We start from the raw sequence: 69,986 nt of genomic DNA on the forward strand, positions 1-69,986 counted from the left end.
CTCAACCGCTGAGCCACGCCCGGCCAGGCCCTCCTTCCTATCTTAACTTTTCTTTCTTGAATCTGTTTCTCTCTCTCCCTTCCTCTGTTTCCATCACTCCCGACCCTGAACGCTGTCTCCCTGCCCTTCCCTCTGCCTTCTGCCCTTCCCCGCCTATGGCAAATGTGTTCTGAATTCTGTTCCTCCTCAGCCCATTACTACTTGATCACGGCTCCTCCACTCCTTGCCTGGCATCGCTCTCTCAGCCTATTCCTGAGTCAATGTTTCTGGGTCCCCACCCTTTTCCTATCCCTGCCCAGAGTCCCCTTTCCCATTTGTGGCCTGGCCTGGGGCTGGGAGCTGGGAGCTGGGAGCCTGTGCCACGTGGCCCTGCCGGAGCCGGGCTCCTCCCTGTGATGGAAGCAGCAGCTGTGAGGCTGGCTCCAGGAAGCAGGTTGGGCCCAGTTGGCTGCCTCCGTCTCACAGAAGCTCCGAAAATCAGACGCAGCACTCGCTCAGATGGGGTGCCCCATCCCGCCAACGCCCAAACCCAGAGAGTGGGCACCAGCTGCGCAAGCAATTTCCTCCAATGTTTGTGTGCATGCACACACATGTACACACACGCACACACACACAGCTGGGGCATGAGCACTGGCAGTCATCTCTCATTGAGAAATGCTGCTGGCACTCGGGTTCACCTAAAGAGTGCTTCCTCTCTGGCGTCTAGTCTGGCTTTAATTGCTAGTTTCCAGCCCTTGGAATGTTCTCCGCGTGGACATGGGTCAAGACTCAGTAGGAAGAGAGAATTCTAACCTATCCATGGGTTAGGATCGGTTTCATTCCCATCAAACCCACAGGTTCTGCACCTTGCAGTCTGGCCCCATGCTTTCTAGAGTCCAGATTTAACATACATTTACTGGGCAACTCCCTACCAGTGCCAGGAGCACCTGTCACCCACACAAACCTCATAGCAACCCCGAAGGCAGGCACAATGGTCCCCCACTCCACAGTAAGGAGACTTAGGCTCCCAAGGTCACAGGCCAGTTAGAGGCAGAATTTACAACCCACACAAGTCTGATCTGCTGCATTGTCCTCTATCCACCATGACAACCCAACGGCGGAAATTTGACAGTGGAAGAAGAGGTTGAGAGGTCCTGTGGAAGCCGACCATTGACAGCCGGCTCAAGTCTTGAAAAAGGAAAAGCAGAACTGGAACCGGTCAGGTCTGATATCCCAGTAGGCGCCACGATGCGGTAAGTTTTCTGAGCAAAGCTCGGATCTGCGTGTCAGGGATGAGGGAGGGAGTGTGGCGATCAGGGTTGGGGGGCAGGCCATGTCACTGGTAGCACACCCTTAAAGGGAGCAAGAAGGCCCTAAAGAGTGGCCTCAGATGTCAGAGTGAGGAGTGGCAGCGCCTGTTCGGAGGTGTTCTGCTGGCGGCCTGATGGTACAGGGAGGAGGCGCCCTCTTCCCTGCTCACTGCCCGGCCCCTTGGCATTGAGTGGGAGCGGCTCCTGGGCCTCCAGGGCCTAGTGTTGGCTCTGTGCGCTCGGCCCTGCTCCCAGCCTGGGGTTAGGTCTACAGATGCTGTGCTGGGCCTGCACTATCTGGGGTACTGGGGCCATGGACAGTACTTTGACAGTGCTTTGGGCTGCAAATTCTTAGCCCTGTGTCCTCCGGGTGCTGGCCGGGACCCACCTGACAAGCGTGGCTCACCTTCTCATCATGCTGCTGCTCCAGGTTTTCTAGATTTTTCCATCCACTCTTTTCTATTTGCCGCTGGCTCTCTATCACCTGGTGAATCTCGCCAGGCTGCCCGGTGTTGCCTCTCTGCTCAATCATTTTGCTGAGACTGGGGGAAGCAGCAGGTCAGCTCATCAGCCTGCGCAAGTTTGGGAGGGGAGGGCCCGAGGTTCGCTGGACCCAAAATACATTCCTACCGCCTTTTGTGCCTCCACCCTCCACCAGGCTGCAATCCTCTGCTTCCCCCTTAGATTATAGAAGGCTCCCTGGCCTAGTCACCTGTCTCCCTGGGAACCAAGGACAGAGCTGGCATAGAGTAGGGGATCAGAAAATGTTGAAGTCCCAGATGAATGAAGGGTCGAATCTCAACAAGCTGGACTCATGAATGGGAGGTGCCCAGAGTAACTTTATTAATTGAACGCCAAGATCCTGCTGGAGCTGGGACAGGCAATTGGGCCATGTGCTGCTGGTGGAAGAGGCAGACCCTCCAGGTGGCACACCACACTGGTGAGTAACTTTGGGAGCTGCCTAAACCCAAAGGTGGTCTTGGGCCCCAGCAGAAGCAGATTTAGACCACAGTTGGGTGTGGTCCTGCTCAACACTGCATTACCCTGCAGCACCTCAGCAGGTTCCAGACACAGTCTTAGGAGTAGAAAAAGGGCAAACTGAAAGCATCCCCCCTCTTGGGGTCCTCTCCCAGTCTCAAGGCCTGCCCCATGCAAGCCACTTTCTGAAATAGGAACACTGTGGCATGGACAATGTTTCTGGTCACAGCCCAGGCCAGGGGACCAGCTTTCCATCTGAAGCCCACTCGCTGTTTGTGCTCTGGGCAAGACACTCCCTCTGCCCAGCAAAGCCGCTTGCTCCAGAAAATGCTGGTTTTCTGTTTATTTTTTCAAAGCGTGTAGAACTGGGCTTAGCTTTCTGCAGGGTGCCGCCTGCCCACGGCAGTTTAAGCTAGGCCTGGTCCCTGTGATAAATCTCTGGCAGAGATCAAGAGCAACAGTAGCACATGAAATAAACTCAGAAGGAAAAGCTCAGCCTGAAACACTCCATGAAGATGGCAAATTCACACCCAGCTGCTAGAGGAGGTCAAAGTCAAGTTCCACATTAAAAATGTTAGATCCCCACATTAAGAAGGCACACTTGAAGCTCCTGGGTGGGCTGTTAAGTAGGTATTTGGTATCCACCCTGGTGGCAGGATGAGCTCACTTAATTCTGACTCCAAGAACCTTCCCAGCTTCTGAGCAGCTTCCCCCACAAAACTTCCACCCTTGCCTACAACTGTCTTCATTCCCCGGAACCTCTGATCTGAACAGAACTTTCTCTGTTCTCATAGAAACCTCATCAGGGGCTTTAGAGACCATCTTTACTTCCCACCTGTGCTTGTACGTCATGCAAACCTGTCTGGGCGGTGAATGCCTCACCTGAGTGTTGAGGCCTCCAGTGGACTGAGCATTCTCGAGCGTATCTCATTTAATCCTCATGACAAGCCCAGAGGGTACACTTATTTTTCCACTTTACAAAAGGGAACTGGGCTCTGGGGTGTGAAATACTCTCCCCGAGTCCCCCGTCACTGGAGGAGGGGCTCCTGGATCTGTCTCTAAGCCTGTGCTCTTTATGCCCCTCCCCTGCTCCCCAAAGACTCTGACCGGGTCCTCTGTGTCTTTGATTCTTTCACCTGCCAGAGTTGCCAAACTACAGGCCAGGTCCAGTGCTGGCTACAGGTGTGTCCTCCTGCAGGAAGCTTTTTACTGCCAAGAAACTCTCGTTTAGGCCCATTATTGGGGCCTTGGTGCCCTCTGCTGGACAAAAACGAAAATACCAGCCTGAGACCACAAGTATATTAATGTCTTTTTCAAAAGGGCATCTATTTCCTCATCTATCCATTTGTACATCCTTCCATTCATCCTTCCATCTACCCATTCACTCATCCACCCATCTATCCATCCTTCCATTCATCCATCCATCCATCCATCCACCCACCCACTCACCCATCTGTCTGTCCATCCATCCTTCCATATGTCCATCCATCATTTATCCATCCACCCACCCATCTACCAATCCATATTCCGATCATCCATCCATCCATCCATCCATCCATCCATCCATCCATCCATCCATTTATCCATCCCAGTTTCACTGATGTCCTGTAGGCACCATCGTCACTCACTGGGGCTGTCATTGCAACACCCCCAACTCCTGCTCTGTGCCAGGTCTTAGTAGGTCTCAGTGATACAAAGACAGAAACAAGGAAGCCCCACACCTGTGATCCCTCTCCAGTTTGCAGAGCACCTTTACATCCAGTATATTCTTTGTCCCCACTGTAGCCCTACGGAGCCTTAAGATCCCCATTTAACTGGAGAGGAAGCTGAGGCCCAGAGAGACCAGGCAGCATGGTACAGTAGAGATTGTCTTTGGGACGGAGACTGGTTTCAAATCAGGGCTGTCTCGTTTACTAATTGTCACTTCAGGCAAGTTTCTTAAGCTGTATGAACCCCAGTCCCTCATTTGTAACGTTAACTCATGCCACTTATATTTATTGTGCATATGTTATGTGCCAGGCTTGGTTTTGGGGGTACAGCAATGAACAAGACTGGAAAGGCCTCTGCTCCTCTGAACTTTACACTGTGGAGGTTTTAATGAAGCTTAAATGAGATGAGCATATATCACAGTGCCATGTAAGGGCCACTTATGTCACATCATTGTTATTACCTATGTGAGGACCATGAAAGGATTTGGGGATGCTTTCCTGTTTTCTTGGGAAAACAAAAGATGAGGGAATAGTTCATTTTATGTATTTATTTATTTATTTATTTATTTATTTATTTATTTATTTATTTATTTATTTATTATCATCACCCAAGGACATGCTTAGAGAGAGGCACTCTCTGATCTTCACATTCATTTGTGTCACTCCTTTCTCCTTAGGTGACCTACTTTCTGCCCTTGGGAAACCCTCCCCCCCTTTGTCAAGGCCTGGATAGACTAAAGCTGCCTGCCCATTGACTCTTTCAGGGTAAAACTGTGCCATTGTCTTCCATTTGCCAGCCCAGATCCCCTCCCTGCTTTTACCCACCCCTTCTGGGCCCCAAGTGGCTGATCTGTATAAATAATATCTTCGGGGTCTCTTGCCTCACTAAATGAGATCGAAATGCCAAACCTTCCTTGGAACACTGTGTAGGAAAGAGTCTGAGGCTCAGGAAAATGGACACATTGGAGTGGATCTATTACCTGCAATCTGCTCACACCCCTAGGAGAAGCTGAGGACACTCCCTTCCCCAACACATTAAGAAATGCATTCATGGAGGTGAGGGCACCTCACCATCTTCACAGAACTCTATGGTGCTTGTTCTCTATGAGCTGGAGGTAGCCATGGGGGTGTTGTAACGAAGGTTCCTGATCTCTGTGTGGATAATGGGAGCCCAGGTAGATGGCAGCACTTAACCATCAGAAACAAGATGAGCACAGTGAAGCCATAGGTACGGAGTGGTTCTTGGGGTGTTTTAGGGATCTGTGGGGATGGCTAATTAACCACAAGGCCCATAGAGGGAAATGCATGGAAGCCTTCCAAGGTGCTGCTAGATGCACACAGGAAGAAAAATTCTAGGTCTGTGGGGGAGAGACCTTGAGTCATTACCATGTAGATGCCTTGCCTTTTACCCGGGCCCCAGACTGAGCAGCTTGCAGGCTCAGAGCTCTTGTCTGAGCTGAATTCTGGGTCAGCTTTGAGGAAAGCATATGTCATAAATTTTCTCCAAGGGGTTCTGTGGTCATTTACCAGGGTGATTGTTCTCTGACACTGGCTCTGTTGCTGGCTTTGATGAAGCGAGCTGCCAGGAACCCCACAGCCAACAACCTGAGGGAGTTTGGAGGTGGATCCTTCCCTACTTGAGCTTCCAGTTGAGGACTCGCCCAGGCTGACGCCTTGATTGCAGCCTGTGAGACCCTAAGTAGAAGTTCCAGTTCAGTTGTGCCCAGACTTCTGACTTACAGAAACTATAATATGTATGTTGTTCTAAGTTGCTAAGTTTGTGGTAATTTGTTATACAATATGGAAATCTAATACAATGCATGATATTTTAAAGTGCTGGTTAAATTAGAAAAAAATCAGAATACTAAATACTGAGAATATGGTGAAACTTGTACATTTTTAATGGGTGTTAACACTATTTTCTTTTATTCTGAAAGTTTTCAAACATACACAAAAGTAGGAAGAATAGTACAATGAACCCAAATACAACCATGGCTTAGATTCAAAAATTAAGATTTTTTTTCATACTTTATTTATCCATCCCTCTTTTTGTATAATAATTTCAAACAAGCCCCAGGCATCATGTCATTTCCCGTTACATGAATTCAAGGATGCCTACTTGAAAAATGTCTAATTTCTTGCATAACCACCTTGCCAGTATCACACCCCAAAAACCGTAAAAGTAATCTTGTATCAGCTAATGCTCAGTTCATATTAAAATATCTCCAATTATCTGAAGAATATCTTGACCAAATACATTTTTTTTGAACTTGCAATATGAAACTATATGCAACAAAAACCTGAATAACATATCCATTCTTTGATCCAGGATGGCTATTCCAGAGGATTTATCATAAGGGAAAAATTCAAAAGATTATACAAGCATGATATTTATTAAAGAAATTAATATTTCACAATGGTGAGAAATTGCAAACAAATCAGATGTGTAGTGTATCAGTCAGGGGTACACTGTGGAAAACAGGATCCTCATCAGTAGTTAAATAGTGGAAAATCAGAGCGGGGAAGTGATGGCAAAGGTGTTGGGATTGGAAGCAGTTCAGAGATTGGGAACAGCAGGAAGTCTCTCCCACTCCTGGCAGGGAGGGACAAAGGGAGGAAGGAGGGGTGGTACCTGAGGCCAGAAATTGGGGCCATGCAGGGAGGGGTATCTGAGAGGCCAGAACCAGAGAGACCAGCCATTGCTGGACACTGTCCAAAGTGTGCACGTACACACACACACACACACACAGAGAGAGAGAGAGAGAGAGAGAGAGAGAGAGAGAGAGAGGAGGGAGGGAGATCTCCTGGCTTCTGCCTTTTTCTTGTCCTCTAGTCCCCTGCCAGTGTCCTCTGTTGGCTGAATCTGGCCAGAAGCCAGTGGCAGGGATGCCAGGAAGTGAAGTTTTCAGGCTTAACACCCTGCAGGACAGAGGTCCCTTCCTAACCTCCCGTTTGGGAACCTAGCCGGGTTTGGGCAGGTCAGGGAATGATGATCTGAGAGCAAACAGGCACATGTCTGGCACATCAGTGGGGACCCTAAAATTCTTCCAGAACAAAATAAGGGCTAAATAAAAATATCCACACAAAGACAATTTCTAAGTTATGATACATCTGCTCAATGTGTTCCCTGACCATCAAACTATAATTTTAAAGCTTGTATAGAATTATGGAAAATGTTTATACATTATCACCAGTCTTTCTTTTTTCTTTTTTATGCCACCTACCACTTCCTAACATAAAAGAGAAATCTACTGATTTGTCAGGTTTATTGCTGCTGACTCACACACATCATTCCCTAATTCTGCTATAAAGTTAGCTCTGTGAGGGGTAAAAACTTGGGTTTTTTTTGTTTCTTTGTTGATGTACCTCAAGTGAAGAGTACCTAAAACGTAGTTGATGCAAAATAAACGTTCACTTCACAGGGTTGCTGTGAGGCTAAGGGGGGGTATGCATGAGCCCTACCACATGGCGGGTGGTGTGCTGAGTGAAGGCTAATTTCACTCAGGTAGAAGAGAGCAGGGGGCGGAGGGAGGGCTGACAGTTCACTGGGGAGTGACATCTACCTCCCCATTAGGGTCCACCCTAAAAGAGAGAATAGAAAAGCCTTCATTATAATTCCCAAAGAATCAATGTGGCATAATGAGCGGAAATCTGAATCTATAATCACCCTTCCATTCACTAGCTTTATGCCTTTGGTCAAATGGCCTAACCTCTCTGGGTTGTACTTTTCTTATCTATGAAGTGGGAATACAGTAATAATACCTGTCTCAGTGGGTCGTATAAATATGTTGGCACATAGCGGGTGTTCAAAAAGGCAGAAGCCGGTTTCTTTAGCGCAGGCTCACCCTTCCTCCCTCCTGGGAGTCCCAGCCAGGCCTGGAGCTGTCCGGAGTGCTGAAGACATCCTCCCTCCTTCCCCTTCCCTCCTCTCTCCCTCCCTCGGGTCCTCCCTTCTTCATTCCCTCCTTCTTTTCTGGCTTGGTTCCCTAGAGCCCTGGGGTCTGAGCAGATCAAATTTTCCAAGTGGCTTCTTCGGGTTGCTGAGGGGGACAGGGAGGGAATGAGCCATATATGAAGCACTCCTCAGGCAGGAGTCACTGGAAGCTGACAGTAGCAGGAGTGGTGACCACGCAGGCTGTGGTGGCAATGGGGCCTCCCCAGGCCACAGCTTGTTTGAAGAGCTTGGCATCGAGGATCCTGGTGCGAGAGCCTAGGATCCCCAAAGAGGCAGTGAGTCAGCCCCAGCAGCGCAGTATGGCAGGTGGGTCTTCGGGGATCTCGTCCTGAAGGAAGGCAAGAAGGGCCCAGTTGGGGGTCAGGAGAGTGACCCTTGGATACAGAGGCTGGAGGAGCCTTGGCTCTGACAGGAATCCCCATCCCACTTCCCTGGGTTCCCGTCATCTTCCCTATTTTGGTGTTTTGTCTGTTATTGTAGCTAAAGGCATCTTCATCTTTTTGAGTTGTGATAGTATGGAGTTGACTAATTCCATAGACTTGGCTCTATGAGCCAAGCAATCTATGGTTAAAAATACAAATGATCTCTCCCCTGGAGGTGGTGTACTAATCCACTGTGCTGGAGGTGGGAGCACTGACAGCCCACATACCCCTGGGGGAAGGTCTGGGAGAGGGGACATGGCCAGCTTCAGAGACAAAAGTCACCTGTTTTCTGATTTTTATTAACAACTAGGACATCAGAAATGAAGGATCTTTGGAGACTTAAACATCTAAACTAAGCCCTCCCTTTACAAATGGAAAAACCAAGACATAAAGAAATGTGGGCTCCGTCCCACAACTCAGCAACAGAGCTGCTACTAAAGCTGGCTCCTGTGCTGGGCCCCGGCTGACCCTGCTATAGGCCTTAGCCTTCTGTGAGTCCCTGCAGGCCATCAGATGCAGAATTCGTGGGACTCAAAAACTTCAGAGACTGGTGTAGGGCCACAAGGCTGGGAAGCAGTGAGCAGATCTGGCCAGCTCCGACTCGAGAGCCCACACACTGAGCCGCTGAGCTCCAGCCCGGGACCATACATGAGCATCCAGGGGGTCTTCCAACATCATGGGTCCAAATCCCTTGTTTTACCAATGAGGAAGCTGAGGTTCTGCGAGGGGGTGTCTTCCTCAAAATTGTAGAAATTGCTGGCAGAAAATGCTAGAAACCTTGTCCTTTTTCTTTCCCAGGACTGCAGGGGAACTTGTCCCCTGAAGATTGGTACTGGAAGCTGTCACACAGGAAGACCTGTCTGGGTCAGTGGGAGTCCACTTTCAGCCATCCAAGAATAACCCTTTCCCTGCCACCTTTCTCTGTGGTTCTTTGGGGTGCCCTCCTGTGGGCTGGCTCCCTCCCTACTCTGGCCTGGGGGGCGGGAACCTTCACCCTGGGGGTGCTGGGTCCCTGGGATTGTGACCCCATCTTTGCCCAGGCTCTCCCCAGTGTGGCTGCCCAGCTGGCTGTGGACCGAGCCAACCAGGACTCCTCACTGGTGCTGGGCTCCCGGCTAGCTTCCGTTGTCCTTCCCACGGGGTGTCACACCCCTCAAGCCCTGGCCACGTTTCTGGCCCACAAGCATACCGTAGCTGCTTTCGTGGGTCCTGTCAACCCTGGTTACTGCCCAGCAGCAGCCCTGATGGCCCAAGGCTGGGGCAAGACCCTCTTCTCCTGGGCATGCGGGGCTCCAGAGGGAGGCAGTGAGCTGGTGCCCACTTTGCCCCCTGCTGCCCACGTGCTGCTGTCCATCATGAAACACTTTGGCTGGGCTCGAGTGGCCATTGTGTCCTCCCACCAGGACATCTGGGTGGCTACAGCCCGGCAGGTGGCCACGACTCTCAGGACACATGGGTTGCCTGTGGCGCTGGTGACTTCTCTGGGACCTGGGGAGCAGGGGGCCACAGAGGTACTGAAGCAGCTCTGCAGTGTGGACAGCCTGAAAAGTGAGTACACATGGCGCCTTCCTCCTGTGGGCAGCCTGGACTTCCTGGGGCCACTGATGGGGAGTTTCCTCCACATCGAACACTGGGCTATGCACTTGACAATGCCCCCGTATTTAACCTCCCAGCAGCCCAGTGAGCTAGTCCTGCTGAGGCCTGCACTTTGCAGCTCAGAGAAGGGAAGTAACATACCTGGGTCACACAGCTGGCAAGGAGCTCAGTGGATTTTGAATTCTGACTCAAACATCAGTTGTGGAGTGGGAGCCAAGGACTGTCTTAGTCCTTACCTGGTACAATGAAGGAAATGAAAGAGCAGGAAGGGAGCCCCAGCAAGGGAGCCATTCTTAGTTTCTTGAAATTAGAATCAGAACATTCATGAACTCATTGATTGATTGATAGCTTCCTGAATTTATCAAGCCCCTGCTGTGCTTGGTGCTGGGTTGCATGGGTAATGAACAGGCCGGTGGTTATGACAGAGAAGTCAAGGCCACCCCAGGAAGCAGAGGCCTGGAGAATCAGAGGAAGCATGGGACTGGGCCCTGGGGGATCTGAGGCGGCTTCTTGGAGGAGGAGACACTTGGCCTGTCTTTAAGGAAGTAGTTAGGCAGGGAGAGGGATGGTAGAGTGGGGTATAGGGAGAGGTGTCGCCTGGAAGACAGAAGGGACCCTAGAGTTAATCTAGACTGCAATTGTTCAAACTGTGGGCCATTTGGGTCCGTAAACCAATTTGGTGACTCAAGAATAACATGAAAGAAAGAAGAAGGAAAGAAAGAAAGAAAGAAAGAAAGAAAGAAAGAAAGAAAGAAAGAAAGAAAGAAAGAAAGAAAGAAAGAAAGGAAGGAAGGAAGGAAGGAAGGAAGGAAGGAAGGAAGGAAGGAAGGAAGGAAGGAAGGAAGGAAGGAAATGAAATAGAAAGTGATGGGATGGGATGGGATGGGATGGGATGGGATGGGATGGGATGGGATGGGATGGGATGGGAGGGGAGGGGAGGGGAGGGGAGGGGAGGGGAGGGGAGGGGAGGGGAGGGGAAGGGAGGGGAAGGGAGGGGATAGAGTAGAATAGAATGGAATATGAGGGTGTACTGCAGGTAGCGGGATGGAATGTGAGGGTGCACTGCAGGTAGCGGGATGGAATGTGAGGGTGCACTGCAGGTAGCAAGATAAAGCCTCGTTCTGTGAAAACTTTCGGTTTCGTGAGTGTACTCGTTTTATATACTCAGTTTAAGAGTGTACAAAGGTAAAAAATGTATTTTTTACTACTGGGCACTGGTAAAACAGTTTGAAAGGCACTGAGACCACCCACCAAGTGCTCTAGATTTGAGGAAGCTGAGACCAGTTCCAGTGAGGAGGGATGGGCTGGCAGCCCCCCAGCTCGCGTGGCTGGGCAGCAAGTTAGAGCAGAGGGGAGCCTAGGGCCTGGCCCAGGCGTTCCCGCTGCCCCTCAGGAACTGTGCCTCACTCCTTTGAGCCCCAACTTTGGAGCAAGTGAAATGAGAATAATGAAACCCTCACGAGGAGCAGATGTGTATGCCCAAGTGCTTTGTAAGCACCATTCAACCAACAGTAACTGAGCACTGCTCTGCGCCTGACCCTGGCTTGGCTCCGGGGGTGTGGGGAGGAGCTGGCTGGGTCCCAGCAGTGAGGAGCTCGAGTCTGGCTGGAGACAGGTGTGTATTTAGGCAACAGAGGAGCCCAGAGGCTGAGGAAGCTGATCTAGTTGGGGGTGGGCAGGGCTTTATAGAGGAGGTGACAATAGGGCAGGGCCTGGAAATGAGAAGTTGACTGCAGGCCCAAATGAAGGGAAAGGCATTCCAAGCAGGGGGGTCAGCTAGTGTGCAAAGGAATGGAGGCAGCGTGTTAACGGGACTAGGACAATGAACCGTTTCCCTGTGTGGCTGGAGCATGGTGGCAGTCAGTTGGGGAACCACATCAGACCCCTTCTTCAACACTCACAGGAGATTGAGTTCCAGCCACTGTGGTGACTTTCAGGAGCCAGGAGGCAGAGTGGTTAGGGGCGTGTTCTCTGCATTCAGACAGTCATGATCCCACCCTTGGCCACACTTCCTACCAGCTGTGTGACCTCAGGCAAGTCATTAAACCTCTCTGTGCTATAGTTTCCTCATCAATGATATGAGCCTAATAAAAGTCCTTACTTCATAAGGTTGTGAAGATGAGAAGAATTACTGCAGTTAAAGGGCTGAGAACCGTGCTGTGCACACAGCGAGCACGGCCTACAATCAATGCAGGTTACCCATTAACCTCCCCAGTTTTGTGCATTAGCTCCCTCTTGTGGCCTAATACAGAGCAGTGCCTCTGGCTCCTTGTATGAGAAAGAGAAGGTTCGGTGAGAAGTGAACAGGAGCCAGGCAGAGGAGATGGGACAAAGGAAGCCCTGGTTCTGTTTCCCCCCAGTCCTAGAGGGGTCTCTCTCTGAGGACCTTCCTCACTATTCTGGGGCCATGAGGGGTGGTTCCTGCACATGCCCACATAGCATGGCCACCCAGGGGCTCGGCAGAGACTAGGGTTTCAGGCTCTGATTTCCACATGTCCAGGGTTCCTCAGACCCCAACAAGGAGACCTTCAGCCTTCCTTGGTGGCTCCATATTCTTGGATTTTCTGGAGAAATGGATTGCAGCAGAAACCTGGGCCACACTCAAAGCAAGTGGTAGTCCTTTTTTTGGCTGTGCTGCAGCCCTGGTCAGGGACCCAAGATGCAAAACATCTTTACCTTGAACAGAGATATGGGACCCTTTCCTTGGGCAGGACTCCCTTCTGGACTGGGTACCTGGGGATGAAATTGGCTATCTTACTACCCAGGGCCGATTTCTTTTACTGAGGCAAAGGGGAATGCATTCATGTCTGCTTAGACCTTGAGGATGCCACCCAGAGCCGCAGTTGAGATTACAAGCTGGCAATAAATGGATAAACAAAATGTGATCTATCCATACAGTGAAATATTGTGTAGCTATAACAATGAGAGAAGTACTGATACAGGCTATTATATGGATGAACCTGGAAAACATTGTGCTAAGTGAAAGAAACCAGTCACAAAGGACCATATATTGTATGATTCCATTTATATGAAATGTCTGGAATAGGCAAGCCCATAGAGACAGAAAGTGGGTGAATAGTTAGTTAACTGGGTTAGGGAGAGGGAGGAATGGGGGAATGACTACTAATGGGTACAGGGTTTGTTTTGGGGGGTGATTAAAATGTTCTAGAATTAAATTGTGGTGATGGTTACACAACCTTGTGTATATACTGAAACCACTGAGTTGACTTTTATTTTGAATTGTCCATTTTTTGAAGGGTGAATCTAATGGTATATGAATTGTGTCATTTTTTTAAAAAATCTTAAAAAAATACAAGCTGGGATCTGGTCTGTCCAGGTTCAGATGCTGGCCCTGTCACCATGGGGGTAAATGTACCGGGGCCACTCCTTAACCTCTCTGGGCCTTGGTTTCCTCATTTGAAAGTAGAGATAATAAACATATTTATTTTTACTGTTGTAATATCAAATGACTAAATGTTTGCAAAAGTATTTTAGGATGACACCGAGCAAGCTGTCAATACACATTAGCAATTGTCAGAGACAGCAGAGGGAAGGTGGAAAGTTAGTCAAAATGATTGGGTGTGCAGGCTAGAAGGGACATATTAATACAAATCTATCCTCAGGTGAGCCGACCTTTTTATACCAGATAGAACCCAGATTTGGTGGCCCTGGATGTTATTGTTACTGAGGGAGCAAATAGAGGGGATATTTCTCCTTTCCCCAGACTGATGGGGAGGGGAGGGAGCTTGGCAGCAGCAGCAGAGGGGTGGGGGTGGACCTAAGAGCTCTGAGCAGCTCTCCAGGGCCACCGACTTCTGGGCTGCCGGGAAGGCCTGCAAAAGTGAGCCTGCCCCGTCTGCCTCCAGTCGTGGTGCTGTGCATGCACTCGGCGCTCCTGGGTGGCCCAGAGCAGATGGCCCTTCTGAGACAAGCATGGGCCCAGGGCCTGGCAGATGGGAGGCTGATCTTCCTGCCCTACGACACCATGCTCTTCGCCTTGCCCTACCGAAACCGCTCCTACCCAGCCCTTGGCCACAGTGGGCTCCTCCGAGAGGCCTATGATGCAGTGCTCAGCGTCACCCTGGAGTCTGGCCCCATGGACAAGGTTTTCAAAGCTGCTGGGGCCAGCGGAGAGGTGGCTACCCTCCTGGAGCCAGAACAGGTAGGTCAGGGGTTCTGAGCAGGGGACCAGGAGCGGGTGTGCATGCTCTCCTTGCCCACTTCAGGCCTTTCTGGCCTTGGCCAGCTGCCCACCTGGCCTACCAGTCTGACCTTCCTTGTGGGCACACCACCAGCCCCTTATTTGACAAAATGACTTTGTCTAGTCTCTGGTATATTCACTCTCTTCCTTTCATAGGGTTTGTGTGTGTGTGTGTGTGTGTGTGTGTGCCTGTCTGTCTGTCTCTGTCTCTCTTCTTTCTCATATTTTTCACTCTTTTGGCCTGCTGGGTCAATTCTCCTCTTGAGTCTCTTTTGCTTCTGTTTTTCTATCTCTGACTCAGTTCCTCTCTTTGTCATTTCTGGCCCAGCTACTCTTTCTCTTGTAGACATTCTTCCTCTCCTTTCTCTGTATCTCTTGAGCAAATTGTGAAGGTCAGAAGGAGAGAGTGTTGGGAGGGTGGGAGAGTGGGAAGGTTTTCTGAAGTCACCGCTGTGAATCTGAGGAGTGTTGGGTGGGGGATGTGGCTGTCTGCTTGGTTTTAGCTCATAGAACTCAGATGTCTGTGCTACTTGATGCTAAGAGGACAATGCTGTGTAGAGGTGGTGACAGAGATTTGGATGCTGATGGAGGGTCATTCAACCAGTGATTCACTTGACAAATGTGAATTGAGTCTTTCTCATGTGCCACTGTGCCAGGTGGTAAGGACACAGTGATGGGCAAGACAGATCTGTCTTTCAAGGTGCTTCCCTTCGGTTAGGGTGAGATATGCAAAAACCAAGCAACCCAATAACAAGATTTTATAGTGATAATATTGCCAATAAAATAAAACAGGGTAGAGTGACAGAGAGTGGCCTGGATGGAGTAGAGGGCAGCAAGAAATAGGCGGGACAGGGAAGCCCACTTAGGAGGTGGCACTTGAGCTGAGTGCTGATTGATAAGGAGGCAGCCAGGTGAAGCTCTGGATGAAGAGCAACCAGGTAGAGGAAACAGCAAGTGCAAAGGACCTGAGGCAGCGTGAGCTTCAAAGGCTAGGGGAGCAGGCAGAAAGGAGTGTGGGGCGGCTGGACTGTCATGAGTGATGGGGAGAGGGATCCGAGATGAGCGTGCCTTTATCATGTGAGCCATTGCAGACCAGGGTTAGGAGCCTGGACTTATCACAAGAGAAAGCATCAATGGGTTTTAAGTAAGAAATTATTTGATTTGTCCTTTAAAAAATCACTTTGTTTTATGGGGAATAGCCTGAAGAGGGCCAAATGAAGCAAGGAGGCCCCTAGGAAGCTCCTGTGTGGTCCAGGTGAGCAGTGAGGGTAATTCAGACACAGGTGGCAGGAACACAGTTGGTGAGCAGTCAATTGAGTTCGGAATAAATTCTGAAATAAAGCCAAAAAGATGTGATGATGAACTGGAAGAGAGGAATTGGGACTCAAGCTGAAGCTTGAGACACTGGGCAGGTGGTAGTTCCATTTCCTAAAATGCGGGAGGAGGGGGCTTGGTGTGGTAGAGCCAAGCAGAACCTTGCAGAACCAGGAGTTCTGCTTTGGGCATGACAGGTAGGTTTGAGAGGCTTGTGGGGCATCAGAGTGGCTGGGGGTGGTCATGATGGGGTAGTCATGGAGGTGTGAGGCTGCTGAGTGAAGACTGAGGTGATGGTGGGATCAAAGAGAGGAGTGTATTTGGGGTGGTGATGGTTAGGGGACAATACAAATAATTGCTGCTGGCAGGAGAGCCAGGACTCAGAGATGTCTGGGAGCCTGTGCTGTGGGGTTATGGGATTGAGGGACCTTTTCTTCCACAGGTGTCCCCACTCTTTGGCACCATCTATGATGCTGTTGTCCTGCTGGCTCATGCCCTGAACCGCTCTGAAAGCCACGGGACAGGGTTCTCGGGGGCCAGCTTAGGGGACCACACAGGGGCTCTGGATGTGGCTGGCTTTAGCCAGAGGATCAGGACGGATGAAAAGGGCAGGAGGCTGGCTCAGTACGTCATTTTGGACACAGATGGCTGGGAAAGCCAGCTGGTCCCCACCCACATTCTGGACACAGGCACATGGCAAGTGCAGCCCCTGGGCAGGGCCATACACTTTCCAGGAGGGGCCCCTCCGGCACGTGACTCCAGCTGCTGGTTTGACCCCAATACACTATGCATGAGAGGTAATTCACCCATCCATCCATCCATCCATCCATCCATCCATCCATCCATCCATCCCTCCCTCATTAAGGCTTTCCATGTGGACAGTCAAGTCAGTCACATGAAGTGCAGAGCAGATACAAAGAAGAGACTTGCCACCCTGGCAAGTTCTGCTCAGTGGTTAAAGTCTTGGCACCTCGGACTGAAGGGTCTCAGGTTCAAGTCCAGTCAAGGGCAGGTACCTTGGTTATAGGCTGGATCCTTGGCCCAATTGATAGGTGTCTTTCACATCAATGTTCCCCCCGCCCCCTGTGCCTTCCATTCTCTCTAAAAAGCAATGGAAAAAATATTCTCTGGTGAAGATTTAAAAATAGAGATGAGACTTGCCACTCTTTGAGAAGACTGAACCAACAGTTGTGAAGTGCCAAGGAAGGTTAGCTTAGCAAGGCCTCCCCTCAGCTGAGCAGGGCTAAAACATTTCCAGAGCAGCCTCTTTTCATCTAACTCCTGACATCAGGGCTTGAAATTTGGATTCAGTGTCAGGAGGACTCTTCTACAGTCAAAGTGAATGACAATGAAGCTGACTGCCAGAACAAGCAATGAGCGGTCCATTGTGAAGGGGATGCAAGAAGAAGTAGGATAACAATTGACAGGGATACACAATTTGTACCCAGCACCTGCCCTGTCCAGGCCCAGTGTTAGGAGCCAGGGACCCTAAGATGAGTAAGACATAGGCCCTGCCGCTCAGCTGCTCTCAGTCTAGTAAAAAGGTACCTGGCATCCGGTGGACAAAAGGCCACAGTGCGATCAGGACTGTAATGGGGTCTGAGTGGGGTCCTTGGGGTCCCAAGGCAGGGAGCCCGAGGTGAGAACTTAGACAGCAATACTGGAAGTCAATATTTGTGTGTGATGATCTAGCCACAGATAGGACTTCCCTAGTTGCAGGCCATTCTGAGCCTCGCTCCTGGGGAGGGCGTGGGCAGAGGTTTGTGTTCCCATTTCCTACAGGGGGACCAAGAAACAGGTGCAGGGGCTGAGTGAAGGGGCTGGACTCCTTGTGCAGCTGTTACTCGTAGGATTCACTTCTGCCTCCGCCTCCCCCACCAGGTACACAGCCCCCTGGCAGCCTTCTCGTTCTGGCCCTGGCCTGTGTCCTGTTGCTGGCCGGCGGGGCCCTCACTTGCCTCATCAGGTGAGACTGTGTGCCTGAGCTTGGCACTGCCCCTCTGTTCCTGTGGTCCCACAGGGCCTCTCTCCTGTGGGCATAACCCTGACAATCTGCAGGGGGCTTTCCCATCCTTGGTCCCTAGGATCTCAGGTGGTCCCGCACTCCTGTCCATCCTAGAGCCTCTGTCAGACTCTGTGAAGGCCAGGGTGCCCTCTGAGGAAGCCCATGGGAGACTTGGGGAAGAAGCCTGGGCCTAGGACAAAACCCCGTTTTTCCTGAGCCTCAGCCACATCCAGGAAGGGGCAGCCCTCCATTCCCAGCGCTCACTCCAGGCTCTGGCCACCCATGAGGTCTCCAGGCGACATGGGAACACTGAGGCTCAGACCAGAGCTGGGAGTCCAGCTCTGAGCCAGGGCTGAGGGCCTCTGTGGGGGCACTGCTTGGCTGGGACTGCGGGGGGGAGGCGAGAAGGAAAACAAGGAGAGGATAGGTGAGGGCTGTGGGTCAGAGGCAAGTCAAAGGGGCCAGTCTGCGGCAGTTGCGACATTCATGCCATCCCCTCTCCCCTGCACTTTCTCTTGCCTCCAGACTGGGCATCCAGCAGCTGCAGCTGGTGCAGGGGCGCCACCAGATCCTGCTGACAGCCCAGGAGCTCACCTTCATCCATACACCCCTGAGCAGACCGGTGGGTGGGCAGGCACTGGGCTGGGTGGGCAGGCAGTGGACTGAGGCCCAATCTAAGCTCTTGACCGTGCCGCCCCCTTCAGAGGCTGCATATGGACAGTGCGAGTGAATCAAGAAATGTGGCAGATGGTGGGAGCCCGAGGTCAGTGGCCCCGGGGTCAGCAAGGAGCCTGTCAGCCCCACAGGAGCCTACCAACGTGGCCTTGTACCAGGTGAGAGCCTTTGCCACACCCGTGCCCAGACCTGGGGAACTGTAGTCAGTCTGGGAGAAGCAGAGGGAGCCCACAGCCTCTTGGGTCTCTGTATGCCCCACCCTTGTTGCAGAATGGAAAACTGAGGCCTGAATAAAGGCAATGGCTTTCCTGGGTCCCATAGCAAGTCGGTGTCAGGGCTAGAATTGGGAAGCAGGACTCCCAACTCCCAGTCCAGCATGGTTCGTGATCTGACCTTGGTAAACAACTTGCTGGGCACTGTCAGTGATGAGTCCACTCCCCTCTCAGCACGGGGGCCGGCCTAGGTCACCCTCCTGCTTGCTCTGGTGATGGGTTGTGAGATCCCAGTCCCTGAGGCCCTGACATGTGGGGGCAGCACCCAGCCCAGGACAGCCTCTGGGCAGAGCTTGGGCCACCCGCTGGCAAGGAGGCTGGAAGGTCAGGGGTTGGACTGACAAGATTCTCGAGTCACTGAGGACACTGTGGCTTCTCAGGTGCTGTGCTCTCTAACAGTCCCCTGATGCTCCGTCTCTCCTGCTCCCTGACTCACGCTTGACGGGCCGGGCTAATTGTTTCTACAGGAAGGGATGAGGCTTGTGCTTCTTTCTACCTTCTCCTTGGGGAATTCTATCTCTTTTTCTTTTCTACTGAAAGGATGCATTAAAGATGTACAAAGCACATTTTGTCTGCTCCTCTGAGTTGGCTGATGGGCTGCCACCGAGGTTGAGGAGGCAGGAAGCCACTGCTGAGAGGGGAGAGGGCAAGGGTCACAGTGCTCCCACCCTCCCCTCTGCCCTCCCCTGGAGCCCCTGGGTCACAGAGCCCCCTCGCTCCCAGGGTCTGGGGTGTCCTGGGTGTCTGAGGCCCTGCAGAGTAAAGCTGACCTTGGCCCAGGAGCGAACACTTTATATCCACCATCTAGTTAGCCCTTGGGGTAAGGGTGGGGAGGTATCATCCTCCTTTTACAGAATTGAAACATGAAGCTCAGAGATCTGAAGTCACCTGCCCAAGGTCACAGAACTTGAAAAAGGTGGAGTTAGGACAGGCACTCGAGTCTGTCAGCCAAGCCAGGCTGTTCCTTGGGGCTGCAGTAAAAGTCCAACTTTTGTTTTGCCTGGCCTTGGAGCACACGGAAAGAACATATTTATGGGGAAGCAGCTGAGGCTGAGAGATGCTGAAGGACCTACCCGAGGTCGCACAGCTGGGACCTCGCAGAAGCTGAACTGGCACTCCTCCTTGAGCAGGGCGAGTGGGTGTGGCTGAAGAAGTTTGAAGCTGGCACGGCTCCTGAGCTGCGGCCCAGCTGCTTCGGCCTCCTAAGAAAGGTAGGGCTGTGGAGGGCCTGGAGGGGGCTGGGGACAGTGTGCGCTCAGGAGAGCCAGGTAGGTCTGGACTGGTGTCTATTCAATGTGGAAGCTTCTAGCCTCAGGAAGGAAGTCCTGTTATCACAATCGCCACCACATTGCCACCGCATCAATCACAGTTATACACACCATCACAACGTCATCCCAAAGTCATGTCACCACTTTAACATGATCATCACCATGGCCACCAGAGGCATGATCCCGTCCATCAGTATCACCACATGCATAATTGACACCATCAAAGGGCCTCATCCTGTACCCGCCATCCCTCCATCCACCCACCCATTTATTCACCATTTATTGAGCATCAGCCTTGTGCCAAGCTGTGCTCTGGGTTTGGAGGATACAACCATGGAGAAGAGACAGGATTCTTTCCCTTGGGAAAGAAAGTGAGTTTCCAGCAACTTATCATCACTAATCAAATAAGTCCCTTCTCCCTCAAAACTGTCACCATCTTCAGAGGTGCTGTGGGAGGGAGGACCGAACACAGGATCTGAGTCAGGCTTAGACCCCTGTGCTGTGGAATTGGTTACAGCTCATTCACTTATTCATCTATTATGTTTCCACTCGCTTGCTCACCCACCCATCTATCCACTCATCTGCTCATCCATCCATCCATCCATCCATCCATCCATCCACCCATCCATCCATCCATCCATCCATCCACCCATCCAATCATCCATCCATCCAGTCATCTGTTCATCATGCATCCACCCATCCATCCACCCACCCAACATTTCTGGTGCCTCTCTGTGCTCAGCCCTGTGCGGGATGTACTGAGAGCCCTGATGTGGATTTCACCTGGCCCAACCCCTGGGGGCTCCTAAAGATGCTCATTGCCATGGCAGGTACGAGAGCTGCAGCATGAGAATGTTGCTGCCTGCCTGGGGCTCTTCGTGGCCCCTGGGGCGAGTGCTCTGGTGCTGGAGCACTGTGCCCGGGGCAGCCTGGAGGACCTGCTGCAGAACGAGGCTCTGCGGCTGGACTGGACCTTCAAGGCCTCCCTGCTGCTGGATTTGATTCGCGTGAGAACCCTCCCCTGGGCCTGGAGCTGCGGAGGAACTGGGGCGGGCAGGGAGACAAGATGCTCAGAATTCCCAGACCTGGGCCCTCTTCACTTTGTGTGAGAAAAGTCTGAATAGTGTGGCAAAGGGTGAGGGGAGGCAAGAAGGTTTTCTGGGCTCTGTGGGAATTTTGAAGGCACCAGAGTCCCCTTCATTCACCACAGGCCTAATGGCCCCCATTATGTCCACTCCAGGGAGTGCGGTATCTGCACCATCTACATTTCCCACATGGTCGCCTCAAGTCCCGAAACTGTGTGGTGGACGAGCGCTTCGTGCTGAAGATCACTGACCATGGTTACTCGGCGCTCCTGGATGCTCAGGGGGCCCCCGGCCCCTGGCCAGCCCCGGAGGGTCAGCTCATGGGTGGGCAGTTGGTTCTGAGTCCTCTGTTTAAATCAGGTGCTTGTGAGGCAGGGGAGTGGGTGAGACCTCCAGCCCTCCAGCACTTCATGTGGGGTGACCTGAAGCTGATGTCTGTCTTCTATGAGCCTCGGGCCCCTTACCTATGAATGGGGAAGAACCTGCTTCCTCCTGTGGCTGGAGGGAGTGGGTGGTGTCACCACATGTGTGAAACGCCTGCCCAGCTCAGCCCAGCTTGGTGGTTAGTGGGTGACGCTGCCCTGTGATTGCAGAGCTGCTGTGGACGGCTCCGGAGCTGCTGCGGGGGTTCGGGGCGCCCAGGCAGGGCACCCTCAGTGGAGATGTCTTCAGTGTTGGCATCATCCTGCAGGAGGTTCTGACTCGAGGCCCACCCTACGGCTCCTCAGGGCTCTCAGCAGAAGGTACAGCATCCTCCTCCCCTCCCTCCCCCCCACATAGTCAGGGAGCTCTGTGACCATCAGGAAATTCGGGCCTGAAAATAACCACACACACACACTTGCCTTGTTTGACCGCAAGGGTTGGGATTCTTTGGCTTAAGCCAGGCAGCCTTCTGCCAAAATGGCAATTGACTAGTTCTGGCCTTAAAGACAGTGGTTTCTGAGTGAAAGCCTCAGCCCCTTCCTGCCTCTCCCAGTGTCATTGCCAAGTGTGCAGATGCTCATGCAGTAACCAACCCACTGCCAAGCACAGATGTTGTGTCTATACAGATGTCAGTTCTTTCCCAGCCGTATCACTTGCCTACTGTGTGACCTAACACAAATCGCTCACCCTCTCTGAGCCTCAGCTTTCTCCCCTTTAAAATGGGAATCAAATTTAAAATGTGCCAGACATCTGGCCCATGTCTGATGTGGCCAGGCTGCTAGGTCTTGGGGTCTTGGTTCTCTGCCTGGGTGGGACTCCTTCAAGAGCATCTCTGTCCCCATACTTTTGGGTGTACAAGAGAATCACACCTTCTCCATTGTCACCCGGTCTTAGACATTTTCTCTCTTCTGACCTCAGTGTCAGGGTCCAACTTCAAAAACATTTCCTCCCCTTCCATGTTCTCTCTCAGGGCTTCCTGGACTCCAGGCTGCTCTTCCAGTTGTCCCCCTGCTGCCTCTGTCCAGTCCCAGGCACCTGTCCCCACAGGTGCCCTGGCATCTCAGTCCAAAGTGCAAGGCAGTGGAAGGCAGTGGGGGAGCCGAGCCCGCCATCCCCTCCCACCCCCAGTGGATAATCTGTAACTCACAAGGAGGCCCAGCCTGCTTCCTTTCTCCACCAAAGTGCTGCTCCGTGAATAATGAGCATTCCAGGCCCCAAATTTATGAGGTGGAGGAGTGGGAAGGAGGGGGCTTCATCAGGCCATTTGTTCAACACTCCTCAGCTGTGCCCCCCTCCCCATCTACCCTCTGAGAGAGGGAAGACCAACCAGGTGGGACCTGCAAGCCATGCAACCAGTGCAGGGCCCTTCAGGCTGGGGCTCCATTCCGCCTTAGGTTCAGAGACCAGGCCTGGAATCCCATGACCACCCTTGGGTTGGGCTGTGAGGCCAGGGCCTTCTACTTCCTGGGGTGCTTTTCCTGGTCTCACGGAGTAAAATGTCAAGAGCACAGGCATTGGAGGACACCGACCAAAGCCCAGCTCCACACCAATTTATTCATGACTTTGAGTAAATCCCTTTCAGGCTCTGAGCCTCAGTTTCCTCCTCTGTAAAATGGGACTATCATGCCTGCCTCCCAGAGTAGTTGCGAGGATTCAATGAAATACTTTAGACAAAGTGCCCGGCACCCAATAAAAATCTGCCCAATGGGCACCCAATAAATATCTGCCTGAGTGGTTTTAGGGTTGTGCTAATGAGGATCTTGGGTTCTCTCCTGACTCTCCCACTTAGAAGCAAACCGTGTTAGAAATAGCATCTTTTTAAGATCCTGTATGTGTAGGCACTTGTGAGGTGGGTTAGTGCACTCTTTTCATAGACAGTTAAGTGAGGCTCAAAGAGAAGGGACTTCTCAGTGGGAAGCAGAGGGTCTGGGATTTGGGTGAAAGTTCCCTGATCCAAGCTCAGTGCTTTTGCCCTAAAATCTCTCGGCGTCATCCAAGGAGCATCTCCTGGTGGAGCTGGATGTGCAGGCTGCTCCCTCAACCGCCCCCGGGCCCATCAATCATGGTGACGCATTGGGTGCGGACAGCGGGCCTGGCACAGTGCGGGAACACGAGGCCCGCCTGGTCTGGGCCAGTGGTTCCCAGCATGTTCGCATAGGAGGACTCCGTTTCAATGTCAGGAAAGGTCGAAGCCTCACATGCTACTATTTGACTTTTAATATCCGCTGACTGAGAAAATACCCAAAGACAAAATCTGCTCTGAAGTCAGTAACACTTTGAAATGGATTTGTATTTTAGTCATCATAATACCAGCTGAATACTTTTGAAAAAGTGTTGTACATGTGTGTGCGCGATGTATTATTGGTTCCATCTGCACACACTCCTTTGTGAGCACATACAGCTTCCAGACCCTTTATTCAGAGGCCCTCGGGTCTGAGGCCCACAGGCTGGGAACCTCTGGATGGACGAAGGAAATTGCACAGGTCGGGAGGAGATACAGCCCAATTTTAGAGTCTGCTTTTTAGCTGCCCTGTGGCTGTGGGAGACTTACTTAACAGCAGGAACTTCAGTTTACCTGTCTGTAAAATGGGACAGTGATGCAGGTACTACCTCTAACAAGAAGGCCGACAAAGGGATGGGAGGGAGAGTAAAATCCAGAAAGATTTCTTCTCACCAGCCCCCAGGATGCCCTCCTCCCCACCCAGGAGAGGAGAGTCACAGTCTCCTTGGAGGAGATTAATCAGCTATGCCTCAGAACAGCCTTATGAGGTCTGTGCTATTATTATGCCCTTTTATTGGTGAGGAAAACTGAGGCTCAGAGAGGCGATGTAACTTGTACAGAATGTAAATGGATGATCTTGAAGTTCCCTCCTGGTCCCCTGAAAGCCTGAACTTGTGCCCAGCCCCACTTCTTCCCAGTGTTCTTATGAATCTCTCAGCTCCCTTGGGCTCCCCAACAGCTTCCGGAGGTTATCGCTATCCTTTGTTAGGTGGAGAAACCAAGCTGCAGAGTGATGCCAGGTGGCAGAGCCAAAACTAGAACACTGATCTGTCTGATCTTAACTTAGTCTGGTGGTCTTTATCACATACACTGGGGACAGGAAGATCAGTGGCAGGGTTAGGGGACCTCAGGGCCACCACCCACATGTGTTTGTTGCAGAAATCATCAGAAAGGTGGCATCACCGCCTCCCCTGTGCCGGCCACTGGTGTCCCCTGACTGTGGGCCACCCGAGTGCATCCAGCTGATGGAACAGTGCTGGGAGGAGGCTCCGGAGGACAGACCCAACCTGGACCAGATCTACACCCAGGTCAGTGCTCCCAGGAGGAGCTGGGTGCTCACAAGAAATGGCTGATCAATTCACCTCACTTTGCCCAGCGGGAGCCCCAAGCTATCCCTGAACCCCATGCAGAAAGGAGGCAACAGGCCAGCACCACAACCCCTGAGGGTGGAGCCGGAGGTACTCCCTCTGAGTGCCTTCCTGAGCGCCAAGCCCCATGCTAAGTGCTCCGCTTACTCCCTTTAATCCTAGTTACCATTCTCCAAAGAAGCTTTGTTATTATCTGGGCTTTACAGGAGAGAAACTGAGGCACAGAGAGGGGAGGGGACTTGCCCAAGGTAACTGAGGAAGGACAGATGGGGCTGGTGTCCAAACGTAGGTTCGTCTGTCTGCAGAGCTGACACTGGGAGCCCCAACCCTGTACTGGGCCTCCTGCCACCAGAGCAGAGAGGCCCTTCTTGGCTGTGGTGGCAGGACTGGCTCCCCGAGGAGTGCTTGGAGCGTGTGAGGGGCACTGGGGCCACTGGGCCTGCCCTGGGGACTGCAGCGGGAGGCAAGAGGCAAGTCTGTACGAGTCTGTGGGGCAGTGGAGTGTGTGGGTCTGGCTGAACTGGCTAATGGCTCCCGCTGGGCCAACCCATCCAGCTTGAAGTGACATCTTCAAGCCTCTCTTTCCTGCCCCCCACCACCCCGCCACAGCAGGACATCATCAAGGAGAGGTTGTTGTTGAAGGTATGGTTTGTAACCACACATGAATGTCTTCACAGGAAGACCCAAGAGAGGTACTTCTCTCTGCGCAGTGCCAGCAGTAGGCATGTTTTTCTTGAGCAGCTAGCTTACTGCTCCATTGTCTCACAGGCTCTATGGGTCATGTAATCTAGATCTTTCTCTTTGCCTTGTAGCCAGGAAGCTCGTATCTAAACTTGTGGCCAAATTTTAGCGTGCATTTTGCACACAGACCTCACTCCTAGAATAGCCTTTTTTAAAAACTTTACTCTCCTTTGGTCCCAGTGTCCTTATATATTTATTATTTTATTTTGTGTCATTGCTTTCTTTTTCCTAGTGCTTAAAAAAAATTGGGAGCACACAGAGAAACAGAGAGGTAGAAATAGATTATTATATAAATAATCTACATATATTCTTTCTACCTATCTATCCACCCATCTACCCATCCACTTATTCATCCATACATATACCACATCCACCCACCCAGTATCCATCCTTCTGTCCATCCATTTATCTTTGAGAACAAAGAATGCCTTTTCCACAGTATTGTAAGAGCAATGGAGTAGGGTTAATGTTTATTAACTGTAATGTGCTGAGCATGAGCTCCTTTGCAAAGTTCTTTCGGCCCACCTCACACAGAACTAACCCATTTTTCCTCCCAGCCATCTGTGCTTTCCCTCAGTGGGGCTGCCATCATCAGTCTATTATATGTCTGACCCTCACCAATCCATCTCCTCCAGGCAAGGCCTGTGCCTGGCTCATTCCTGTGGCCCAGACTTCCAAGCTTTGGGCTGAGTGTATTGACCGTCATGGATGAATTGGGAATTTTGTTCCATCTTCAGTTCAAAAGCATCAACCAAGGCAAGAAGACCAGTGTTGCTGACTCCATGCTGCAGATGTTGGAGAAGTATTCCCAGAACCTGGAGGAGCTGGTCCAGGAGCGGACTGAGGAACTGGAGCTGGAGAGGCAGAAGACAGAAAGGCTGCTCTCTCAGATGCTCCCTCCGTGAGTGGGCCCTTAGGACTTGATTGTGCCTCTAGCCTTGGAGGTTCTGAGCATGAGACCTGGAACATAGTACATAGGTGCTTAGTAAATCTGGATTCCATGAATTCATTCAATTCATTCATTGTTTATTTATCCAACATATTTTCATAGAGCCCTTACATGTGCTGGGTACTGTGCTGGGCACACAGGTTTGGAATTTCTGCTATTTCACTCTCTTGGGAGCCAAGGAGAGGGCATAATGTCCCCTGTCTCACTTCAGAAAAAGTAATGTCCAGAGAGGGACAGTTATTTGCTGGAGGGCAGCCAGCTTACCAGCAGACTTGTGCCAGATTCCCTGACGCTCAACCTAGGATTTCTCCCTAAATATCCCCCTTTTACCCCCAAACTATGGAAAGGGGTTCCTTCTACCTTGTGACTCTGACCCTTCCTATCCCTCCAGGTCTGTGGCAGAAGCTCTGAAAATGGGGGTGACTGTGAAGCCGGAGTACTTTGACCAAGTTACCATATACTTCAGTGACATTGTGGGTTTCACCACCATCTCAGCCCTGAGCGAGCCCATTGAGGTGGTAGGCTTGCTCAACGACCTCTACACGCTGTTTGATGCTGTTCTGGGCAGTCATGATGTGTATAAGGTGAGAGTACCAGGAGGCTGGCATTCCATCTCTCCTTCCTTTATCATTTTACCAGATGGGTTTATGTCACACATTTACTTCCATTCACTTATTCATGTGTTTTTATCGGGCTGCTATTGCTGTGTAACAAATAACCCCAAAATCCAGGCATGTAAAGCAGTAAGTATTTATTATTGCCTGCAAGCCTATGGGTGAGTTGGAAAGTTCTCTGGACTCACTCATACATCTGTGGTCAGCTGTGGATGAGATAGGGAGCTCTGTTGATCTTGGTTGGGCTCTCTCACGTCTCTGGAGCCTTGGCTGGGACAACTCAGTTCTGGTCCACAGAGTCTCTCGGCCTCCAGCAGGCTAGCTGGGCAAGGGCAAACAGGTAAGTCAGCTCCTGTGCCTTCCTTCAGGGAGCCCTTGGTGCTGTAGCTAAAAGATAAAGGCAATCCAGAGTGAAAGTGATGAGCCGGGGAAGCAGAGGAGGCTGAGAAGGCCTTCTACCCAGCCAGGGGTAGACATGCAGAATAAAGAGTAAGAAAGGCTTTCTGGAAGAGGTGATGTCTTCCTAGTTTTGTTCATTCTGGGCGTGGCAGCTCCCAGTAAGCAATAGGGGAATATATACTAAAGTTTAAGGCTTAAGAGAGTGGGCCTGGTGAGCGTGAAGAATGCTGAATGGATTGTGATGGCTGGACATGAAGTGGGTCTGTGGTGTGAGTAAGTGGGTGGGTAGGGGCCTTGGTAGAGCTGTCAAGACCCTTCATGATCTGTGCACCTATTGACCATGGCTTTGAATCCCAGCCTGGCCACTAGCTTTTATGTGGCTTTGGACAAATGGCTTCCCCTCTCTGGGCCTCTGTTCTTTATGTATAAAACAGAAACAATGACTCCAGTCCCAGAACGGGGGGTCACAGATAATTGTTGGATCTTACCCCCCTGTATAAGTGTGGCGTAAACTGAAAATAGCTTCCTGCCCCTTTGAGCCTGCTGTGGGGACCTTCCCACCCCAACCCTGCCCGGCTGCTGGGGGTCTTAGATCAGCTCCAGACATGGTGGAGGAGGTGAGGAGGGAGGTCCCAGCAAATGGCTATATTCAAGCTCCACTGGCCTCAGCCTTCATTTGTGACTCCCCAGCTCCCTTCCTACCATAGCTCTCCAAGGACACAGGGAAGGGGTGAGCCAGGCCTTGGGGCTGAAGCCAGAGTGGAAAGGATTCCTGGACAGGAAGCTTCAGGGGAAAGAACTATTAAAGGTGCCAGGCAGCTTGCTGATAGCATTACGTACAGTATCTGAACAACAATAATCAGTACTTGTTGAGTGCTGTATACTAGACATTATTCTATGTACTTTATATGTATTAACTTATTTAATAATCATAATAATCTGTGAGATAGGTACCAGTACCCCTAATTTATAAATGAGGAAACTGAGGTAACTAAGTGGTTTGTCTAATTACATATTCCCAGCGGGATATGAAGCTGAAATTTGAACTTGGGCATTCCAGTCCCAAGACCCCTCTTTAGAGGGACCCGCTATCCCCATGATATGGATGTTCTCAGGTTAAAGCCACAGGTTCATAGTGGCCCACAAGTTCCTCCAGGAGCTGGCTCTGCCCACCTCCCCAGCTGCACCTCTGGTTACTCAACCCCCACAAGCCTTTATCTGCCTCATGCGTGCTTTGCTCTCTCTAGCCACTAGGCCTTTGCACATACTGTTCCCTTGTCCTGGAACACTGCCCTCCCGCCTCTTCACCTGGCTCCCCGTTGGTTATCCTGGTCTCAGGTTAGCTTCCTTGCCATTCCAGACATGGTTTGGGCTCCTGCGTGATGCTCTCATAACTACTCCTGGACAACAGCCACACTTTATGGTTCCAACCTAAACCACTCTGTCCCCAGTGCTGGCAATGTCCAACATATGGTAGGTCCTCAGGAAATATATTAGCTGAATGAATTGCTCACTGAGGCCTGGAGAAGAAGTGACTTGCCTGAGGTCACACAGCAGGTAGGCGGCAGAGCCAGAACAGGAGTCCACCACCACCTGCTCTGCCCACTGCACCACACTGCCCAACGTAGACCTGCAGAGACCCGAGTCAACATTCCAAGGATGCAGCTTCCCTCCTGTTCCCTGTTCAGGACCCCATGCTGCTGCCCCAGTCTGTGGTTCTGAGGCGTTGTCTCCTGTGCTGGCTGAATTTCTCTCTTGCCTCCAGAGCCACCCTGGCCCATGGGCCCCAGGAAAAGATTCCTAATCTCGTCTCGTCTTGCTGAGCCCTGTGGCTTTGATCTGCCCTGAGTCACCCCTGGCCTGTCTCTTCCTCCCCTGTTAATCTTTTCTCACACGTGTGTCTCTCCCAGCTCTGAATCATGCCTTCTGATCTACTCTGAACTCTGGCCAAGAGGTCTGCATCTTTCTGGCAGAGTGAAATGAAATAAAACAAGGCGTGCACACCCCTCCAGATGTGGGGAAACAGGAGGCCCATTCCTCATGATGTGCGAGCGCGTCTCTCATCACTCACGCCATCCGCCTTGGTTTCCCCTTCGTCCCCAGCAGGATCTGGTTACTGCTCTTTAATCCAGTCTGGGTTGGGAGGCAGCCAGGCAATCATTTCCTGGTTCCACGGGGGTCTGTGATTCCCTCCCGGCACGCGCTGAGTGAGCATTTTTATGGACAGAACTCTAGAGCAGAGCCCACGTGGGCTGTCCCAAGGGGTGAGTTTGGCCCCAGCCATACTGCCCAGTGACCCTGGACAAATCACCTCACCACTCGGAGTCTCAAGCTCCCATTTGTAAACAGAGATGAAAGTGTCTATGGCTTACAGTTGTTCTGCAGACTAAGTAATGAGAAAGAAAGTGCTATCGTTCATTCATTCACCAACATGATACAACATATAGTGCTGGAGGTACAGCCACTGAGGCCTTTCCCTGAAAGCGCAGACTGGGAACAGGGGCCCCAGGACTATTTAAGCATCTACAGAGGGCTGGCCCAGCCTACGGATTGTCATAGGGTATCTCATTTAGCCCTTGTAGTGCCCCTCAGAGGGATGGATCATTATTCTACTGTACAGATGAGAACGCAGGCTCCGAGAGGTAAGTGACTTGCCCAAGGTCACATAGCAAGCCAGTGGTGGAGTTGGGATTCACATCTGTTTGTTGGTATGGAAACCTTTGCTCTCACCTCTCCCCTGGCTGTGTTCTCCCATATGCAAAAAGACCACAACTGTGTACAAGAAGGAGTCATGGCCCTCACTTATAGCCATGATCTAAGATCTAACTAAATCTTTGAGAGATCATCTTCAGGAGTCTGAGTTCCTAGAGAGCAAAACTTGTGCCTGGTTATCTTTCTGTCGCTGGGGTTGTAGGGGTGATTGTTGATTGCACCATACTCTCCTTTCCAGCTCAGGCTGTAGGCAGGTGGAAGGCTAGAGGTCAGCTTTAGCAGTTTGTTGAACGTGGATGTGTGGTCACCATGGGGCTTTCTACTGTTCCTCCTCCCCAGCCTGGGCTTTGGGGTCACCCATCTGAGGCAATGCTAGGTCCCCAGAGCAGGTGCACTGTCCCTGATTGGCAGTTGCACACCTGGTGGGCTGGTGGTGGGGCCCATCAAGCAGCAGGTCTCCCAGGCTGCCTGTGGGAGCAGGACTCAGCCCAGACACATGAGGTAACTACAGGTAGTGCAGGACCAAAGGGAGATGCACACAGCAGGCAGACCCTCTCTCTCCAAAAGACTGGGTGGACTTTAAAATCCCTCCCAGTTCTGAGGTTCTGTGATTCTCTCTTCACCAAAACCATTAGCCAAAGGAAATGATGATGATGATGATAATTGAGACAGAAGTCTCCATTTATTGAGCATCTATGATGAGCCTGATTCTTTAAATATTTTACCTTTACTATGCATTCCACATAAGAGAAAACGGGCTCACACAGGTGAAGTGGCCCAAGGTAAACGGCAGACCCACATCTATCTGATTCCAAAATCTACATCTTTCTCAGTACATGTTGGAAGCCAATGGGGTTTGGAAAATAAGATATATATTCAATATACACATGCTCTTCTCCATATGAAGCCCTGATCTGCCCTGTGGCATTGTGCAGACAGGGCACCCAGTTCTGCCACCAAGGAGCTCATGGCCTGGGGTCAGAGGAGATGTGACAGACATGTCCGCGTGTAATTTAGACAAAGGCGACCTGAAACATGCAGGTCCAATCATTGCTAGCATGGATGGAATGAGAGGCCTGGCAGAGACGGCCCTGTGGCCACAGACCAGAGGGGTGGGCATGGGCTCCCGAGAGGCAGCCTTGTGTGGGACGCGGGCAGACCAGGGAGAGCGTGCTCTCGTGCTGGAGTGTGAAGGCTGTGATTTCTAGGTAGAGACCATCGGGGACGCCTACATGGTGGCATCGGGGCTGCCGCGGCGCAACGGGAGCCGGCACGCAGCTGAGATCGCCAACATGGCCCTGGACCTCCTCAGCTCCGTGGGGGGCTTCCGGATGGGGCACGCGCCCGGCGTGCCCGTCTGCATCAGGGCTGGCCTGCACTCAGGTAGGGGCTGCCGCGGGGTGATGGGCGGGCCGGTCCCCCAAGCCTGCCTAGCTGAGGCACCCAATGATGAGCTTCTGGAAGTCAGAGATTCTAGAACTCTGTGATAGAAAAAATTTACATTGCTGTTTTTTTCTTCTATTATTTTAAGGTTCTAAGATGTTATAAATCACAGAATCCATGTGATTCTGTGATTTATACATACACACACACACACACACACACACACACACACATATATATATATATTGGTCTCAGCATCCATCAAGAGCATCTAAATCCATGCTGAGGAGCTGATAGTCTGATGGAAGAGGCAGGACAGAGACCTTCTGTGGTCACGAAAACAACTAAATGTTTGCTGGGATGGGCCTGGGAGAGACCACAGAGTCTCTGATATATCCTTCTCACACCCCATTCCTTCCTCCTTGGCACCTGATGTTCCCTGATGACTCATTCTCTCATCCTTCAAGACACAGCTCATGCACCACCTCCTCCAGGAAGTCCTCTAGGCTGGGTCAGAATTTCCTCTCTGGATTGGCATAGTCTTCGTGCTTCCTTTTCAGAGCATTGATCATAGTTTACACATCTCCCCACACTGAGCTGGGAGCTCCCCAAGAGCAGAGACTGGCTTTGGTTTATCTGTGCCCCTCTATCCCCAGCACAGAGCTTGACATAGATGTCATCTCCTCTCTGGATGTTGTTGAAAACTCCAGATAGCTTCATCTTTACCCCCCAGCTGGAGCCCAGGATATAGGGTGGGGATGACAGTCGGGTTAGGGAAGGGCAAAACTGTCATAGGGACTTCTTTGTGGCCCCGGACCTGCTGGAGCTCACTAAACACATTTGGGTTTCAGGGCCCTGTGTGGCAGGGGTCGTGGGTCTCACCATGCCTCGGTATTGCCTCTTTGGGGACACTGTTAACACTGCATCTCGGATGGAGTCCACAGGGCTACGTGAGTGTCTCCTATTTCTATCCTGCAGGAAAGGACTGTCTATCTCAATGACCCTCCAGTTTGGCTGTTAGAAACAGTGCTCAGTAACCAAATCACCACCTGGTGGCAGCGTGCCTTAGTTGTTTGTAAAGCAACTGTAAGGAGATGATGTATGTCACAGGTGCTTTTAACTTTCCAAGAGCTTTTTGTGATGACCTCATGAGAAAATTAGTAAAGAAAGTGATGACTCAAGAGGTAAGGAAAGGACTGACTGCAACTGGCTTGCTTAGGGTCCTTGAGCAAAATGCTCGTCTTCTAGGTCTTGGTTTCCCCGCTTTTACAATGCTATTTTAGGTTCTTGCTGGCAGCAGAAGCCACTTTGTCATTTGGTTAGAGCAGCCAAAAAGTTGAAGTCCTAAGACCTCTCCTTCTGGCCACCGAGCTTGTGTGCTCTGTAAGGCCGTTCAGTGCACATTCTGCAAAACCAGACCTGGTGGCCCTACTGGGGAGTCCTGTTTATAAAAGAAAAAAACTGCTTATCTGTCCTGACTCAGCCTTCATAGACATCTCTACAAGTGGAAATTATATTCTAGAGGTTCTGACTTCATCTTGAGTTCCTCTTAACACTCAATCTATATAATATGCTTTTCTTAGGGGTCTCTGTTTTAGGGACTAGCTATCTACTAGAGGGACAAAAGAGCCAGGCAAAGGGTATCACATGAATCAGAATTGTGCTTATTCTGGCTAAAACTGGGGCTCTGACAGGTCTCAATGATTTCACCAAACACTAGGTATGCTGCCACTAGGTGGTGACTTGGATTATTACTACCTTTCTTCTCAGCATACAGAATTCATGTCAGCAGAAGCACTGTCCAGACACTGCTCAGCCTGGACGAAGGCTACAAAATTGACGTCAGAGGCCAGACTGAGCTAAAGGTGAGAGACTGTATTCCATGCTGTTGGTGAGAAAAGTTCCCAAAGGTCCAGTTCCAGCAGGAGAGAGTTTCATCTGACTGATGTGGTTGAAAAAAATGCCTGCCTGGTGTTGGGGATGGAGCTGATCACCTTTACATGTTCTCTCCACTGCCCAAATTCTAAGGAAACATTTCTTTCTGGAGTCAGTCCTTCATTTGGCTCCTCATGAGAAGGACCAGGACAAAGAAGTTACTTCTGTTGATGATCTACCTGGGCAGCATGCTGGTGTACAACATACATTAACATATTTATTACTCATAGCAATCATGAAATAGGGATCAATGTCCCCATTTTATAGTTGAGGAAATTAAATTAGAGAGGCAAAGTGACTTGTTCAAAGTCCCACAGCTTGTATCCTAGGTCTGGTGGCTCCAAAGCTTTCTCCATAGCACTGTTGGGCTCCTACACATCCCTCAGAACCCTAACATAGACCTCTCACTGAAGCCTGCCCTGACCCAGGAACACTCTTCTTCCTTTCCCCCAGCAGTGACTCTCATGCCTTCTCTGTGCACCCACCTGTCTAAAGACCAGCCCTCTGCTGTTGTAGGTGTGATTTTCGGTCGTAATTACCCATGAGCACCTCAAAGACAGAGACAACTCTATAACCTCTGCATTCTTTTTTAATGTTAATGTTCATTAAATGGTACAGTATTCCTATGAATGATTTTTCTTCCTACTGTACCTCCACTCTTTTCCCCCATTCCTCAACTAGAGTCAGGCCTGGTGGGGAGACTAGAGCAGCCTAGTCATTTAAACACCCAGAGCTACGACTGGGCCTCAGAAATTGGGTGCTCCAGGGGATTTACTGTGTTATGCTGTGGATGTTAGAGCAGGAGGGTGTAGCCCAGAGAGGGGGAATGACTGGTCCATGGTCACACAGCCTGTGGGGGCTGCCAATGTGGAATCCTTTACCCTGGAGGCTGAGGTTATGGGAAAGTGAGCTGGAGTAAGTGAGGGCAGGTGTGCCTTGTTTGGGTAAAGGGACAGAGGAACAGAGACACTCTGATGACAGAAAGGGATGCCTAGAGGGAATGAGGAGGGCTGCAAGCCAACCTCAGGTTCTTCAGGCTGGCGTGGGGGACCCAAGGGGCAATATCCATCTCTGTGCCAGGGTGGGGTATAGAACATCTAGATCAGCTAGCCCTCACCTTAGTGCCCATCATGCCCCCTCCACTCCTAACCCCCAGGCAACTGCACCCCCATCCCAGGGGAGGCTACCAGGTCCTTCAGTAGTTGGGGAGAATCCCAGACCATAGAATCCTGGCATCTTAGCATTCCAGATCTGCTGGCCATAGAATACATGATTTATTCTTTATTTCTCTGACGGATAAATATTAATTCATTTGATCCACACAGCAACTCTATGAGGTATTAGGGCAACCAAAGCACAGAGAGGTGAAGTAAGTCGGCCAAAGTCACACAGCAAGTGAAAATGCCAGGTTTGGGCCCAGACAACCAGCCTCCAGGCGCTAGGCTGCTGCCCACCAAGCTGTGGGGATTGTGAGCCTCTGCCCTGCCCTCTGCTTGAGAAGGTTATTCAGTCCTCTTTCCTGTCTCTCCCAGGGGAAGGGCGTGGAAGAGACCTATTGGCTGGTGGGGAAGGAAGGCTTCCCCAGCCCCCTCCCCACACCTCTGGACATCAAGCCTGAGTGAGTAAGAAATTTCCCCAGAAGTTTGACCTTTTTGTGTGAGAAATTTGATATTTGTTATTTTTTTATTATAAAGGTCTTACCTGCCTAGTGTATAAAACTTGGAAATTACAGAATTCTTTGACGATTAAATAATTGCCACCTTCCCACTCCTGAGAGACAGCACTATTAGCACGTAGCACAGTTCCTGTTTCTGATGCGTTTGTCGTGGATGAGATCACGCTGCCTTGATGACTTCTTGCTCAGATCTGTGCTCTCAGTTCCACGCCCCAAGTGTCCTCTGTACTGTTCAGAGCACTTTCATAAACACACTCATAGTGACGGCATCAGGACTGCAACATGCGGGTGCACCACGATTAGCCCAACCTTTCTCTTGCTGCTGAGCGTGTAGAATCTTCCCATTTTGAGCTGCTTGTAGGTAATACATTGGGCATTTGTTGCCATTCAGACTACTTCTGCAGAGGCTGGAGGGTAAGGGTCACAGGTGCTGCCAATTACTGAGAGTTACAGTTTCCTATAAATAAGAAGGTCCCAGGGCCCACAGGTTATCACACCAGTGGGGAGGCTGAGCCTGGGAATGGCCAGAACCCACCCAGGGTCCCCCAGCATGACCACATCACAGCTTCCTGACCAAAGTTTTTCCTTTATCAGAACTTCCCACTGGCTCCTCCCAGCTCTTTCAGGATGCCTCCCCTCCACCTAGACTCCTTCCATCTCTCAAAGATGAGAAATGTGTGGGACACACCTGGGCTTCGTGGAAAAGGACCAGTGCTGGAGCAGCCCAGGCTGTATGTTCTTCAAGTGGTGGGTTGATGTGGACAGCAGTGACTGGCAGGGAGCCGCTTGCAGCAGCCATTTCCTTTCCACCCTGCTGTCAGGGCGCCCCAAGGCCTCGGGACCCCCGGGAACCCAGGGCAGAGCACTGCCAGACAGGAACTGGCCCCATCCAACTTTGAGTGCTTTCCCCCAACAAACAGCGGGGCCCATTGAGGCAGGGAGAGGGGAAGGGCGTGGATGGGCACACGCTGGCATATGGAGAAGCTGCCAGGGTACAGAACACACAGGTGTGCTCTTTTTATAAGGACACATCAGTCTCCTGGGTGCAGAACCAGCTTATGTTCAGAAAGGCCTCCACACGGCCCAGGTCGTTCAACTCTGCAGGAAGTCTTTGTGGAGACGGCTCACTGGGGCTGCAGCATGGTGTGAGGATGGGGTTTGGGTCCAGGACATGACTGTTGGTATGGCCTTGGGCAAGTCCCTGTCCTCCTGCGCCTTTCCATGTGCCACAGCAGCCTCGGCGCACCCACCCCCAGGAGAGCCGCTGTGGCCCTTTGTGCCCTTTCCCCACCCATCTAGGTTCTTTATTCCTACTCACCTCTCTTGCCCTTCGAAGAGCAAGCAGAGAGCGAGCAGTCCTCTGACCGCACAGCCCTCCGCTTCCCACCCCACTTCTCGCCTCCACTCGGAGCTGCACTTCTCAGAAGGCCTGTCGGCTTATGCTGACTTCACTTCCTCACCTCCCACTCCCTGCCCAGCCCCCTCAGTCTTATTTCCACCACTACCCACCCAGAACTCTGTGAAGGTCACCTGTGACCTCCACCCATGTCACTAGATTCGTGGGCAGTTTTAGTTCTCAACTGACTCTCAGCAGCATTTCCCCTTTGACCTCCTTCTTCCTAGAAATGGGCTCCCGGCTGTGCTCTGTCCACTCCAATTCATCCTCCTGGGACTCCTCTCCTCTCCTCTCCCCAACCCTTAAATGCTTGGGATGTACAGGGCTCTTCCCTGGGGCTCTCTGTCCTGTCTAGATGGGCCTCTGGCCCCCACCATTCCTCTGAGCTCCAGGACCACACAGCTCAACACTGCCTCTCATTGATTCCTTCTGGAACCCTCACAGCGTCTCAGATCCCCTAGGCCCACCTGGCAGCTGGGCCCTCCTCCAGAATTCTTTTCTGGTGGATGGCCTTGCCATCCTCCCTCAGGGACACTGTCCCAGAGTCCTCAGCAGTTCTGCCTCCTTCACACCCCTAACCTGCCAGCTCCCCACCTCCACGCCTCTCTCTGGCTGCTGCAGGAGCTCCTCCCATTTCCCCTCATCCACTGGCAACCAGAGTGATCTTTTAAAGAAAACACAAACATGATCAATAGAAAAGTCCCCTGTTTAACCCTCTGGGGCTTCCTACTCCTCTGAGGCTCAAACCCGAACTCTTTCATGCTCCCTCCGGCCTCTGCCTGCCCCTTGGCCTCATCCCATCGGCCACTTTCTGCTGCCAAGCCACCTGCTTGGGGCCTTCTCACTATTCCTTAATATACACTGAGCTTCTTCCCACCCCGGGGCCTTTGCTCTCGCTGTCTCCTGTACCTGAAACTCCCTGACCTGGTCCCCTCCTATCCTGCAGGTCTCAGTTATGATGCTGCCTCCTTCATGAGACAGCTCTGATCACAACTCTAAATAGAGCCTTGCTGTCACCCTCTGCCCCATCTCCCAGAATCACGTCCCTGTTGCACTTGTTACTCCCTGATATTTCCTGTTGACACGTGTATGGAACTTTCCCCTGCATGAACAAGCCCGGATATCCTGGCCGCCATGTGCCCGCTCAGCCCCAGTGCCCGGCGCCCAGGGGAGGCGAGCTCTGGTTAGGCAGGCCCTGGGCAGCCCAGCTCCTAGCCCTCCCCGACTCACCCTGTCCTGGGAGTGGGAACCGGCAGGTCTGGCAGCCGTTTGTCATTCTGAACTCCCTCAGCTGATGACTTTTCCACTCCCAGACAGAAACTTTAGAAAGTGCCAGAAACGTTTTCATCTTTTTGGCTCAGGGAGGGAAGAGGGTAGAGATCATTCTGCCAGGCCTCCAGGCGGGCAAGGAAGAATCCCGCACCAACCGAGGCCGTGGGCTCACAGGGGACTGTGCACACGGCACACACACAAGTGCACACACGCTACACTCATCTTGGACATCAGGCTTATACACACATAGAAACACCACCACATGCCCATCAGCCTGCTTGGAGATGAGATCACAGACAGATAACAGACACACAGAAACACAGCATCTCTACAGGAAGGGCTAGGATGCCAGCTGGATGGGAACTTGTCTTAGAGTTGCATTTACAAGGCAGTTACTGAATTTTACTTGAACTGCGTGCTATAGCTTGATTTTTTTAAAGTCAAATTTTCTAAAGATGCTTTTACCTCCACTTTCTGTATTTGCCATGTCTGTATAAGTTATTCATCTTTTTATTTGGGGGTGTTCGGGGAGATTAGGAGAAGGGGGCATAAGCCCCCTCCATGTCTTGGTGTAGCCATGCCCCAGGCAGCAGGGCCCACAGAAATGCCTCCTGTCGTGTGTCACAGAAACAGTCCATACAGTGACAGCCCCCCCCCCCCCCCCCCGGGCTAACCAGGGTCGAAAGTGCCCCCTGGCCAGGTTGCTCTGAGTCACTCAGAGCCTTGCTCCCTTCTCTGTGCAAGGGCAATAACCCCGCTCTACCCTCCTCTAGGCACATTTGGGAAGCGAATTAGAAAATGAGTGTGTGCAGGGTGGGGGTCCAGTGTCTCTACCCTGTTGCATAATACCCAGAAAGTCACAGAGCCCCGCACCCTTATGGCCCCCCAAGGTCATGTGCTAAGTAAGGGACAGAGCTGGGGCTAGATCCCCATCTCCTGGGAGACCTCTGGACTCGAAGCCACATGTGCAGATGATTAGCAGCACTGCACCTCTCTGAGCCTAGTCCCCTATAGTGCAAATGGGGAGGGCACTGGTAAGCCCACAGCAGGGCTAGTATAGGGACCAGGAGAAGCCAAGGAAGGGAAAGGGGCTCCTTGGAAGCAGTGTGGTCTCTTAATCCCCCCATTGTTGTTCTGGGTGGGGTTTTATAATTCTTGTTTCTCCTTTTTCCCCAGGGATCCCTGGAAGGACTTCATTAACCAAGAAATTAGGGCAGCTTTTGCCAAAGTCCGCCAGGGCTCAGCTGGGCCTTCGAGCTCAGGAAAAGCCTAGGCTGGGCCCTGAGGAGAAGGACAGAGTGGGACAGGGGCCTGCACCAGCCCGGAGACTCTTGTGACTGGACACCCCCAACCCCTCTCCCTGCTTCACTCCCCTGAAAGAATTCTCTTGCTGAGCCCCCTAGCAGCCAACTGGGTGCTCATTAATAAGTACCATAGAGCAATATTAATTGATGTGTTCCAGTATGAATCCTATGGGTAACTGCCTCTTGACACATAAACAATAAAAATAGAAATATTCCCTTCCTTTCAAGCAGTGCTTTGTTCTTGACAAATCATTTGGACGCTGAGAGCTTGTTATTAGAGCTCATTACTCCTCACACCAAGAACAGTGCCTCCGCTGTGCAGCCAAGGTGCCCAGGTGCACAGAGAGGAGGTCATTTGCCCTGGTGGCAGGAGAAGAAGGAAGACAGGTGCCAGGAACTGGAGCCAGGCAGAAGAGGGCTCCAGGCTCAGCAGGGCCACCTACTTACATTGCATCTCTCCCAGGAGCCTTTGTTTCGTCACCTCTAAAATGGGAGTTGAGAGGGCCCACACAAGGCTTGTTCCAAACACAGGTCTCAGCCCACAGCAAATGCTCAAAGAATGCTGCCTCCTTCCCTGCCTCTCTTCCCGGAGTCTAATCCTTAGGGCCTCTGTGAGCACTGTGCTGGGAGTCCAGGTCATGGGCTCCTAGAATCTCTGGGGAGAGAAGGGGAATGATAATGCCTTGATTCTTAGGAAAATGAGACTTCTGTCCTACAGAAAAAACCCAAATCCACAGTCAACTCATTAGACTGGCTTCCAACATCAAAGAGTGTTCATCAAAACCCTCAGGCAGACCAGGAGCATGTGGAATTCATTTTCCTGATGGGGGTGTGGGGGTGTGGGGGTGTGGGCCAGGGCCCAGGGGCCAGGTTTAGCCCTAAACAAACTTCTTCAAAAGACCCCTTGGGAGTTGTTGGGGAAATGTTCTACCTGCACGCTGTGCCCTCAGAGGCCAGGCTGAGTGTGTGTGTGTGTGTGTGTGTGTGTGTGTGTGTGTGTGTGTGTGTTTGAGAGAGAGAGAGAGAGAGAGAGAGAGAGAGAAAGAGAGAGGGAGAGAGATGATGTGAAAGGGACATGAATGATACATGTTTGGAGCCATGCGCTGCTGTGTGGTGGAAAGTGCTGGACTTGGCTTTGAAAGATACCCTACCTGCACGACTTTGGACCTAACCTTTTTACACCTCAGTTTCCTCAAATGCAAAATGAGGCCAGTCACCCTACCTCCTGTGCTATTGTGAGAATTAATGGAGAGGACTGTGGAAACACCACGTGGGTCTGGCCCCCAGCAAGCCTGTGGGAGTGTTGAGAAGGGAGGATCCGCACTTACCGGTCTGTGGGACGTGCCCATGGCTATATGCGTGATTGGGCCCGTGCGTGTGCTGCAGCCATGGGGTGGGGAACAGAAGCACGATCCTGGTTCCTCCACTGACCTCTGTGTGGCCCACTTCAGGACTGTAGATTTCTTCTCAGGGCCTCAGTCTCTTCATCAGTAAAAGGAGTGTCTGGTTGAGGTGTCTGTGAGGTTCCATGAGGTGTCTGGGTATGAGGATCCATGAGCACACTTTAGGTAAGTAGAGGCCCAGCCTGGTGGGCAGATACAAGGAGACCAGAATTCAAACCAGGACCCAGCTGTCCTACCATAAGCTGGTCAGTGGGCCTCTCTAAAGCCTTAGCTCCTCACTGCACAAGGGCCAGACCCTGGCCCTGCGGCCTTACGGGCTGCTGTTAGGTCGAAGGCGGCAACAGCTGTGAACGAATGCTCCCGACTGAGCAGTGTTCTGCAGCCATGACTTAGGGTGCATGTATGTGTGACAGACTTGCATGGCTTTGTGCATGCTATGTGGATGTCGGAGCTCAAAGTGCCCTGAGCAACAAGTGACCATGTACCTGTGTATGTCTGTGAATGTGTGTGCATGCTGCCTGTCTGTGTCTATGTGCATTTAAGTGTCTGTGTGAGTTGTGTATACACCTGTGTATACGTGGCCCTTGGTGTGTCTGCATGTATGCTGCTTTAGCTGTGTATGTTATGTGTCCAAGTAGGTCTGTCTGGGCACCAGTCTGGGAGCAGTGGTGGATCTCTTTACATTGGTGCCTGTGTACACATTGTGTGTCTGCATGTGTGGTTTCTGTCCAAGTGCATGCCTTGTACTTGTGTGGGTTGTATGTCAGGGAATGTCTGCATGCAGCCATGGCTCTCCTTGTTCTTGAGCTCTCCAGAATGATAGTGTTGGGGGCCAGCCCCTGGCTTGCCCTGTGCCCACCTTCTGAGAAGGACTGAGGCAGCTGTGTTCTCAGATGACCCTGCTCAGGCCCCCAGGGCAGAGCCTGGGGCTTCTGGAAGGGAGCTCTGGCTCCAAAGCTGACATACTGCAAGTAAATAGACCACTGCACGCTGGGGTCCTTACCTCTCCCCAACCTTCTCCCATCACCTGGGAACAAGAGCTCCGAGGAGGAAGGCCAGTGCCCTTTTGGCTCCTGTGTTATACCCCTGGCAGGGGCTGGGCTGCTTTTCTTTGTCCTGGGAGGCTTTTGGCTCATTTATTCCACATTACCCCACTGCCTGCTGTGGGACAGATCCCACACCTGGAGCTTCCACTCATATTATCTCAACCACAGCCACTCTCTGAGATAGGAGTTATTTGCCCACTTTCTAGATGAGGAAACAGAGGCTCAGAGGGTGAAGTGGCTTGTCCATGCCAGCGTCTGTCTGCCTCCTGATCTGAAGTGGTTACCCGGTGCTACAACAGCCAGAGAAATGGCAAAGGTCCTTGGAGTTTCCCAGAGGGGATGGTCTCAGGCGGCACACACCTTTCTCTTCTGCAAGCCAGGGTGAGGACAGATGAGGCCCTCAAAGCTGGCCCTCCTCTCATGAGGAGCCAGCCCAGTATTTGCATGGGGCTTCCGGGCACATGCCTAGGTGGAACCCCAGAGATGGGGTGGGGCCCCCACGTCATGACTTTCATGATGAGTCAGTGCCAGCTGGTCCTTATGAAGTCCCCTTATCTTCCCCTGCCAGCCTGAGACCACCCTCCAGTCCCTTTGGATGGTTCCCAGCAATGGGACACACCTGGCATCTCTAGGGGATGGGGTTCTTGCAGTCATAGATGGGGCCATGGGGCTCCAGAAGGGCCAGGTGATCTGGTCTTGTTTGGTTCTTCAGGCAGGTATAGCTGGGGATGGGCTCCTTGGAAAAGTCCAAATACTTTAACCTGGCATTCAAAGCCCTACACATGCTGCCCTCACTTCATCTGCCCCTTACAACCCAGCTCTCTGGTTGTGACAGACTGCTTACTCTTCCTCAGGCCCCTGTAATGCCACACCTTGCTCTTGCTGTTTTCTCTACCTAGATGACCGTATCCCTTTTTCAACATTTGGTGAACTCCTACACATCCTTTAAAGTCCACCTGAAAAGCTACCTCCTCCTGAAACCCTTTTCCAACTGCCCCTTATAATTTGTTGCCATGCCTGACTCTCACCTGATGGCAGCAACCTTATCTAGTTCATTCCTTCATTCCAAAGTCCATGAAGAGGTGTGTGTGGGAGGGTGAATGCTTGTACAGGCTAATGAACTAGGTAGCCCAAAGGCTAACTAGTGAACCATCTCTGCCCCTGAGGCCTCCTGCCTAGTTTATTCTCTGCTATTCTCCACATCTGGGCTTGCTTAGTCTAATGCTTAGTTGGAATCCTGCATGCCAGGTGGGTCAGCTTGTGGCTTCCCTGGCTGCTTTCTCTCTCCTTGCTACCACTCCTCCTGCTACTATGGACACTCCACCTCCAACCTCTGCACCGGCCTGGGTGCTCTTCTCCAGCCCCTTTCCCTCCCACCCCATTCTGGATAACTCCCTCCTCACCCTTCATACCTCTGCTCCTTTGCTGCCTCCTCCAGGAAGACTTCCCTGAAACCCTCCCTTCCACCCCCAAGTGCTGTGAGAGGAGCACCTCCCTCTCTGGCTCCTCAGCCTCCTGGCCACCCTGTCTAGCAGACTTCGGGCTTCCTGAGGGCAGGGCTGGGTCTAAGTCCTCTGTCTGTGACCCTGGTGGGAGAAGAAATATAACAAGGTAGGGGAGGTGGAGGAGGCCACTGTGGTGGCAGGTGAACCCCACTTTAAGGAAATTCACCTACATGAATGCATGAAAATCCAGGTGTGCTCAAAGACTGTTAGAGCTGCATCTATACTCTTACAGGGGGAGGGGGAGTGATGCAGAGCAGGAGGAAGGGGCCACACATGTACTGAGCGTGTTGTTGCATGTGCATTGTCTCAGGGAGCCGTCCTCAAAGCCCTAGGAAGTGGATGTCATTATCCCCATTGTTCCTGAGTTCACCTGGGGCAGTAGGACACCAAGGCCTCAGTTCTTTCCCAAGGGCTTGCCATGCTGCCTCTTGTTCCTACCCTGTCCTGGCCTTGCTTGCACAACACTCCTGCTCTGGGTTTCCATGAGTCCTCAAGACTCTTCAGAAGTCCACTAGGGGGCAGGCAAGCTGTTCCAGAGAGAACCAGAAGCCCCTCTGGCAACCTGGAGATTCCTGGCCCCTCCTCAGCCTGCAGCCTCCCTGGGTTGGACTTCTCAGAGAGCTAGGATGGTGCTGCACTGAGAAATAAGTGGGGCCCCACCCCACAGAGAAGTCTTGCTTGAGGAATCTCCCTGACGACTGAAGGACAGTGAGAGGACAGCAGATCTCAGTGTCCTGTCCCCATCTGAAAGGCCTGGCCCAAGTAAGCATGTGTCCGAGGTTTGTCCAGCCTCCAGTCACTTGCATTTCCTGTTAAATAGCACATAGGTAACACTGTGCCCTTCAATGCTATCCTGGATGTTGGCTCACATGGCATACACACCCCCTCCTAGGAGGCAGGTGTGACGGTCTCCACGCACAGACAGGAGGACGAGGCTCTTGCTGGCAGTTATCTTTCATTGCTGACTTAGATTTTCCTTCTGGGGTCCAGGCCCAGCCTGCCAAACACCTCCCCAATCACCCTGACTGTGCTCTGCCCTGGCCTTCCCGTAACCCTCTCCCCCACCCCCACAATCAATCCCCATGTCTGTCCCACCCACCACCATAGTCTCTGCCTTTGTCCAGGCCCCATCGCCTGGATCTTCAGTGACAGCACCGGCCTCCGTGCTGCTCTCCTGCCTCCACTCCCCAACCAGCTCGTGGCGTTCCTAGACTACCTGCAGCACAGACCTCGCCGTGTCACTTTCCTACTTAGCAGGCTCTCCACTGCTGATGGCCAGGGCCCCTTGTCATGATGCTCCTGCCAGCAGACCCTCTCCCCTCCGTCTCCCCTGACACCTAGCCACTTCTTGTCCTCTCAAATTGCTCAGACCCCAGTGTCAACCTAGAGGATTTTTATTATAAAAATATTTCTATTAGCAGTGATAATAACCCCCCGAAGACCTGGAACCAGTGACCTTGAGACTGTATAACCTTCCCCTTACACCATTGTGTCCACGTGCAGAATCTTTCCAGCTTGAGGAACATGGGAATATCCACTCAGTGTATTTCAGGGATTGTCATTATGTTCGTGGCCTGGGGGAAGCTAAGCCGTGGCGGCAGCCTTTGTTTCTCCGTGTGTCCATCTTGAGCCAACACTTAACACTTTGATACAGCCCTAAAATCAGACCCGACTTCCCGGTGTATCAACGAGAAATGGAGAGTTTGCTGGAGCTTTCCTGGGAACCAGAGAAGAGAGTGTATCATCCTGCATCAAGCAGCCAAGCTTCATGAACTCCTCCAAACCTCCTGGTTCCCTCCCTGCCACCACCCCTCTCCCTCCTCCTCCTCACCACTCCCTTGCCTCCCAACCCTCTCTTGTCCCAAGCCAGCCAGCACCCAGTCTCAGCTTCCAGTTTCACTGATACTTAAACAGAGAGCAACTGCAAGATCAATGTCAAGCCCAGGGGCCTTTTACAGGGCAGATTCAGGCCTTCCAGGCTCAGGTCTTCAAGGCTCCCCTGCAGGCAGCCTGCGGGAGGGTCTTTATTTCACTGAAAAGAAGGAACTGAAATGGATGGAATATCTGCCCTTTAATCCTCACTACACACATGTAAGGTACACCGTATTCTCCCCATATTTTCAATGAAGCTGAGACTCCCAAATTACCCAGAAGCCAATGGCAGAACTGGACCTTGACTCCAAAGCCCCCACCACGCACACCACCCTGGCTGCCTTGTCAGCCATTGCCACATACTACATGGAAAGAGGTGACGCACATGCAGCAACAGCCTGTCACCAGACACAGGGTGGGACCAGCCAAAGGAAATGGGGTGAGTTCTGGGGTGAAGTCTGGAGCAGCAGGCAGGCGAGGCCAGGGACCCTGGTAAAGCCAAGGCCAACAGCCAGGTGTCCGGCTGGCGGATGGAGGAGCTAAATAGAGCAGACCTCAGAGTGTGATGTGAACAGAGGCCAAGGTCATAACTTGCAGTGAAAGTAGGGCAGTGGGAGAGTGAAAGGCAGGAAAGCCAATTCCCCTGGCCATCCAGAGGCCTTTTAAAGAGCTGCTTCGGGCTTTCTCGGCACTGGAAAGGATGTCTCTCAGGTTACCCCTGTGGACACCCCAAGTGAAGAGTGGCTTTTTCAGTCTTGTGACCACAATCTCCACTCTGTATGGGAGCCTCATAAGTTATTTCCTACAGTGCTCACCTCTGGCAACTCTAAATGGAGAGAGAGACAGAGACAGAGAGAATGAGAGAGGAGAGGGAGTTTGACAGAGATAACTGAGCAGAGTTGGGACAGAGCAGGAAGGAGAGGGGATGATGGAGGATGTATGTGGGTGCATGATATGGAATCTGGCCCCCCTGAGTAGTGAAAGAGACAGGAAAATGGGAAATGTGACATGTGCTTGGACCCCCAGGGCCATCAAAGGGTTTTAAGCAGGGGAGTGACCTAGTCGAATCTGTGTTTGGAGAGACTCCATCTGGCCGCCATGTGGGGGATGAGTGGCTGGATGGATGAACAGGAAAGGGAGACCCTGGGGCAGGAAGTTCCCCTGGGGGGCGGGGAGAGAAAAGCCAAGGCCAAAGGGGGAGGGAGACCCAGGAGCTTCCACTTCAAAGATCAGGTGGAGGAAGAGAAGGAAGAGGGGGGCTAGCCCAAGGATCCAGGAGGAAATGCTGGAGAGATGGTAAGTGAACCAGTAGAAGGCATTACAGGTGCCAAGGAAGAGCACAGCTCAGGAAGGGGGAGGGAGCAGTTGTGAGGAATGCAGCCCAGTGACCAAGTGACCGAGGCAGCTGGGGTCAGAAGAGGGTCTATCCATTGTTGTTCTAGACGCGGAGGCCAGGGATGAGCTGGTTGAAATGATGGGGCTGGAAACAAGTGGAGGAAGAAGTGAGGAGAGTGGAGGGAAGCAGAGACAGCAAGAGTAGGTGACAACCTTGACAGGTCTGGCTAGGAGAAGACAAGAGGGCAGGGCAGTAGCTGGCTGGGGACCTGGGAGGCCTAGAAGGGGTTTGTGAAATGGGAATGTCCATGCTGATGGGAGAGCCTGTAGGGAAAGGGGCTGCCCAGAAGCTTTTCCAAGAGGCAGCCCTGCCAGCAGGAAGCACAGCCCACCCCCAGGCCAGGTAGGCCCTGATGCAGGCAGAGGTGAGGTTGGTTTTAAGGGTCCGGTTCAGGCCTCAGACCCAGGTCTCCTGCCCCAGCACACAGGATAGAGGGAAGGCAAGCAGGCAGAAGCCACATAGCCCAGAAGAAGCCAGAGAGCAGCAGTCTGAAGGCTGAATAGCCATTCCCAAGTTTCCAGACCTAAAGAAAGGGGCTGACTCAGGGGACAAAGCTAGGAGACAGGATCCAGCCCTCTGCGCCCTGGAGCCCCAGCCTAGCCTCTAGACTCCTGGGATTCTGAGCTCACAGCATCCCATCAAAATTAATCATGGGATCCCTGGGAGGCACAGTGGCCTGTCAAACCGTGCCCTTTCCCATTCTTCCCCATCACACTCCAGGAAGTTAACCCTAGTGGAGCCTCTTGACTTCTATGTGGTGTGCTTCTGAGAAAATCAGAGTCACAGCAATGCAAGATCACTGCCTAGCTCCCATGGGCAAGAGCACCTGTGCACTTGTCTGTGCATGTACATGTCCACACACAGACATACACCGATCTGCGCACTGTGTCTGATGTGTGTGCACTGCGTTTGGGAGCCCGGCTGTTTTAAGTCTTCACTGTACATATGGATTTTGACTTGTGTTTGTTGGCAATGTGTGTGGAGTGTTTGTGACTGTGGTGTTTGGTGTCCCATATATATATATGGTGTCTTCCCAAAAATGTATACACACTTTAACAGCTGATAGCTCAATTTAACCCACTGGAATAAATAATTATTCAAAATGTGTATATATTTTTTGATACACCCTGTGTGTATATATATATACACACACACATATAGTATATATGTGTACATATACTTATATATACATATATTTCTGTGTATATATATATATATATATATTCTGCGTGCACATCATGTATGTTGAATGTGCATGCTGTGTTGTGTGCTGCACCCATGCTGTATATATGAGAATTGAATTTGTGAGGGCATGTGCATCTGTGTGTGGTCACTTTTGAGAGTGTTCCTCTGAGATGTTTGAAATGTCTGTGGATAGCACGTGTGCCTGCGTGAAATTTTTGTGTGAGGTTGATGCCTGTTGTTTTCATGAACTATGCCCCTGTGTGGCTTGTGTGTCTGAGGGTACACATGAAGGGTGTGTGTACGTGTGTGTCTGTTGCAGGGAGTACACTTCTGCGGTGTACTGTGTCCATGGGGGAGCTTGTGTGTGTGTAGGGATGCCACGGGGGGAGCATGACAGCCTAGCACAGCGGAGAGAGGCAGAGTGGCAGCTTCCACTTTGGCATCTCCTGGCTGTATGACCTGAGCTAGTTCCTGTCCCACTAAGGGCAGATTCCCCCAAAAGCTGGCATTTGACATCTTCTAGGGAGGCCATATGGTCAGGAGGGGGAGGGCAATGTGAGTGGGACATTGGGTCACAGTGGTCTGTGCCAAAGAGGATGGTCCCAGTGAGAGCTGGGTATGCCCAGGCCTCGGCTTCCCCCCCCACCCGTCCATCCTCTGGGGGCCCCACCTGTCCTTTGCAGAATGGGAATGCTGCCCACTCTCACTGTCCCTGAAAGGCAGTCACAGCAGGTCCCCTCCCCACATCCCCTGAGCACAGCCAGGGGAAGTTTCACAAACCACTTTACACCCCTCCCTGAACTAAGCCAGCATGAAGAAGATAGAGCTGCTGCCAAAAACTCAAATAACCCGGCCGGGAATCACAGGCCCTGCCTGGTCGGGCGAGTACCATGGGTGGGTGGGCACTGGAAGCTCATTCTTGCCCAGTCAGCACGGCTCAGCTGCTGAGCATCCAGACTGAGGTTGGATTCCAGGCCAGGGCACATGCTCGGGTTGCAGGCTCTAACCCTGGTGAGGGGGACCTGCATGAGGCAGAAGATCAATGACTCTCTCATCATTGATGTTTCTCTCTCTCTCTCTCTCTCTTCCTCTCTCTGAAATCAATAAAGATATATTAAAAAAAAGAAAAGAAAAAAAAAGAAGCTCACTCTTCAAGTAGCCCTAGTTGCCCATCATTGCTCTACTTTACAGAGACAGAATGGGTTCAGAGAGGTGAGGTCACCAACTCAAAGTAACACAGCAGTGGCCAGTACAGTGAGGATGGGAACCCAGGTGGGTCTCTCTCTGAAACCTGGCTGCTTATCTCCATTAGCTGTGCCCTCCTCACCCCACTCAAGAGGGAGGAAAATACAATTCCTGGCAGTCTGTTTTAATACCCTTGGGGATTCTTTCTGATACTCTCCAAAGTTTGAGAGGACCTGGGCTAGAACCCTGAGGAGCTTGCTGTGTGAACTGGGAGTAAGTACCTCATGTGAGGCAAGTGAAAGGAAGTAGGGTGGGGGAGGGGATTCTCTGGCACTTCAAGAGGTAACCATTATCTGTAGGGATCATCTGGGTACACATGAGTCTGTTTCTGAAAGCTCTACCAGCCCTCAGGGCTTTGACCACCCAGATGAAGACAGGAGCCTACAGCTTGCTGGGAGCTCAGCATAGCAAAGAATCTGAAGTTGGGAAGGATTGGGAAGTTGGGAAGGGACCTCCAGGGAACCTCTAGAGGCAAGGTACCTCCACCATGGGATGCCCTATCTGAGCCACAGCCATTATCCCCAAGGAACCCTGGAGCTACTTCTGCTCTGGGACCACTGAGCTTGCAGTGATAGAGTCTCCCCAACTCAGTCCCCTCTCAGTCATTGTCTCCCATCACTGAGTGCTCCATCTGTCAACAGGTCCCTTCAGTCAAACTGACTTCCACATGAGGACCGTAATATCAATAATCATACTGACCCAACCCCTGCACCATTCAGGTTTTCACAGTGTCATCATCTCAACATCCCCCTGAAGTGGCAGAATGACTGCCCAGTTTTATAGATGAGAAACTGAGACTGCCTGCCAGAGGGAAATGAGTTGTCCCTTGTGGTGGCCTTCTTCTAATTAGCGCTGCCTTCAGAGGCACTCACGTGTCTGTTGCTTTCTCACATTGGGCTTGGCTCTGTAGCTGTTGTTAAAGTGAAGATAACATTTTATGACATCATGGGCCAACCAAAGCCCATACCAGTAACCCTGAATCATCAAGAAAATGGTATGTCAGGTTTAAACTTCAAATGGTTAAAATGGAGGAAAAAGTTGCGTGGCTCAAAGGGACAAACCTTCAGGTTCCCAGCAGCCTGGGCACTTGCAGAGAGTTGTGGTTTCATGGTCGGTGACACAGCCTAGTCAAGGTGTGGAACGGCTTCTGATCCTGCTTCACCCAGTCTCGAATTTTCTCACCTAATATCCCCTCTCTCCCTCGGGGCCTCTGGGAGCCTCCAGGCTCCTCAGCCTCGGTTCTCCTTGACCAGACTCAGAGCGAGAAGCCTCTGGTGTGGCAGCTGGGGCACATGGGCCTCACCAGCACCTGTTTCCCCTGCACTGGTCGCCCCGAGGACCCCAGTGAGGGGGTGACTTGTACCCTCAGTGACAACAGAAAACCAGCCAAGCCAATTGCTGGACATGCACAAGGGCCTTGGAGTCAGAGGGCTTAGATGGGAATGGTTGCTGTGCCCTGCCCCTTCCCATCTGTTACCTATGTGAGTATGGATAAGTCACAGAATCCCTCCGAGCCTCGGTCCCTCTTCTATAAAAGACAGGCAATCATAGTCCCCTCTTCCTTGATGGCTGTGAGGAGATAATTCAAGTAAAGTCCCGGGCACCAGGCCCAGTCCTGCAAGCCCTCATTAATCCCATTTAACACTTGAGCTATTCTTCAGAGCAAGGGACGTACCACCGGTCCCCTTATAACTGTTTGTTTCCCAACCACCCAGTGTTGGCTTCTTGCCCACAAACTCCTTCCTACAGCTGACACCCAGCAACATTTGCTCTCCTTTCCTACTGCCCCTCTGGGAGGTGGCCCATAGCTGGTATGGTCTGAGCCCAGTTTCCCTAGGGAGCAAGAGAGGGTGGGCAGAAAAACTGGGGAACCCAGGGTTCTGCCCCAAAAGACAGAGCCCCCAGTAGGGACTGATGAGGGAACTTCCTGACTCCCAGGGCCCACAGAGGTGCTGGGCAGGGGCAAGGAGTGAGGGTAGCCACATCCTTGCACTGAGATCTGGACTGGGAGTCTGGAGACCTAGGTTCAATTCCTGGTTCCAAAGCTGTGTGATTTGGGCCAGTTACCTAACTTCTCTGAGCCTCAGTCTTTTAGTAATTAAGAATAAAGACACCTAACTGGAAGGCTGTCTGTGGCTGTCTTTATCCTAATTTGCCACATAAAATGAAGGACTGGCCCACAATGGGTATTCAGCAACAAGTAGTGGAAACTAAATTGGGGGTCCAGGGTGCCACCATCCTTCTTACTCCAGTTCTGCAGTTAGCAACTTGTCCAAGGTCACACAGGATATGCACATCATTGCCTTCCAGGGACCCTTCAGTTTCATTCTGACCTGAAATCCTCCCAGAGGGCCTTGAGCTTGACTTGGTGCCTGGAAGGGTTTTCTCACCTCAGGATGGTACTACTTAAGGGCTCAGGAAAAGATGTGTCTCTTATTTTCACTGACAGGTGCATGCAGAACTGGTAACATATCCACAAAAATACCAACACAGTGAAGACTGAGCTGCCCATTGATGGGCTGTTCAAGAGAACTCCCCATTCTTGGAGGTGTGTGAGCAGGAGCTAAGCAACACTGGATGGAAAGTTAGCCTTGGAGGCCTTTAAAGAACCTCACCTTTCACATGGTTGCCAAGCAAATCTCATCCTGCTCAAGTTTCAACTTTTCCTCCTTGGGATCAAGCTCAGATGCCCAGCCTGGCTGGGCGTGGCTCAGCTGTTGACCGTAGGCCTAGGATACAGGCAATCGGGGGTTCAATTCCCGGTCAGGGCACATGCCCGGGTTGTGGGCTCAATCAATGACTCTCTCATCATTGATGTTTCTATCTCTCTCTCTCCCTCTCTTTTCCTCTCTCTGAAATCAATAAAGATATATTTTTTTAAAGAAGATCAGATGCCCAAACTTGGCTTCAAGGCCTGTCATCCTATGCCCTCCTCTGCCTCCCATCTGGACTGGGAGCTCCACAAGGGTAAGTCCTGGACATTTTTATTCACCAGTTCTCTGGGGCCCACCAGGGAAGGGATCATGTTTACTGAGCAAGGACCATGGGCCAGGCCCTCAAAGAGCTACTTTACACACATTTTGCATTTGATCTTCACAGCAAGCCAGGACGTCAGGTGCTATTATTAGCGTCACTTTGCAGATCAGCAAACTGAGGTCAGAAAGATCAAGTAACCTGCCAAAAGTCACACAGCAACATGAGTGCTGAAGAAGTGAAGAGATGAAGGAAGGTGCTGAGCACGTGGAGTTCCCATCTTAGAGTCCCCTGGTCCCAAGAGGCATCTGCAGCAGGTGGGCACACTTGGTTGTTATCTGTATAACTCTTGGGGAGCCCCATCTGGGCACTGAGTGAGGTGGAACCCCATGAACTAACTAACCACAACCACAGCCTTTGGGGTTGTGTGGGGAGGCAGGCCGTTCTCCCTAGCCCACCATGGCCCCAGCCCTGCCCTACTCCAGCCTGTCAGAGCTGTGTGCCAGCCCAGCATTTGCTGCTTGGCAACAGCTCAGGAAAGGGTGAGGCAGTGCTCAGCTGGCCTGGGGGGGGGGGAGGGGTGTCGGGTCAGGTGGGAGAGCTGGGAACTGCCTGAATGCAACTCAGCCATGTTCTGCCCATGTTGGAGCGCTGCTGGCTATCACTTCCTGGACGCTGGTCCCTTGGATAAGGATCTGGAAAAGCCTGCAGGGTATAGCAGAGGTATCACCAATTACCATCAAAGACCGTGAGAAGTTACCTAACACCCACTGGGTGCAGGCCCCAGGCTGGGTCCACTACACTTAGTTCTGGCACCAACCTTGAGAAGTAGCTACTATCTTCCCCACTTTACAGACAGGGAAACTGAGGTTGCATTTCACCAGGTGAGCACTAGAGCCCAGACAGAGAGTTGGGATCACCAGCTGCGACCTCCATGAGCATAGATCTGAGGCCTCAGGTGGCTGGGAGGGAAGGTGGAGGTCTGGACACCCTGCCCACATCCTGCAACCTTCCCAGCCATGTCTTCATTGCAGCTTAGGCCCCTCGTTAAGAAAGCTTTCCCTGATCTCCTCTGAGGCTAGGTCACGCCTTGGGCTAGCTGCTATCATAGTTTGTCTTCTCTGGCTATCCCCATCTGTGCAGGCCCAACCCCACAGTGAGCCTGATGGGAGAAAGGAAAGGCAGGGGCCATCTAGCATTCAGGGACCCCAGCTATACCCGGATTTACCACAAACTCTGGGTGGTTAGTTTCCCATCTGGAAAATGGGGTACCTGTGCCACTCTTATCAGGGAAGAGAATCACTGTGGAAGAAGAATTCCTTTCTACCTTGGGAACCAGGACCCGGAGGAAAGCCCCGACCCTCCTCCCTCAAACACCCCATCCTCCAGTCCACACCCAGCAGGGCATCACTGTAAAGTGATTTGGTAATTTGGTAGGGTCGAGGCATCTAGAAGAGGGGGTGGCTTGGGGGAAGATTTGCCTCAGTCTCTGATGTAAAAGACAGTAACACCACCATGCTACTTTGCACAGCATTTAAAAACAACCTGAGCGAAATGGTGCCTGCATAGGGGCACTCAGATTGGCCTGGGTTTAGCTTTGTGGGTTCAAATCCCTGTCTCTTACGAGCTGTATGACTTTGGCTATGTCATTTAACCTTTCTGAGATTCGGTTTCCCCAAATATAAATGAGGATCTTACCAATCTCAGACCTTCGGTTTTTATTTATATTCACTGTCCCCATCCCCAACTTCAGTTCCTCCATCTGCAAACTGGAAACTTTGATGGCACAGTTCACAGCGCTGCTTAAGGGTCGGTGACAGGTCTGGATACCAGAGCACATTCAGAGGCGGTGACTTGCCTGGACTGTCCAGGGGACGGCCGCGGTGTGGGGAATCCCCTCGGCGGCCGCCCCAGGGCCAGTGAAGGGTCATTTCCTCCCGCGTCCAAACCCGCGGCCCTTCCCCTGTTCGCCCCCCGCCGGCCCCCTTCCCTCTAAGTTCGGCGGCGCCGGCGGCGGTGACATCGGGGCCAGGCCGGATTTCCTCTGCGGACCTGAGGCTCCGAGAGCCAGCCGTCCCTCCGGACCCGCGGGGCCACCAGCCGCACGCGCGGCGGCGCGGGGCCTGCCTCGCTCGCCCCGGGCTTCCTCGGGGACCCTTCTCCCTCCCGCCCTTCCCTCCCGCCCCCTGCAACCCGCCGCTTCTCAGCCGGGGTCTGGGCGTAAAGAAGATGCTTCACTCCCTCGTGAGTTCTGGATAAACCACGTCTGGCTGGGGAAGGTCGGCCGGGCGCTAGGACCCCGCGGCTTGGCCGAGGGAGGCGTGGTGGGGCGGGAGAGGTATTTAAATTAGAGCCCGAGACGCCCCCTCGCGGGTCGGGCTCCCGTGGGGCAGTGGAGCTGCCGCGCGCCTCCTCGGGCCGTGACCCTGGAGCCTGGCGCGGGGTGGGGCCGGGGGACCGGTTTGCGCAAAATGTGCCGGGGCTGCGCGGGAGAGGAGCGGCGGCCGCGCTGAAGCCAGGTAGGAGACACCCGGGAGCGAGGCTGGACGGCCCCCTGGGGAACCGGCCGCCCCGCTCCCTCTAGAACCAGGCGTGGAGCTGGGCGGGGGCCAGTCCATCAGGACGCCGATACCCACCCCCCAAACCCCCCTCTAGCCGCCGCCTCCCACCTCGCACGTGGAGCCAGGGTTGACCCTCCCTCGGCCCCAGAAGTCTCCCAGACTGCTGTCTAGAAGGATCTTTCCCTCGAAAGGCTGGACTGGCGTTCCCATTTGACAGATGGGAAAACAAGGGCAGAAAGGACAGCACTTGGTGGGAACATAGGGTCAAGATCAGAGCAGGATATGAATCCAGGTCTCCTACCATCCTGTGCCCCCGCTGGGCGTGAGGCATCCCATCCCGCTGTACCAGATAGCGTGCCCACTCGAGGTGGGGCTTGGGCACTCACCTCTCTGCAAGGGCCTCTGAAGTCAGCCTTCTTCATGGGTGGTAAGATGTGAGGGACTCCCACCCCCACCCGGAGCTGCCTGAAATTCTCTCATCACAGCCACATTCCTTTGGGTTCAGGTCTAATTCCTGGGTGGGATGCACATGTCTGCCCTTAGTGATTCACTGCTGGGTAAGGACATCCACAGCAGCTCTCCTAGGACCCGGCTCTGCCAGTGATCCCAGCTGAGAGGAGAGAGGAGCACACCAGGTCGAGCACTGTGAGCCTGTCAACTTGTGGATATTGGGGGTCGGGGAGATTAGAGGGAGTCAGAGAAGGAGAGCTTAGCCTGGTGCAGTGGAAACATTTGCTTTGAAGGCAGACAGACTGCATTCTTTTCTGACTTTATTAACTGACTGTGTGACCTTAGGCAAGTCACCTCTCTGAGCCTTGTTTTCCTCATGGGCAAATTGAAGACTGTTCTAAAGGGGGCAGGCAGCTCAGCCCCTGCTGGAGAAAACAGCATTTGGGTCATGTAGACCTGGGCAAAATCCCAAAATACTTACAGTCTGGGTAACTATGGGGTAAATCATTCCATCTTTCTGAGCCTCAGTTTTCTCATCTATAAGATGGAAATTATTGGTTTGTTGTGAGAATTAAGTGAGATAATATAGGTCAAGTACTTAGAAGAGTGTCTAACATCCTTAAATAGTAAGGATGGGCTAATTTATTATAGTAGGTATTGCCCTACCTCATTCATTCTCTCTCTCTCTCTTTCTTTGTCTCTCTCTCTCTCTCTCTCTCTCTCTCTCTCTCTCACACACACACACACACACACACACACACACACAGATATTCTTTGACACTTCCTCCCAGTCAGAGCCCTAAGGTATCTCTTGCCTCCTCTTGCCTAGGCCTCTAGTCTGCAGGTCTGAGGTCTTCAGTCTCAGCATACCTTGCCTGGGCTGTTCAGCTCTGTGGGTCATTGTCACAACTAAAAAGCAATACGCGTCCAGGGCACCTTCCCAGGCATTCTCAGCTTGATCATTACAATGGCTGTGGTAGCCAGGGGTAAACAGGAACCAGGCTACTTACCCTACGATGGGACACTGAGGCACTAAAGGGTTAAGGGACTTGCCCCAGGGAACAGGCTGGGGAGCCTGGGTCTAAGTGACCCCAGTCCTCCCTGTTGAAAGTGAGTTGCCCTCAAATTCTACTCTTTGTTTCGGGCACTGCTGATAGATGCCCACAGCTGAGGGGCCCCCTTCTGTCAGATGCCAGGCTGGAGTTCCATTGGTGCAGGTCCCTGCTGGATGCTCTGATGCCCAGCTTGGGGGTAGAGCGGGATTTCACAGGCAGAGGAGGGGAAAATGAGGGCCCCTTTGAGCAGCAATATCTTCCAGTTCTGAACTAAGCCAGGCCCTTGCTTGTCCTCACCTCACACTTACTCCTCAGCCCATTTCAGTAGAGTTTTTGCCCCTCCCTCTGCCATTTGTTCAATAGATCTTTGGTGAGCACCACTTAATAGATTCCTGTTTTCATAGTATAAAAAATTAATTATCAGGAAATGATCAATGCGATAAAAATAATAAAATATGTGAGGATCTAGGAAAGAGAATTCCAGGTGGAGGGAGCAGCAGGGCAAAGGTCCTGAGACAGGAATGCACTTGCTGTGTTTCAGGAATAGCAAATGCTAGAATTTGGTGAGGGAAGGGCATATGGTAGATGGAGTCAGAGAGGAGAGGTGTAAACCCTGGATTATATTGGGGGTTTTTAGGCAGTGAGGTTCATGATCTGATCTATGATTTAATGACACGTCTCTGGCAGCTATGTGTAGGACAGACTGAAAGGGGTCAGGGTGGAAGCAGGTTTGTTGCAGTAGTGGAGGCCCAGGGTCATGGTGATGTCTCTGTCTGGCAACGATGGAGGAGGGAGGCGGGCAGATCTGGGGGTTGTTTCTCAGGGAAAACAGGCTTCCTACTCCCTTCTGCTGACAGGGAGAAGGAGTGTGGCAGGGAGATGAAGGGACAGTCAAGGAGAGCAACTGCTCTCACCAGTGTCACCATGTTACTGAGACTCCTCATGTCAATTCTCAGTGTCTTCACTGGTCTGCCCAGTGGTTTGAGATGAATCTCAGAGGAGAGCAAGCCCCCTCTGCTCTAGGAGCACTTCCCAAAGGAGTGTGTGGGGATAAATCATAGAGTGCTCAGAAGCTCAAGGGGCTGGGGGAACCTGGAGGAAGAACCAACACATAGCCCAGACTTGGGGAACCAGAGAAGGCTCCTTGGAGGAGGTGACATCTAAGCTGAGACCCAAAGGATGAGGAGGTATTCAGCACAAGAGAGGGAGGAAGTAAAAGTTTGGAGCAGTGAAAAGGGGCTCTGAGAACTGAATGAAATAGGAGGCTTCCAGAACCCAGAGTGGGAGAGGACACAGCGAGAAATGAAGTTGGAGAGAAGAGCTGGCCAGCACAGCACACTCCCCAAGGGCCTTGAAGGCCCCGTGAGGGGTTTCCATTTAATTCTGCAGATACCAGCTTTCGGATGGGCGGTGATGTTCTGCTTTTTAAGCAGAACAAAATTTCCTGTAAAAGTGTGACCTGTAATGCAGGTGAGAAGAGAGAGCATTTGTGGGGGTAGCGGCCCATGCCTAGGGGAAGCCAGGGAACAGGCTCAAAAGACCACCTTTGAACAATAAAGGAACTCAGAGCAGCCACCTTCATTTAAAATTCATTATAAGGATGCTAATGGGTTGCAGTAGTAAAGACCCAGCCCTCAAATGTCCTACAAATGCCTCTTCTTCTAAAGCACCCTCAGAGTTACAACTCAGCGTTCATTTATTGAGCCCTGTGGGAGACCTTATAGTGTAGAAGTTAAGAGCACAGACATAGGAGCCAGACTTGTTGGCTGTGAGACTTTGAATGTGTTACTTAAACTTTCTAAGACTCAGTTTTCCTGTCTATAAAATGGGAATGGAGCCAAGTCACTGAATTATTGTGAAGATTAAATGAGTTAATATATGTAAAGTGTGGAAAAGAGTGCCTGGTGCATAATAAAGGCTCCCTAAGTGTCACTTTCATAGAATATATCTATTTGCTCTTTAACAAAACTTGGTGAAGTCAGCATTAACCCCAGAAAAGGAAACTGAGAGAAGTGAAGTGATTTGCAAAAGGTTACACAGCAGGTTAGTGGAGGAGTCAGAGGGAAAAGTCGGATATGGGTGACTGAGTCCAGTGCTCTTGGAGGGCTTTATGTGTCCCTCAATCTTAATGCTCTGTATGTATTATGGTCACTTCTGTGCATTTATTTCTGTCCCCAGTTCCCAGCACAGAGCTAGATGTGAGGAGGCATTTAGTAAAAGTGTGAATGAATGAATGAAATTGATAGATTGATCTGTGTATTCCTAGCACCTGACCTAGGTCGTCAGTGAGCGAGCCCCTAGTAGCACTGAGATTCCATCCACTGTGCTTAGGGCCCCTATGCGCCACCTCCACCTCACCCTGGCTGCTCACAGGGAGAAGGGCAGGTCCAGCAGGCTGCGGGTGTCCCGCTACCCTGGCACTGGTGGTGGCTTCAGTGAAAGTAAAGGGCCTTGAAGCCTGCTCCTGGGGAAGTTCACGGCCACGGTGCTGGGGGCAGGGCAGGCCTCCTGGTGGGGCTTCCTGTCAAGGCTCCAGGCCAGCCTTCAAACAATGGCACTGCTGGAGAAGCAGAAAATCAAAAGAAAAAGGGCAAAATAAGAGTGTGTGTGTGTGTGTGTGTGTGTGTGTGTGTGTGTGTGTGTGAGAGAGAGAGAGAGAGAGAGAGAGAGAGAGATCGGTCCTGTTTGGGGTCTGAGGAGCTAGGATGGGGTGACCTGCTTGTGGCCTGGGTAGAAATGGAGTCAGAGGCCCAGCTCCTCACCTCCCCCCAGCCCTGAGGTTGACCCCGGGCAGTCCTTAAGGTCCCTCTGCCTCCTGCTCACCACTTCCAGACTGTCTTCCACCAGGTGGGGTATTCTGAAACCCAAATCTGACCATGTCACCCACTGCTTAAAAACTTGCTGGGGGAATGGCCTAGCTCCTTGGCTTGGCATTGGAGGCCCTTTATGGTGGGCTACACCTTCATTTCAGATACAGCTGTGGTCTGGGGTTCCCTGAGGATGGGAGGGTGAAGGCTGGAAGTGAGAAGGAGTCTGAGGTTTCACAGTGTTCCCCTTTCCTCCCTGCCCTACGCAGAGCCATGAGCCACCAGATCCTGCTGCTCCTGGCCGTGCTGACCTTGGGCCTGGCTACCTTCCAACACCGAGACAAGGTGCCCTGTAAGATGGTAAGAAGCCCTGCCCAGGCAGGGTAGGCTCCCCCCCCCCCCCCCCGCCCTAGGGTATTCTACTGTCCCAGCCCTAGAAGCCAGAAGTTAGAGGAGTCAGAAGAAGAAAGGGAATGCATTTAATGCATTCAAACCTTGCATTTGATTAGCACCTGCTAGAATGTTTAAATACCTTATTTACTATGAATCCTGCCAGGTAAGTACCACTATTCCCATTTTACAGAGTTGGAAGCTGAGGCTTGACTACTGGGCCAATAGTGGACTCTGTTCCCTCAAGGTGCCCCCAGAGGGCAGTGAGTCTAGCTGGGTAATGCAGAATTTGGAGTGGGTTAGCTGGGAAGGGCTCTTCTGTAATGGGTCCCTCCTGGGGACAGATGCCCTTTCCTAACTGGGCTCCTTGACTTGGGCCATCTGCCACATCCCTACTGCGAAGTCTCTCACTACTGCTCAGGTCAAACGGTTCCTCCTTCAGGAAGCCTCTTCTGATCCCTCCCATGCTGACTTGGTTCTATTTGCTGCTTTTCTGGGCTTCCCCAGCCCCAAGCTTTCCTCTATCTCAGTATTGAGCACATGGTGTCATTGACAAATGAGCCCAAGACTGTCTCACCAGCCAGGTCAAGAACTTCTTGAGGGCAGGGACCAGGTTTGGTTCACTTTGTTCCTTTTTCCTGCCCCGAGCCGAGGAGACTAGCCCTGAAGTTACTGTCACCCTGTGGGGTTCAGGGAAAACCACTTACCTAGGACCACTTGTAAGGCTGAGCGGTCACTGAGGTCAAGGCAGGAGCTTGTGCTGGGGAAGGGACAGGCCCTCTAGCAGCCCCACTTGGACCTGGGACTGGAAGTTTATGACACAAAATGGGCCGCTGCTTCTGGAGGGTAGATATGCTGGCAGCCAGGCCCGGCGGCCCTTCCCTGAGGTTTCAGTGTCCTGCTGTTGTCACCTCACTTCTTGTTCTTTAGAGCCCTTCTGAGATTCCCAAAGCCCAGAATAATAGGCAGAAAAAGCCTCAGGTGTCACCAAATGCAGCCCCACACTCTACCTGGGGAGATAGGCTCAGCAAAGGGAGGGGCCTGGGCACTCAACAGGAAGGGGAACTGGGTGAGTTTTGGGTCGGGGACAGATGAGATAATAGGCAGCAAAGTACTTTCTGGACTACCATAGAAAAGGAGTTACGATGATTTTTAAAATAGTAAAAAATATATATATTGCCACATGGTGGGGGCTGGCAAGGTGCCTGCACCATGCTGGGGGCTTTCTCTCCTTTCCTCCTGCCCAGGCTCCTCTCGTCAGCTGAGGAAACTGAGGCTGAGAGAAGAGATGTGCCTCACCAGGGTTGTACAGATAGGAAGTAACAGAGCAGTACTCGAACCCAGCTTTCCAGGGCTTATAGTGACTCTTACTGCCCTGTTTCCTTTCTCTGTGCAGGTGGTAAAATGAAGTTGGGTGGCAAGTCGTCTGCCCTCCTAAAAAATAAAAATAAAAAGTTGGGCAATGGCATCCTGGCATCCCAGAGAGAGTGGGTAGAGGGTTGTCAAGGGAAGCTCTGAACTTAACCAAGGGCTGACTCCCCCAAGACTCTTTCCCGAGTAAGTCAGTCATGCTGGGGGCTCAGAGCTCAGGCAGTGGTGAGCGCCCTGGAAGAGGAGTGCTGAGAGCTGCCCTGGCCTTCGAGCTCCTTCCTGGACTGAACTGCAGAACTGGGCAGCCCAGTGCAGCTCTGCCTACCAGCAGCCTCCTCTGGGCCTCGGACAGGGGTCCTGAGCACCTGGGCAAGTCTTAGGCTCTGGGCTTGGCCAGCCTTGTGCCCTGACTCAACTCTGAGGGGCTGGTGGCCCAGGGAGCCTTTGAGTATCCAGAGGCGAGACAGGGTATGGGCTCACCTGTAGGATAGCATGTGACTCACAGGACAGTGCCCCCCACACAGTAAATGCTCAGAAAGTGGTGGCTGGTGTTATTTACCCTGCTGTAGGTCTCAACCTTACAGCTGAGGGCCCACTGATCAAACGTGGCTGGCACCAATAGGAAAAAAAACTTGCAATGGTAGTTTTGAGCCTCTGACTATCTGATTTGGGTCAGCTACTACTCTCCCCCAAGCCTCAGTTTCCTTAGAGGGTACAATGGGGTAAATGTGCCTCAGAAGATTGAATGAGTCAAGGGATCTCTGCGTTCGGCACAAGCCCGGCACACAGCTGGTTCTCCACAGTTAGTGACAGTCATTGTGTTTATGTTCCTTTTGCTGTTCCTTCTTTAATCTGGATGGTCCAGGAGCTGAGGACAGGCTGAGGAGGCCATGCCTGGTGGCTCCAGCTGGCCAAGAGGTTGGGAGAGAGAAAGGGGCAAGGAGCCAGGCAGGACTGGCAAGGTGGCCAGGGTAGGTTTCTGGTTTATATAGGTGCCCAATTTCAGGGGTGTCTCTGGGCCTTTAAGTAGGCCAGTTACTGTGCCTGATGGAGGGCAGTCCATTCCTCCCCTCTCCTTACCTTGGAGCTCTCGAGAGGAAGCCGACAACTGGGCCAGGCAGGGAACCCCCAGGCTGGTGTTCCTGCCCTGCTGGCTTAGCCACTGATTCACCATGACCTCGTGCAAGTCACTGCCATCTTCAAGCTTAGTCTCCCCATCTGGGAATTGGGTGCACTGGACCTTTTTTTCTCTAACAGTATTTGACTTTAGTCTGAATATATGGATCATCACTTCCCTTTCCTTTTAGAAAGGTGACTGAGTCAATTCCTCAGTCCTTTACTAAGCCAATGATGTCTGTGACTCTTCCATTCATTAAAAAATTTAGTGAGAACCTTCTGTGGGCCAGATGCAAGGCATCCATATCCATCAAACCAGTCCCTGTTTGCTTTGAGCTCACTGTCTAGCAGGTCCCCATATAGACAGCCACAATTCAGGAGCCAAAGCTATGATAGAATAAGCGCAGAGGCTGTGAGAGCCCACAGGAGGCCCCAGCCTGGCCAGCAGTCAGGGAAGTCTTCCTGGTAGAGGAGACCCTGGAGCTTAGCATGCAGATTTTACCATGCAGATCTTGTTGGAAAGGGCATAACCAGCACTGGGAACAGCAAGGAGGAAGCCCAGAGCTGGGGCTGGAAGGGCACAATGGGCATTAGTCAGATATGGTCACTCTGTGGGCTGGGCTGGAATGGGTTGGGAGGAGAGGGGACAGTTTGTTAGGGGCCACAAATAGCCTTGAACCCTGCTGAGAGACCTGGAGTCTGCCCTGGAAGGGTTTAAGCAGAGGGCAGCACTGTCAGAGTGGAATTTGTGAGCAGATGCCAGGCATTTGGTTGGTGGATGGGTGAGAAGGGGTCAGTGAAGACCGAAGCTGGGGCAGGAGTGGGCCTGAGCTGGGTGGTAGTAGAAGTCAGACCAGCTGAGAAAAGCTGGGGTTTCTCATATGCTAGAAAAGATGAAAGGAAGGCTGCATTTACATGGAAAGAATTCTGGCCCCAGAAGGCACATGGGCTATAAGGACAAAAGTGGGGCCTTTGGTTGTTAAAATATCTGGGCTCAAAACCCAATTCTGTTCCTCACCAGCTGGGTGATTTTGGAACCTCCCTTACCGTCTCTCGGCTTGGGTTTCTTAAATAGCGGTGATAATACTGATGCGCAGGCTATTGTGAAGATCCAATGAGACTATGGGTCTGAAAATGCTAAACAAAATCTAAAATGCTGAGTGGGTGCTGGAGAAGGATGAGTTGCTTTCTGGATAAGAAACCAGTGTTAATGTGACTCGATGGGTCTCACACAGTAAAATCATTGTGTTGTCATCAAAGAACATGGGTTGGGACCCTGGCCATCTTTCCCCCTGTCCCTTACCTTTACCCCATCTCCAGAGGCAAATCGGGACCTGGCCATGGGAAGTGAAGCCACTGACAGGGTGGGAGTGGGTAGCAGCAGCAGAAAGGAGGATGCTCTTGGGGAGTGTCACTGAGGAAGCAGGCTCTGGTCCCCAGAGCTGTGCCCCATGGGAGGAGGGCTTGAATGAGACCTGAGAGTGAGAAGCTAAAGCTGATAACAAGAAGGCAAACTACATTTTTTCCCTTCTGGAAACAAACCCTCCAAAGTGGGTTAATCTAGTGTGCCAGCTGAGTCAATGTAACTACCCAGGACCATAGAAGGAGCCCAGGATGTGGAACCAAGAGGCTTGGCTCCCAGCTCTGCTCTGTTCCTTACGGTCTCTGGGTCACTCTAGATGACCTGTGGCTCAGTTTCCTGTAAAACAGGTTAATAATCAGTACAGGGGTTTTTTTTGTTTGTTCATTTGTCCTTCTAACCTTCTGTCACCTCTCTGTCTGTCTACCGATCAAAGCTTCCTTGAGCCCCTCTCTGATGCCAGTGCTGTACTGGGTGCCAGGAACAGGGGCAGAGAGCAGGATGAGGGTCATCCAGATATGGGGTGATTAAGCTGGGATGGAGGAATATGGAACATCCTGGAAGGTCCTGGGAGAAGCCAGGCCTGGTGGGAGCTCAAGTCATCCTTCCTAGAGGCATGTGTCTGATTCTGGCACCTACCATACCCACTAATGCCTGCTGCTCTCCCTGCTTCCCCCTCCCCAGGTGAACAAAGAGGCCTTATGCCAGTGCCTTGGCCTACTCCAGGTCCCCTCGGTACTCCCGCAGGACATCAAGGCCCTCAACCTGTCTGGAAACCAGCTACAGAGCATCCTGGCCTCCCCTCTGGGCTCCTACACAGCACTTAGTCACCTAGACCTGAGCTCCAATGAGATCAGCTTCCTCCAGCCAGGTGTCTTCCAGGCCCTGCCCCACCTGCAGCACCTCAACCTGGCCCACAACCGCCTAGCACTGAGCACTGGTGGCCTGGGCCCCCTGCTGCACGTGAAGTTCCTGGACCTGTCTGGGAACAGCCTGTACAGTGGCCTGGTGGAGCAGCTGCTGGGGGAGGCGCCAGTCCTGCGCATCCTCACACTGGCGGAGAACAGCCTGACTCGCCTTGCCCGCCAGACCTTCTGGGGCACACCTGCACTTGAGCACCTGGACCTACATAGCAACGTGCTGATGGACATTGAGGATGGCACTTTCGAGGCCATGCCCCACCTGACCCACCTCAACCTCTCCAGGAACTCCCTCACCTGCATCTCCGACTTCAGCCTCCAGCAGCTGCAGGTGCTGGACCTGAGCTGCAACAGTATCGAGGCCTTTCAGATGGCCCCAGAGCCCCAGGCCAAGTACCAGCTCACCTGGCTTGACCTGCGGGAGAACAAACTGCTCCACTTCCCTGATTTGGCCGCACTCCCCAGACTCATCTACCTGAATGTGTCCAACAACCTCATCCGTCTCCCTGCGGGGCCACCCCAGGGTGACAAGGCCATCCATGCACCTTCTGAGGGCTGGTCAGCCTCACCCCTCTCGAACCCTAGCCGGAATGCCAGCACCCACCCCCTCTCCCAGCTCTTGAATCTGGATTTGAGCTACAATGAGATTGAACTTGTCCCCGAGGGCTTTCTTGAGCATCTGACCTCCCTGCGTTCCCTGAGCCTCAGCCGAAACTGCTTGCGGGCCTTTGAAGCTCGGCGTGCAGGCTCCCTGCCCTGCCTGGTGCTCCTGGACATCAGCCACAATGCGCTGGAGACACTGGAGCTGGGCACCAGAGCCCTGGGCAATCTACGGACGCTGCTCCTACAGCACAATGCCCTGCGGGACTTGCCCCCATACACCTTTGCTGGCCTGGCTAGCTTGCAGAGGCTCAACCTACAGGGGAACCGTGTCATCCCCTGTGGGGGGCCAGGGGGGCCTGGACCCTCAGGCTGTGTGGACTTCTCTGGCATCTCCTCCCTCCGCATTCTAAACTTGGTGGACAATGAGATGGAGATGCTCAGGGCAGGTGCCTTCCTCCATACACCGCTTACCGAGCTGGATCTCTCTTCTAATCCTGGGCTGGATGTGGCTACAGGGGCCTTGGCGGGCCTGGAGGCCTCCTTGGAGGTCCTGGCCCTGCAGGGCAACGGGCTGGAGGTCCTGCAGGTGGACTTGCCTTGCTTCAGCTGCCTCAAGCATCTCAATCTCGCCGAGAACCGCCTAAGCCGCCTGCCGGCCTGGACGCAGGCCGTGTCTCTGGAGGTGCTGGACCTGAGGAACAACAGCTTCAGCCTGCTGCCAAGCAGTGCCATGGGTGGCCTGGAGACCAGCCTCCGGCGCCTCTACCTGCAGGGGAATCCACTCAGCTGCTGTGGCAATGGCTGGCTGGCGGCCCAGCTGCACCAGGGCCGTGTGGACGTGGATGCCACCCAGGACCTGATCTGCCGCTTCAGCTCCCAGGAGGAGGTGTTCCTTAGCCATGTGCGTCCCGAGGACTGTGAGAAGGGGGGGCTCAAGAATGTCAACCTCATCATCATCCTCACCTTCACACTTGTCTCTGCCGTTGTCCTCACCATGCTGGCCACCTGTTGCTGTGTCCGCCAGCAGAAGTTCAACCAGCAGTACAAAGCCTAGAGAATCCAGACTGCAGAACAGCTCAGCCAGGCCACTCTTCCAGGAAAGTGAGGGAGCCGGAGGCACAGAGGAGGGTGAGGTCTCACTCAAGGTCACACAGTGAGCCAGGGTCCCAGAACCCTGGTCTCTAAATCCCAGCCCAGGGCTCCCTTCCCTTCATCCTGCTGCATCAGTAGGCGACGCACTTCCCCGGCCGCACATGTGGTCCAGCTGTGGAAGCTGGAAGTTGAGCAGTACTGGGAGTGACAAAGAATGAGAATGACCCATCAGATCAACAAATCTTCACCAGACAGCTGTATTGTGCCACACCTTGCTCCGGGCACTGGTGACACTGGTGAAAGAGACACACCCCTGCCTTCAAGCATCTCCTGGTCTGGATGGGGAGGCATCACAGAGCTGGGTAGCAACCGCACAGAGTGTGGAGCCCAGGGCTTCAGAGCTTGGTAGCGCAAGCTGAGTGCGGAGAGTCCTGCCCCGCCAGGCTAGGGCCAGGGAGGGGAAAGACCAAGAGGATTTGTCTGAGACCTTTCCAAGCAGACTGTTTGTCACATCGTCTGATAATGACTTTCAGCTTCTCTGGAACATGAAGGACTTGTAACTGGAAGAGAACTGGAGCCACATGAGTACGTCTTAGATCCAGCACTATTAGACAGGCTGTGACGGCTCCAGTAGGTCCTGATTAAAAGGCTATTGCCCTGGGATCCGGCCAGCACTGGACTGTGCTGTTTCCTGCTCTGGACAGACTTTTTGCCCACCTGGCACTCTCGTGTTGCACACACTGGCCCAAATGCTGCCTACGCCCACACTCCCTGCTCTGTCCCAGCCCCAGCCTGGCTGGGAGACAGGAATTAAAGCCTAGGTCTCTGGTTCTGTTTTGCACCAGGCTTGGCAGCTGTAACAAGCCCAAGCCTTCATCTGCCTCTGTATGATAACCCTCTGAGGTTGGTACTTTATCCCATTTTATAAAAGAGGCTCCAAGTCTCCCTCTAGGATGTCCCAGCTCAGAAGACATACTGAGATTCTGAATCACGTCATCCTGACTCCAGGGACAGAGCTTTGCCACTGCGGGGCTGCAGGCTCAGGTGGACAGAAGTGCCCCCATTACTGGAGCAGGGCCTGGGAGCATCCTGTGCTGTACATCCCACCAGCTCCTTTCCCTCCACTCTCTCAGGCAGGCAGAGAGAAGATAGGCAGCCACAGGCCCTCTCCTTCTCTGCCTCAGTTTCCCTCATTCCCTCCTTTGCAGACTGGCGTGGGTTCTCCTTTTTCTCTTCTCTTGCATTCCCATTCTCCAATGAGCATGGTCTAGAGCGTGAGACCATTGAGTCCCACCTCCTCATTGCACAGATAGGGAAACTGAGGCTTAGGAAGAGAAAGGGACTTGCTCAGAGATGCACAAGTCAGTGGCAGAGCCTGTGGAGAAAAGTAGATTCAGACCTCAGCAGGGGTTCGGGGAGGAGGGTGCAGGGGGGTATTAGGGATTGGACCTGAGTGGTTTCCTTCTCTTTTAGCTGTCACATCACAAGATAACGCTGGCTCCAAATGCTCTTTCTGGTTCTCATCATGCAGGGATCCTCCCACTAGAAAAATGGGTAAAAAAAAAACCTTCTAGATCTAACCCCCTGCCCCTTATACCCAAGGAAGCACGAGCTGTCCCAGAAGAAAGGAGGCCCTGGGACCAGCCCAGGACTCTGTGCTGTTGTCTTCACCTCCCACCTGTGCTTGGCCATGGTCTGGCTCAGGACGGTGCTGGGTAAAGTGTGAGACAGTGAAAACTCTGCTCTCTCTGCCCCATTTTACAGATGAGAAAACTGAGGCCCAGAGAGGGTCAAAGACTCAGGGAGTCAATGGCAGAGCCAGGGCTAAAACTTGGTGTGCTAGCCCCATCTGGGGCCCTGGGGGCCTGGGGGCCTGAGGGGCAGCTCAGGGGACCCAGTCCTGGTTGGGATTGCGACTACGGGTGCTCACTGCACACACTCTTTCTCAGGCTTGGGGGCAGGTGTGGGCCCCTCCACGCTTGATCTTTGAAAACACTACAAATGCTGCTCTCACCTCCAAGGAACCAGGCCATAGCCCAGGTCTTGGGACCAGCTCTTTGTATAACCCATGTGAATGTATTAAAAAATAATTTTGGAGGAACAGTGCACCCTGCCAGCCTACTTCTTGCTTTAGGTAATGGGCCCCATTGCATCCACTCAAACCTTGCCCTCCTTTACTCCCATTATGGTCTTTGAACTCTCATGGCAAACCCCTGGGGGTTGAGGACCTCTAGGTGGGAAATTGTGGCTCTGGGTCATCACCACTCTGGATCTCGGGGCCTCAGCCCCAATCACATCCTTTAACATTCAACAAACCCTGCTCCCCAGCCCACCTCCGAGGAAATGGCTTTCAGTAGTTACAGTCTGGCCCTTTCTCTGTACTCACCCCTTCTGCCCCTTCCTCGGGATCTTCTCCCCCTCCTCTCTCGTTTGCTGCCTCACTTTCTGCTCTCCTCAGCCCCTCCTCTCTTCTTCCTCTCAGACCAGCTTTGCTCAAGTCATGCCCATCTTAAGATAGTGAGAAGATCCTTAAACCACTTGCCCCTCCTCCTACTTCATGGGGAAACTTCTTAATAAAGTAGCTTCCCCACCTTCCCCCCCATTCTCAACCCACCCAGGCTGCCTTCAGCCCCCCAGAGTCCCACACTGCCCCGGCTAAGGTCACCAAGAGTGTCCTTTGCCAAACTCAGTGCACTTTTCAGTCTGTACCCCCTTGACCTCTCAGCTGTGGAGGCCTCTAACCCCTATCCTCCCCATCACCCGCACCCTCCCCTTGGCACACCCTCCAGGCATCTAGACTCATGCTGGGTTTTCACCTTCCTCTCAGGTCACTTTTCAGGCTCCACTGTGTGCTCATCTGCCTTGATCAAGCCACCTGAATGGCAACTACCAGGATCCTGTCCCAGGGAATGTCATTGCCCTTGTTGCCATAGCCACCTCATTGCTCTGACGATGCCCACATCTCTATGTCCAGCCCCAGGCCCTTCTGAGCATTCAGCCCTGCTACTCTGGTACCCAGAAGCCTCCCCAGCTAGAGAACTAAAGGTCTCCCAGTGGCTGGAGAACTGAGAGTGAGCAGCCGGGCTGCAGTTCAAGGTTGACCTTGGGAGAAGAGCCAGGATGGTCCAGAAGAAGAGGACTCCTGGTTTCTGGAAGGGAGTGGGAAGGTTAAGGTGTGAGCTGTGAGGTCTGGAAGAGGGGACAAGAGCCACCTTACTTGGGGTGGGGGCCAGGCAAGGGGCTTTGAGACAGAGTCTAGAAAGCTTGGAGTGGCTCCCCCACACACACTTCTCAGTAGACCTCATGTGGCCCTGCTTCCCCTTCTCAACTGCCTGACACCCAGACACCGCCTGTGCCAACCTCACCTCCCCCAAGTTCCAGCTTAATGATGCTCCACCCCACCCCCATACCCGCAAGCATCCTGGAGATTTCTCCCACCCAGCCTCTTCTCTGGTCTGTGACCTCTCACCTTCCAACTCCTGCTCCCAGTGCCTACTCTCCAGAGGAAAACTTTAAATGCTTATTTCATGGATGGGGCTGGGCAGCTAGAGAGCATGTGAATCAACACCCTGACACACAGTAGGTGCTCGATGAAGGCCTAAGGGAAGGCCCTAGCAAGGCTGAACTCAGCCCAGCACTTTGCGGACCTCCCACCCAGCCAGGAGCCCATCAAGCCCCTGATCCCTCTTCCTGGCAAACAAGGGTGTTTGTTCACCTGGTCAAGACCCCCAGTGAGGCAGAAATTCCTGTTTTCAGCCAAATGTGGACATAGCTGCCAACTAGGTCATCAGTCCATCCGGCAAGGGCCAGGGAGAGGGGAGACCCTCACCCGCCTAGCAGCAGACAACCTGCGGTTCCAGGTCACCAGGCTCCTTCAGCTCAGTGAGCTGCTATGGCATTCCAGGAGGCACAGGGCCCAGCAGGAGCCAGGCTTATAAGCCAGGTGGGAGGGGAGGTGGGCAGCACCATGGCCCAAAGCTGCCTCACCTTCCCAGTCCCCTGTCCTGGCACAGCCCCCAGGACCCAGGATCCACTGTCTGTGTTCTGTGCCCCTGGCATTTGGGCAGCTTCAAGGTCAGGTCCCCGAGGCCTTCTAGCCCCATCTCTCTCTGACCACCTCCTACCTTGCGCTCAGATCTGATAATTACCAAGCACTTCTGTGCAGGCCTTGCTATGAGCGCTTGAAACATTGTCGTCTGTAATTCTAACAATCTTTGAGAAGATTTATATTATTATCAAACTCATTTTAGAGAAACTGAGACTCAAGTTCCCACAGCTGGAAAGTGCCAAGGCTGAGACTTAAAGCCAGGTTGGCCCCACTCCAGAGCCAGCGATCTCAACCATTAGGCAGCACCGCCTCCAGACCCTCCCAAGCCCAGGCTCTCCCCCACTTCCTCCACCTGCAGTGTCTCACCCGCCCTGACCCCACCTGCCAAACTCCTCCTTTTTCAACCACGGTCCGCATCACCTCCTCTGGAGAGAATGCCCTTATTTCCTTCCTCCACCTGCTCAAAACCACAGCATTGGGACGTCTGCCAGATCTGCCACCAGCCTGGGAGCTCCTGGAGAGAGATCCTACTGGAGTCCTTTCTGTGTCCCTGGGACCCATGAGCCAATGCAGAAGGTGAGTTCAGAAAAGGTTCCCTGACTGGATGACCCCTGATCCGCAAGACTTAAAAACTTGTGGAGATTAAG

The 69,986-nt window shown here is 52.3% G+C and overlaps 2 protein-coding genes across 2 annotated transcripts; both read left to right on the forward strand.

The window, feature by feature from the left end:
- Positions 1-8,122: 8,122 nt before the first annotated feature.
- On the forward strand, positions 8,123-38,910 carry LOC107524472 (guanylate cyclase D-like). The gene is made up of 19 exons (XM_016196396.2): positions 8,123-8,237; positions 9,152-9,901; positions 13,816-14,111; positions 15,907-16,261; positions 17,346-17,430; positions 17,995-18,091; positions 18,174-18,302; positions 19,547-19,627; positions 20,515-20,691; positions 20,925-21,081; positions 21,363-21,512; positions 24,353-24,501; positions 26,040-26,203; positions 26,643-26,835; positions 31,185-31,359; positions 32,211-32,309; positions 33,130-33,224; positions 34,827-34,912; positions 38,814-38,910. The coding sequence occupies exons 1-19, from the start codon at positions 8,123-8,125 to the stop codon at positions 38,908-38,910; spliced, it is 3,450 nt and encodes a 1,149-aa protein (XP_016051882.2).
- A 19,802-nt stretch (positions 38,911-58,712) lies between these two features.
- On the forward strand, positions 58,713-67,385 carry LRRC32 (leucine rich repeat containing 32). The gene is made up of 2 exons (XM_016196406.2): positions 58,713-58,799; positions 63,361-67,385. The coding sequence occupies exons 1-2, from the start codon at positions 58,713-58,715 to the stop codon at positions 65,251-65,253; spliced, it is 1,980 nt and encodes a 659-aa protein (XP_016051892.2). The 3' UTR covers positions 65,254-67,385.
- Positions 67,386-69,986: the final 2,601 nt, after the last annotated feature.

Source organism: Miniopterus natalensis, chromosome 11 (genome assembly GCF_054644295.1).
Source record: "Miniopterus natalensis isolate mMinNat1 chromosome 11, mMinNat1.hap1, whole genome shotgun sequence".
Taxonomy (NCBI): Eukaryota; Metazoa; Chordata; class Mammalia; order Chiroptera; family Miniopteridae; genus Miniopterus; species Miniopterus natalensis.

What these genes read in the sequence shown, in the direction of transcription:
- LOC107524472 (XM_016196396.2), top strand. Translation starts at nt 8,123, where the DNA reads ATGGGGCCTCCCCAGGCCACAGCTTGTTTGAAGAGCTTGGCATCGAGG. An exon ending in CAGTGTGGACAGCCTGAAAA is followed by an intron (nt 9,902 to 13,815) that starts GTGAGTACACAT and finishes GTCTGCCTCCAG; the next exon opens with TCGTGGTGCTGTGCATGCAC. An exon ending in CCCCTGGCCAGCCCCGGAGG is followed by an intron (nt 21,082 to 21,362) that starts GTCAGCTCATGG and finishes CTGTGATTGCAG; the next exon opens with AGCTGCTGTGGACGGCTCCG.
- LRRC32 (XM_016196406.2), top strand. Translation starts at nt 58,713, where the DNA reads ATGAGCCACCAGATCCTGCTGCTCCTGGCCGTGCTGACCTTGGGCCTG. An exon ending in ACAAGGTGCCCTGTAAGATG is followed by an intron (nt 58,800 to 63,360) that starts GTAAGAAGCCCT and finishes CCCCCTCCCCAG; the next exon opens with GTGAACAAAGAGGCCTTATG.